The 72,089-nt window shown below is 43.9% G+C and overlaps 1 protein-coding gene across 2 annotated transcripts; it reads left to right on the top strand.

The window, feature by feature from the left end:
* Positions 1 to 6,815: 6,815 nt before the first annotated feature.
* On the top strand, positions 6,816 to 58,459 carry LOC148509593 (uncharacterized). Of its 2 annotated transcripts, none has more exons than XM_088442872.1 (10): positions 6,816 to 6,931; positions 17,972 to 18,144; positions 23,387 to 23,507; positions 25,182 to 25,295; positions 32,582 to 32,692; positions 39,878 to 39,985; positions 40,346 to 40,453; positions 47,782 to 47,898; positions 49,968 to 50,072; positions 54,608 to 58,459. In XM_088442872.1, the coding sequence occupies exons 2-10, from the start codon at positions 18,121 to 18,123 to the stop codon at positions 55,369 to 55,371; spliced, it is 1,572 nt and encodes a 523-aa protein (XP_088298998.1). In that variant the 5' UTR covers positions 6,816 to 6,931; positions 17,972 to 18,120; the 3' UTR covers positions 55,372 to 58,459. The 2 variants fall into 2 exon arrangements, with proteins under 2 accessions (XP_088298998.1, XP_088298999.1); XM_088442873.1 differs by having other exon boundaries at positions 18,016 to 18,144.
* The last annotated feature ends 13,630 nt before the right edge of the window (positions 58,460 to 72,089 follow it).

Consider the following 72,089-nt stretch of genomic DNA (forward strand, 5'->3'; position numbering starts at 1 on the left):
CTTTTCCACCAAAATTCCGGGTCTGACCCGGAGTTGGAACAGGGATCCTATCCGGATCAGATCCGGAATTCAGCCGGCGCCGACTCGGGATATTCCCGAGTCGTCACTGCTCACACCGCAGTCGGGTCTGCATAGACCCGGCTTTCCCGGCGTGAAAGTGGACGCTTGGAGATGACGTCATCTCCAAGCGCCTGAAGCCGGACCAATCGGCCGGCTTGCGTCGCACTGCAGGTCATCAAGACCCGGAGTGCGCCGTACACACAGCAGGGTTTCATGGGTTACTCCCGTGTTAAACCCTGCTATTTACCTGGGTTGGATTGCCCGGTCATTCGACCCGGTGATCCAACCCTCTTCCCTTTTACACCAAGGAGCTGCCCGGGTTAACCCTGCAATAACCTGGGTTTTAGCTCCGGTGTAAAAGGGGTATTAATTACCAATTGCACCTATCTCACATCACATCTGCAATCTGCAATGACCTTAAGCTGTACAAATTACCTGCCCTTTTAAAATAATTTGCTCTAATGATTACCGGCGTAATCTAATTTTCGCTATAACATGTCAATTCTACATTTTGTGATTTGCAGCGTAGTACACAATACACATCATTTATGCTCCAATAACTTGTTCGTCTGGTGCTAATTTTTCACTTTGACAGCATGCTGTGTTACAGTAAAGTTTTAGGGACATGTCTCGCACCTTATAGTGTTAGCCCTGTAGGGGCCTATTTATCTTTATCTGCATTTTAGCCCTGAAAATCATAATTTCGTATTGCTGCATATTGCGACAAGAAGAAATTAATTATTGGAGGATGTATTCAAAATGTCTTGGAGCGCATCCCGTTAATGTATAAAAAGTAAAGTGACAGTACATAGAGATGGTAAATGAGCTGCACGTCACGAGACCCAAGGTTATGACACCGGCATATGCCGTGGATAAGGCAGCAGTACACTCATTACAGTGGCCCTGATTCAGAGCCGGACGCTCTGACAGAGCGCTCGCTCTGAATCAGGGCCGGTCTTTTTGTTTTTTAGAACGGCCTCCTGGCCGCTCGCATAGCTGTGGGTGACCACACACAACTATAGCGAGCGGCCAGGAAGATGGTTGCGATGGTCAAGACCATCACGACCATCGGGCTTGCGACGAGACCCTTGTGTTAGGGTCTCGTTGCCGCAAGCCCCAGAGAGATTTCGGCTCTAACAGACCAAAAGCTCTCCCACTGACATCACTTATAACATCGGATGCTATCGCAGTGCTTGAGGTTGACCATACCCTGCCGCAAGCACTGCGAGCACTTCAGTGTAAAAACAAGCCAGGCGACATGTACTATGATGCTGTCTTATAATTATGCACACCTCTAAAACGCCGTTGAGATGCTGCACCTCCTCTCCCCCGTTTTTTAATGGCCAGCCCCTGTTACCACCTACAAACGGCTTCCCCTGTCACTCACTCTGCTGGACTGTCTAAGGGTCTCATTCAGACCCGCTCGCGAGCGCTGTACGCTCGCAAGTGGGTCGATGTTGCCCAAATGCGCATGGGCACGACGGAGGCGCCTCCGTCGTGCGCATGCTCGAGACCCGAATAACGACGTGGTGGCCGTCGTTATGGGTCTCTCGCCAAAGGGGGTGTGCAGTCGATGGTGAGTGACAGCACGCCCCTTTTGGTGGGCGTGCCGGGGGCCTGGCTGCCCAGATGGAGGCGTTCCCATGGGAACGCCTTCCGTCTGGGTCCGGCCCCACTGACATCACTAGTGATGTCAGTGGGAGTGATTTTGGCTCTGATAGAGCCAAAATCACTCCAGGGCTTGCGGCAGACGAGACCCTACCACAAGGGTCTCGTCGCAAGCCCGATGGTCGCGATGGTCTTGACCATCATCATGGACGCTCGCATAGCTGTGGGTGGTAACCCACAGCTATGCGAGCGTCCAAAAGGCCGCTTCGCAATTAAAAAAAACACGCCCTGATTCAGAGCGGGCGCTCGTTCAGAGCGTCCGGCTCTGAATCAGGCCCTATGTGCAGCGAGTGAACGCATTGTGAACTTTCGCTAAGGGATGTGCACTGCAATGCATACACATTGCATATCATCGCCAGCAGCGAGAGTATACATCTTAGCGAGCAGGTCTGAATGAGCTCCATTGTGAGGAATTAATGTATAATTATATTTATGTTGATGACGTTTACCCAGCTTCCATAAATGTGTTACTGAATCTTCTCGTAGAATTGACCTTGCCCTAGAGTGCCATTGTTTGTGTTGTGTAATTATTTTGGTAACCTTTGCAACACAGTAGATTGGAAACATTTTAGAGAGAATTAACGAGCACCATATAACCTCTCTACAAATCTTCAAACGGGGTCTCAAGACTCACTACTTCAAAGCCTTCCAGCTCTCATCCTAACCTGCTGCTCACATGCTTCTTCCTTACTGTCTACCCTATCTGTGTCACCCGTCTGCCTCCCCCCCCCTATAGAATGTAAGCTCTCATGAGCAGGGCCCTCTTCCCTTATGTGCTTTTCCTTCCCTCACTCATACGATCATCTACTCAAAACTCTCCACAAGGCACCGAACACTTGGTAGCTGACGCCCTGCTGCTTTTTTGAGTGTTATGATCGCTGCAACAATGTTTATAAATTATACCATGTTCTTATTCTGTATTGTCTTGTACTGTAAGTTGCTGTTTTACGTGTTTGCTCATTTGTTAATGTACTTTGTGAGGCGCTGTGGAATCCTTGTGGCACCATATAAATAAAGGATAATAATAATAATAAAGTAGTCTTCATTCTATCACCCTGCACTTGTCACAACCCGTGCAGTTCCTCTTTCCTGCCTGGGGTGTCGCTCTCTGCTCTGGTGCTTCTGGTCTGTATCTCAGAAATGTATTGCATCAGCTGAGTGTGCTAGAAGCACCAGAGCACAGAGCGACCCCACAGGTAGGAAGGAGGAACTGCACGGGTTGTGATAGGTGCAGAATGAACACTATAAAGTAATATCTTATGGAAGCGCATTACTTCCGGGCTCAGACCAGGCACAGTTACTGGGCATGCACGGAAGCCTGACCACACATGTGCAAGCTGACATTACCAGAGAGGGATCCTTCAGTAATGTAGCCCAGAGACTTCAATGTCTAATGCTATCAATAGATGGCGTTAGTTATCGGGGCCAAGCTCCAGAAAGCGTAGCTATGCAGAGATTGGTACAATTCACAATTTGTTAGCCCCTATAAACATAATTTTATTTATACAGCATATTTCTCCAAAAAGACTCAAGTCACTTTACACATACTTGCCTCCTGAAAATCGGGTGGCGCTCCCCTCCGCCCACAAGAGAGGGCAAGTCTCCCGTACAGTAAGTGGACTGGGTGCATGGGTTGATTTGCGGTGATTCATGTCATCGTATCCCTGCCGCCTTCCTTACAATAACCCCGTAGCACCCACCATTGCTACCACCACGCCCCCTGCTGCGCTGACCTGGCTGGCAGACAGAAAGTCAGCAAGTACGACTTTACATACTGTACATCATGAACTTAATACAGAGGTTTAGATTTGCAGAAAATACAGTAAACCAAAAGCATAATACAGAGTTGTGGCAACCATTTTGGGTCATAACTTCCACGTACTGTGTTTTGTGCTCATGAAGGTAGTATGCGAGGCAGCCATCTTAGGCGCACTACACTGGGAGGAATAGGCAATGTATGAGATGACACATAATGGGGGAGCTACAGAATAAAGGCGAGATGCAAAATACTGACAAAACCATCAGACCGAAGCATTGTTCATCCTACCCATGAGAGTACCAGGTGAGGCAGCCATTTTGGGTCATAACTTCCACGTACTGTGTTTTGTGCTCATGAAGGTAGTATGCGAGGCAGCCATCTTAGGCGCACTACACTGGGAGGAATAGGCAATGTATGAGATGATACATAATGGGGGAGCTACAGAATAAAGGCGAGATGCAAGATACTGACAAAACCATCAGACCGAAGCATTGTTCATCCTACCCATGAGAGTACCAGGTGAGGCAGCCATTTTGGATGCACTACATCGGTTACAATGTGTTGAGATAATCAAGATATGAAAGTCAGACATAGGGCCATATTCAAAAGTGCCGTTTGGAGAAAAGTTTTCGGCGATTTGCACTTTTCGCCTGTTTTCAAAGTATCTCCATATTCAATTCCCCGGAGTTTCCGCCTATGCGAAAACTCCATAGGCAAAAACAGGGGAAAAACTTTCTCCATCAAAAAGCAGGAGAAAAGAGGTTCAAAATGCATATTTGGGGGTACAAACGTGGGGACTCAGAGCCTGATTCAGACCCTCTCGCTAGATGCGTCCGCTCGCTCCCAGCGTATGTAAATTCAGCTAAGTGATATCAAGACAGGTGCTCGCTCGGAAAGGAATAAGCACGCCCACTATGTCTTGGCGGTCGATCACTTTTTCTTTGTAGACGCCCACCAGCCAGTATTTAGCCGCCCACTTGCGTACGTCATCTCCCAGAAGTGCATGAAACCACTGGAACATCAAGCACCATTGGATGCGATCAATCCGCTTGCAGTTGACCATACCCTACCACAAGCACTGCGAGCACTTCAGTGTTATATTTCAACCAAGTGGCGCGTCCTATGATGCTGGCTGTTAATTATGCACGCCTCTGAAACGGCGTTAATATTCTCCGACGCACCTGCGTTCGCACCTCCGCTCCCCCGTTTCCAGTGGCCTTCCCCTGTTACCACCCACAAACGGCTTGACCTGTCACTCATTCAGCTGGGCTGTCTATGCTGGGCGAGCGAGGGCTTCCCGATCGCTCGTTGTAGTTTGCGCATGCGAAATACGAAGTGTATGCATGCACACATTGAAAAATATTGCTCGCTCCGAGCGATCTCTTGCTAGCGAACGGGTCTGAATCAGGTCCTTAGTTCAGAACCCTTTGGACCCCCCCCTAATAACTAATTAGGCAGTAAAAATTTACTTACTTCACCCCAAAAAAGACAGGTAATTTTTGGGGTGAAAATGAAAAAAGTGTGGGGCCTGGTACTTTGGGGGGGCTATATAGTGTATATACTAGTACCCATTTTCAGGTACCCCAAATTATACTCGGTACTTTTTTTTCTGAAAAAACATTATTTTCTATCATTTTCCCACACATGTGCAAATATGCATATAACAGCCCTTTGCAACAAAATAAGTCACTAAATACCTTTATTAGGGCTACTAGTACTATTATTCTATAGTGATTCCCAGGGTCACTGAAGCTTTTTATGGGGTACAGTCTGATGTCCCCCCCAAAAAATGTCCTATTCGCTAGTTTCACTTTGAAGAACATTCGCCTATCCGCATTTTCGCGTGCTTTACAATTGAATAGGGCGAAAAGTGGGGACGCGCGTGGAGAAAACATTGCGGCAAAACAGACGAATGAGGCGAATTCAATTAGCTTTTCGTCAGACGGCACTTTTCGTGGCTAATTGAATTCGGCCCATACAAGGATAAAATGAAATATGACTAACACAAAGCCGTAACTAGATACTTTAGCACCCTGGGCGAGAAAGCACCTCCCCCCTCCCATCATACACGCACATACCTTGGCCTTGGATTTATATTTATTATGCATTTATTAGGTTACTTATAGCGCCAACATATTCTGTTGCGCTTTACAATTGGTAACAAAATAGTAATAAAACCAGACTGGATAGTAACAGACATACAAATAGGTACAAGTAGGACAAGGACAGGGTCCCGCCGTGAAGCGATGGGTTGGGAGGCAATGGTTAAAATGTCAACATCTAGCATATCCACATCTGAAAAATGTTGACATGGACACACTGTCGACACAAATTTCTACTTTAACGTTAGATGTCGACATTTTGGACATGGCAGTGTCGACATGCTGCCAGTTGACATGGCGAACATGTCATGTACTCTGTTGACATACAGTAAATGTTGACATTATGTAGTTGACAGTTATAACCGCCGAAAGTACGCATGTATACCTCCAACATCAGGGGATCACCCGATACATTCAGGGGATACATTGCTTTAGAATGGGGTTTTCAGTTGATTTCCAGCAAGAATGTGCGCATAATCGTGGTGGCAATGCACTTTTAAGGCCCTTACACGCTAGACGATTTTGTTAACAATTTGGCTGATTCCAACGCATCGTTGTTCCATTTCGTCCAGTGTGCGAGCGCTACACCATGCAGGGCGTGCTCCCGTGCGGTCGGCAGTTGCATCGCCTGATCTTATGTACATGCAGTCCAATCAGGCGATGCGGCTGACGATCCCATGCAGTGCTATGCCGCAGGGGCCGGTATATCGGGCTGTCAGGCACCGGGTCATCCAGTGTGCAGGACCGCCCGATATGTCGGCACGTCGGCAGGAGGGGCCATGGGTCGCATCGCTGGGTACACACGTCGTTTAATGTGGACCCAGCTTCAGAATATTTTTGAAGTGATTGTGAAAGGACAACCCGTAGGCAAATAAAGTAGACACCACAAAGTATTTGGGAAGTATAATGTCACCATGTAAAGTGCAGCAGGCTTATATACTGTACATTTAGAGCCAGACAGCCCTGGGAGCCAGGGAAGCAGCTTACTCTCACACACCATACCCTCAAGGGGAAGAAGCTTAGAGGGGTCAGGGGCCAGTGTATTTGGGGCCGAGCACAGTTGGGACACAGATTTGGGCTCTGACATTTCACTCTCACTGTCTCACACAGAGGGGACTACATGTCAGCACTGCGCACGGTTACCAGCTGACGTTAGTGACGTGATCGCAACACACCCAACGGCCAGCGCTGGGCGCATCACCGAGCCCCCCGTTCAATCCCAATGGGCGGAGGGATCTCTTCCCTGGGATGTGGATCCGATGACTCCGGAGTAGGAGAAGGATGCAGATGGGAATGCTGCTGTGTGGCGGCTGCCAGTCCCGGGCTCGGTGATGTCAGTGCGGTGAGTAAAGAGTGGGGACCTGGGTCCCTCCCTCTCCGGGCTCGCCGGCCGCAGCCTGACCCTCTGCCCGGGGCAACACTCCTCCTTCCTGACTGGCCGGAGGTTCCCAAATCCCGGGCCCCGCCTACTCCCAGTCTGAGCTGCAGGGACCAGGCCTGGGCCACTGGGAGCAGCTGTGTGTGCCCCCAGGTCTCCTCTGTCAGGGTGCCATGCCTGCCCCCACCATCTCTGTGTGCCAGCACTGCTCACCTCCACCAACACTTGTGTTATGCATTTAACTCATATAGCTATATGTATGTGTGTGTGTGTATATAATATATATATATATATATACATATATATGTGTGTGTGTATATATACATATAGATAGACATGTTATAATTTATCTAACCCAAGTGTATGTGTATATACATATACTTTTTATCTAGTGTCTGTCTTATCTGTTTAATAATCTCTACATTTGACATTTGTAAGCATATCTATTATTATGCGATATCTATCTTTAATCTTTTTATTTCTCTTACTCTAATGTGTAATTTCTCTATATTCTCTCTCTGCCAATGAACTATATCCTCTATCTCGTTGACTGTATCCAATGTATATCTACCTGACTTATGTATTAAGCTGGGTACACCCTAAACGTACCCAGCGATATCGTCAGCGGCGGGACCGCCTGGAGCTATTCAATGCTGCGCGAAGTTAGGTCGGGGAAGGCTCGTTCTCGCACCTTAAACAGGGTGTTTAGACGTGAGAACGGGCATTCTCCGACTAAACTTCGCGGCGTGATGCTGTTTTCCCGGCGCTAAGGGCAGAAAACAGCATTGCGCCTGGACTTTTGTCGGATTTCTGCTCGTATCCCCGGAGGGATGCGAGAAGAAATCCTTAGTCTGGCTTAGCAGCGCGGTGTATTGAATAGCTTCGGGAGCTGATTCCCGGCCGCTATTCACTTCGCGTTGAATAGAATCGAGCCTTTAATGTTTATCCTTCACATTTATCTCATATGTGTGCGTTGCATAATGCCAGCCCCTTATATATCGGTCTACTTCATATGACCCATGTGTATGTAATGGCTAATAGCACTTTTATTATTGAACTACATATACTGCTTTATGTACTTTCATCCCTTACATTTGCCTGTCTTCACTTCTCTATTTCAGGTTACCCTTAGTGCTTGTCCCTCCGTCACACAACTGCCCTTTTTGTGTATTGGTGTATAAGAAAAATTTGACTAAATCTTTTTTTCTGCAGAAATTTTATTTATTACCAGTTATTTACATAGCGCACACATATTCCGCAGCACTTTACAGAGAATATTTGGCCATTCACATCAGTCCCTGCCCTAGTGGAGCTTGCAATCCATATTCCCTACCACATGTACACATACACACTAGGGTTAATTTTTGTTGGGTGCCAATTAACCTACCAGTATATTTTTGGAGTGTGGGAGGAAACCAGAGTACCCGAAGGAAACCCACGCAAGCACAGGGAGAATATACAAACTCCACACAGTTTGGGCTGTGGTGGGAATCGAACCCACGACCTCAGTGCTGTGAGGCAGAAATGAGATTGAATCTGGCCCATAGTGTATTATGGGAAATTTAGACTGTAAGCTCCTCTGGGGCAGTTACTGAATGATTACATGTTCTTTGACGGTGCTGCATAATATGACTGGCGCTATATAAATTAATGAAGATTATAGATACTAGCTCTGCTTTGCAATAAATTAACAAATTTGCACCTTTTCTCCCGTTATATCTATTTTGATTTCTGTGTATATAAGTGTTTATTTTATGATTTTAAAATAGTCCCAAAATTCTGAATCACATCCACATCACAATACTGTATACTTTTGGTGCATTAAGGAGTCATTCATCCAATGTAAAATGTCATGTCCCATCTGGAGATACTGGTCACATGCAATGTGTGCATCCTCCATACATACGACTGCTTAACTTTGTGCATTTTTTTTTGCACTCCCTATGGTAAAATGCTCGCCTGCATTGTCCGTGCATCACATGTAATTAAATTACCCCCTTTATGTTGCTTTGTGTTAAGCCGTATCCCATTCAAGTTGAATGAATGAAATTATCAATGTAAATAGCAAAAGACGACTGATATCGTCAGTGTAGCATTGGGGTATATTTAATCACCACTTGTCGATTATTTTGGCGCGGGATTTAAAAGGCCAGTAATACTAAGTAAAAAAAAATCAGGATTATTTAATATTCTTACCCTTTTATATACCGCAGCCCGGACCGTAGAAAAGTGACGGCTTCTTAGTAAATATACCCTTCGTGTTAAGTCATCCTTCCGTTTTCCTGCTGTTTTATTTCCCACACTCCAGGATATGTAGGGCATATTCAATTTGGAGTGATTGAAAACTTATCGCGCTCGTCCCCGCGTATCCCCCTATTCAATTTCAAATCGGCGAAAACGGGACCCGACGAAAACCGCGAAAAATCCTGTCGTTTTTGGGGAAATCAGCCTGACACCCCCCAAAAGATGCTCTGACATGGGGGTTAACCCGAATAGCCCTGGTAAAAGTAGTTGGTGTTTTTAAATGGTCTCAATAGGTGCTATTTAGCATCCTTGAGCAAGTGGTGAAGAATAGTATTTACCACAGTTTTTTTGGAAAAATAAGTTGTCCCATCAAATTTGGGGTACATGAAAATGGAAGCAAGCACATTTTAAAAATCGCTAAAGTCAAGCATTAAAAAGTGCCTAAAAATAAACACCTGCAATCAACAAAACACCTCCCCCATACTTGTAGACCCCTCCCCCCAAATGCTATTTTGTTAGTTTTTGAACTTGTACCCCCACTTTGAACTTTTTCGCCCACATTTTCAAAGTGATTTTTTGGGGTGTCCTTTGTTTTTTTTAAGAGTTGTTAATGCAGTTAGCGTCATGAGGAGTGTACAAAGGGTGCAGAGTGGTTTGCGCACCTCTGCACCCCAAAACCCCAATTCTACACTTTTTTCCGCCGGGTAATCATAGGCAAAACTTTTTTGCCTATTACATTGCATTGCGTTTTCGCATCGGCGAAAAGACGCTACAATTGAATACAGGGATAAGTGTGAAATGCGAAAATGACATCATCGGCAAAAAAGTTTCGCAGAGAACGGCTTTTCACTCCAAATTGAATATGGCCCCTAGTCTTCATTCTAGCACCCTGCACCTCTCGCAACCCATGCAGTTCCTCTTTCCTACCTGGAGTGTCGCTCTCTGCTCGGTTGCTTCTAGCACACACTGGTCTGTATATCAGAAGTTTGTGCATCAGCTGAGTGTGCTAGAAGCACCAGAGCAGAGAGCGACACCCCAGGTAGGAAAGAGGAACTGCAGGGGCTGTTAGAGGTGCAGGGGCTAGAATGAACACTAATACAATAAAGCATATAGCGGGAGAATGTTTTCTATCATTAAAGCATTTAAAAGTGAATTAAGACTACATAGGTGTAAACTAACCTATACATAGGAGCAGTTAGTCAGCAACAGAAATACTGTTACTTCAAACACGAATGGAAACCTGCAGCATCGCTGGTGACCTATCTTTATAATGTCCCATTATTGTGAACTATCCTGTTAATACCTATGACGCCAATAATGATGTGACTTTTATCATATGAGCATGTCATCAGGTTGCTTCACACTATGGACGGTATTCAATTGTTTCGCGCCCAACAGGAGCTATTCAATTGTTGCTCCTGTTGAGCGCGATCAGCTGCTGGCACACCATTTCAGCTCGCAGCACCAGGAGGGTGCGAGCTGAAATGGGCGAAAAGTTACCTATTTGGGCTCCCAACAGCACTTTTCGTACACTATGGGCACGATCAGCCTGAAAATGGGCATCAATTAAATAGTGCCCTACGATCTCCTGTCACTTTAGACAGGAGATCCGGACCATGAAAACAATTGGATACCGCCCTTTGATGTTTTGGTGTGGTTTAAAGCTGGGTACACACCTATACAATTGTCTTGCAGATCATAAGGTTCACAACCTCTTGGTGAGATATTGTAATGGTGTGAATGCACGCAAGAAAACCGGTCTCATCTGCTGGTCTGGTTTTATTGAAGTCCTAACATTTCTGAGATGAGATGGTACAAAGTCTAGCAAACCTGGACATGTGTACACCCTATAATGTTGGGCTATCATAGGTAACGGCAACTGATACTTCAGTATGACTTCAGTATGGTAGGGAGGGAACGTTCCACCTTTACAGATTTAATGACTTGGCTTGCACAGAGTTATTGACTTTTAAAATCAAAACCTGCTGTTCTGTGTAAAACATACACTGAAATGGCTAAAGGCATACAATAACGTTTATATTACTACAAACCTCAGCTTCAGTGAATGCACGGCACAGCAAGGTCCGCCCTCTCACGTTCATTGGTGTGACCAGGCTGTATCCCGCTCTCACTCACTTGTGTTAGACGTCTAACAGTAGAAATTGTATATATTTGTTATTACAAAATATTCTAGTGTCATATTAGCAAATGAATGTCTGCTCTTGGTGTATCACATACCGACCAGCATCCCAGCTCCGAGACCATATTAATGCACATAAACAAGAAAAAGGGCATTTTCAGTGCTTCTCACTAATGTAAAACATCTGTAGAAAAATAAAAGTATGGTGTATTAGTTCATATTTCAGTCAGAACATTTAAGTTTGCAGCCTACGTAGCAGGTTCTCATTATCTGCAATTTTTACACCATCTGCTTCAAATACTGGAATATACTGACCTCAGGAACAGACGCTTTCATCTTTTGTTGTATTGATTCTCACTATTAAAATCGCATTGTGAGGAGCTGATACCATTTATTGACATCTAGCGATTTGTACCAATAAATTATTAACATCTTTATCAGAACTGAAAGTGGAAGTATCTGCAGTAAATGTGGGCCTGATTCAGAAATGTCCGCTAACCCGATGGTTAGTGCAGATCTCCGATGTTTCCTGCTCTGCTCACACAGGATGGCGGGCAATGAACCCAAGACCACAGTCTCCCATATCCAAAATGTTTGGGACCAGGGGTATTTTGGATAGCGGAATATTCTGTATTTTGGAATATTTGCGTACTATAATGAGAGATCTTGGGAATGAGACCTAAATCTAAACACAGAATGCATTTATGTTTCATATACACCATATACACACAGCCTGCACGTAATTCTATACAATATTTTTAATAATTTTGTGCCTTAAACAAAGTTTGTGTACATTGAACCATCAAAAAGCAAAGGTGTCACTATCACAGTCATGCTAAAAAAATTCTGTATTTTGGAATATTTGGATATGGGATACTCAACCTGTACCACTTTAAAGTTGCATGGCTCTCCAGAGCAGGAGAGACCTGATACAAGGGCACATGTAGATTTGTTTAACCCATAAATTGAATTTTATACTACTCTGCATGCATACCAAAATTCTTAGGCATCTGTCCCTGTTGTAACTGGTACTCATTGGGCTCGATTCTATTGTACGCGATGTGAATAGCGCCGGGAGTAAGCTCCCGGAGTTATTCAATACACCGCACTGCTAACCCAGACTAAGCATTTCTTCTCGCATCCCTCCGGGGATTCGAGCAGAAATCCGACAAAAGTCCAGGCGCAATGCTGTTTTCTGCCCTTAGCGCCGGGAAAACAACATCACGCCGGGAAGTTAGGTCGGAGAATGTCCGTTCTCGCGCCTTAAACAGGGTGTTTAGTCGCAAGAACGGGCATTCTCCGATTAAACACTGCACAGAATTGAATAGCATCGGGAGCTATCTCCTGCGGCTATTTACATCGCGGTCAATTGAATCGAGCCCATTGTGACCATATGAAAGATGCGTACGCAACGGGTCTCGGGCTATAGGCAGACCGTAAGAAGGTAGACAATGTTTAGATAGACACCAGATGTTAGACACTCAATTAAGTCCACTGGGACAAAAGGTCGACACACTAAAGGTCGACAGGTACAAATTCTCAACAGCCAGAATGGTCAACACATGATTTTTTGTTGTTGTTTAGGGTTAGGCACTTACCCCGACGTTTAGGGGTTAGGCACTTACCCCGACAATTTGTTTTTTTAGGGTTAGGCTCTTACTGGAGGGTTAGGCACTAGAAGGGACGGTTAGGGTCAGGCACCAGGGGGGGAGGGTTAGGCACTTACTGGAGGGTTAGGGTCAGGCACCTACCCCGGAGGTTAGGGGGGGTTAGGTTCCAAGGGGAGGGTTAGGGTGAAGATTAGGGCTAAAAAACAAAAAAAAATCATGACCATTTTTTTATTGACCATTTGTACATGTCGACCTTCTGACGTGTTGACCTTTTGTCCCAGTCAACCTATTGACTGTCTAACATCTGGTGTCTATCTAAACACTGTCGACCTTTTTACTGTCTATCTGTTAATCCACACCTGTAGGCAACTGCTAGGAGGCGGATAATTCGCAGGTGCTCGACCCATAGTACAAAATGCAAGCACATAAGTGCGACTCTCGCCTGCATCTGATTGGCTGAGTGAGGTCTGGTTTCCTTCCACTGCTATTACTGTTATGTGGCTGCCGCAGTTTGTTCACATTATTACATTGATATTTGCAATTGGTCCACAGCAACAAAGCAGATTCCCTTTTGTTTTTTAAAGGGAATCGTGACTGATATATGGTACTTTCACTTTGTATTTGTGTCTAGTTTACACTTCCTTTCACATGGTGAAAGTGACTTTATTATTTATTGAAAACACTGTCCATATATGGATTATATTGTCTATGAATTGTAGTCTGTTACCTTTACTACTACCAAATAGAGAAGCCCCGTTCTCAGTTATAAAGAGCTGCTCTCCAATATAAATGCCCAATATGTACAGGAAACATGACATTTGGTGCCCACGCTCATCCTCTCTTTTGCATATCAGTATCTACATAACAAGTTGGAGCCATTAGTTTAAGTTTTTGGTCAAACTATCTAAAGGTGCCTACAACAAGACGACTCGCAAAAGATGCAATGTCGTCACCTATTTCCCTTGAACTCCCCTGACAACTCACCAGCACTCCTGGACAAACGATATCTTGCAAAAACTATACAATCGGAACAAACGATCTAACCAACGACCTGATTGGGGTTTAAAAAAAAAAAAAAAATAGGGGAACAAAGTGTTAAAGTAGCTTAACTGATTCAGGGGGGTCCCCATGTATGCGGCAGGTGTTTTGAAGAATGCGGGTAGTAGTAGTCTTCAAAAATGCACTTTAAGGACTTAAAAATATGCTTGCACCCATTTTCATGTACCCTAAATTTGATGCAACTAGTTAGTTTTTTTTTTTTTTGCAAAAAAAAAAAAGTGCTATGCTTTACCCCTTCTTCACAGGCGCATTTATGCACCTGCTGTGGCTATTTAAAAACCCTACTTACCTTCCGCAGGCCAAAATGGGGGTACCCATAATGATCCCCCATGTCAGGATATCACTAGGGGGTCCCTGGATGATTTCCTGAAAATTCCCTGATTTTTTTTTTCCATACTTACCTTTCCGCCGCGTTCCGATACCGCAGCTTCTGGAATTGAATACGGGGATAAGAGGACACGCACCCAATACTTTATCCCCAGCCAAACCTCCGATGTGGAGCGAAAAGTCTGGACTTTTCACTCCAAATTGAATACCCCCCTAAATATCTATAAAAACGCATGTTGGTTTTGTTATAAGGGTTTGAATATATCAAAAGTGCGCAAATTATGGCACTTGAGAGCATACAGAAACCTAATTTTCACAGGCCGGGATTAAAATATTTAAAATAAAAACATTTTGTTCAAAACATAACATGCTTTAATTTTATATACCGCACATTTAAAAACAATTTCCCCAAAAAATAAAAATAAAATCTAAAAATATGTTTTTATTACTCAAAGTTTTAAGATTGTCCAAATTTCTAGTTGGGATGTTTTATTTTTTGTATATAGTAACTTGAACATTTCTGATTTGTTATGTATTGCAGTCAAATATAACAATTTTTTTAAATAAAATGTTGTTTGATTTCATTTACTGTCCTCGAATGCAGAAAAATCTAAGGCTGTATTTTCTTATCATTTGATATTATAATTTGAGAATTTTATTCTTTGAAATTAAAAAAGAAAAATCCAATAAACTATTTCTATTTGAAAATTGTGTTCTTTGAAATTGAAAAATAATAAACTGCAAATTAATTGGCTTATAAACCATAATTTATTTATTTTTTTTATATGTAGAAGCAGGCAAATCCTGGTATTGGTAGGGAGTTGGTGGTAGATTTACTATCCATCGGTTTTTGAAAGCTGTCGATCGGTGGCTTTAACCGATAGATTTGAAACGTCAAACAAGCCTGGTTTAGCATTAATTACGTACTATTGCTGTTTGAAAACAATCAGCTGATCCCTGATTGGCCCGCCCAGTCCCACAGCAAGGAAAATCATCAATGGTTCTCTAGTATCGATGTAAAGCAACATTAATGGTTAACCCTTTGGTGGTTATCCCTAGCCTTGCATGCCTTGACAGTATAGTGATTTGCACAGGGAAGAAAATACCAAACTTTTAGATTCTAGCTATCAATTATCTCGTATAGTCTGGAACAGGTCTGGCCAACCATTGGCTCCCCAGCTGTTGTTAAAATACAAGTTCCAGCATGCTTTACCAGCTGATCGGTGGGAGGGTATGCTGGGACTTGTAGTATCACAACGCTGGAGAGCCTCAGTTTGGCCAGGCCTGGTCTAGAAAATGAAAAGAAAATGGCTGCTTGCTATGGGCAACATCTGTACTTTTCTCCTTTTCAGCTGAATGCTGTAGCTCAGACCTGTCAGTCATTTTCAGACAGGACTAACTCTGCTTGGCCTGTAGGGAACGTGAACTGTTTAAAAGTTAGCGCCCAGCAGAGAGAATAGGTCCTATGTCTTAGCAGGTGAAAGCGGTACACATTCTAATTAAAGGTAAGTGGAGAAAAGTTACAGGAGATGGTGTTGGATGACCTATCACATATGAGTGATTATAAAACATGCCTGGCAAAACAAACTCCCGCGTGCCATTTACATGAATGTAACAACTGTCCAGGTACTGAACACTTAAAGAAACAGATTGGAAGAGGAGTGTTAAGGGACCCCGATTCCCCATTCTGTGTATCAGCAGCCATCGATGATTGGTGATCTGTCGGCGGATCAGGGAAATTCAACATGTAAAAAATCTCTGACTCTCCGATTCCATCCATTTTAGGTTCAGGATCGGGCCAGAGAGATTTTTCAAGATGTTGAATATCCCCGATTTCCTGACCACGACGTTGGCAGAACCGGGACGGTCAGGCGATAGTACATCTGATTGCAGTGTATTACAGGGACCCAAATTAAATCTAATAGTTTTTATATCTGAGCACTTAATACAAAATACAGGAGCTGTACATCTGTTTCACAAGTTGATTTCATTCCTCAAGAACTATGTGATGCCAACATTGCAAGTGGTTCTCTACTTTTCTAATGGGTCAGCAGCACAATCCAAGAACAGGAAAAGCATTTCCAACCTGCCCACAGCAACCAATAAGATGTTTTATTACAAATGTTATTTTGCACCCGATCTCCTGTCTACAGTGCCGGGAGATTGGGCTGCGATATTCAGTTGTGTTTTGCATCCATGCCCTTTCGTGTAAATCGGCTAAACCTGCCTATAAAGTCTTGTTTAGGGGCACTAACCAACAGTTTGGGCGCCCAAAACCTGGACTTTTCAATAATTTCTGCTCGTCACTTCAGGAGTAATGCTCCATGGGTGCCCATTACTCACAAACCATTGAGTTCCCCCCCTAGAATCTGATCTGGTTGCTATGGTCGGCAGCCTCACTTGTCCAAATCACTAGATTGTCAATGCATGGAAGGCCATACTAGAGCCTTTAATCTTTCTGCTTTTTAATTTGTCAAAACCATTCACTCTTATGATTTATAATATCCAAATAATTTATCGGGTTTTTATTTTTATCTCAGTTTCAGAGAAAAGAACACTCTCAATTTATGTTGCAGCCCTTGCTGTTGATGTCGTCAAGTTATAAGACAGTTAATGAAACCTAGGGGGAAAATCAGAAAGAAGGAAGTATCAAGCCCCAAAAATGGAAAGCCCCTTATTGTCCGCTCTAATACCAGCACTGCAAAGCTGTGTGCTCCTAAGTGCACTCACCTTCCAGGTACAGAGCGTAACATCCAGACAAGGAGACAGCCATGATAACAACTAGGCAGAATTCTGAAAGAAAGGAGCAATATGAGCGCTCAGAACTTGGTGACTTTATAGTCGGCCGTGTATTCACATACAATATACGGGGACAGTCATGAAATCTGGCGCACAGAGAACAGTGCAACAAAAGGTGTTCCCAGTACAACTAAAATCAGTCAAAATGCATAAACAAACTCCATTTAAACTACAAACAGATGAAGCAGTTGAGCAAACAGTTTTATCTTTAAATTGCTTATTTATGTTCAGTAAGCAAACATCCTAGGAATAATCTACTCTACTCACATTGCAGTATTGCAGATGCTCCAACATGATTCTCACCTGCCAGGCTACAAAGTAGTCAGCTTCTATTTCCCCACTTACTTTCCTGCTGTAGTTACCTGCGCAGAGTTACTTTATTGATGAGATGTTTTTAGACATAAATTAGTTTATTCTGATTCGGATAGTTGCAAAAGGAAAAGAAGTGGGAAGTTCAAGAGCAAATGTACTCGGTATACGAGCCAATGGCAGGTGTTACAGTGCAACATTTTGTATATGCAAATGTACCAAAATAGAACAATGCCATGCTGTGATTGGTCAGAGAGACCTACACTACATTTTAGGAAGAAGTTTTATTTGACCTTCCCTAAAATGTAGTCACTGTTAAGGTTGCTTTGATCAATTGCATCATTGCATTAGTTTTATTATTCAACTAAACATGATAAATAACAGACAAAGATCAATATTTAGTATAAAAAAATCTGTGATTCCAGGAAATTATGACCTATAACTTTAGAACATTTGAATTTTTGGGTTTCGATCCAATAGTAAATTTAGTTATTTTTCTTCTTTTTTTTTTTGCAGTGACCGGAAAAGTCACGTTCTTCTTTCTTTCTGTGCTTCTGTAGGCTTCACTAAGAGTTGTCCGTTGCTGGACCTTGCGCCAATCTTCACGCAAGCTCACGGTTTTCCACCCACCTATTGGTTGATTAGAAGAAGGAAAGAGTACAGACATGGCCGGCCATGTATCGCCTACGGTAGGATGCCAATGGGATTTGTAATGTGCAGAACAAATGAAATAATGGTGTATATTTACTCTCCAGCTAAATGTCATGTTTAAGCTGTAAATCTAAAACAGCGATGATAATAAAAGCAGAAGATGGCGTATATTTTTTTAATTGTCATTCTCTAGTATTCACTGAAGGGTGAACAGCGGCAGGGCGCTGTCTGATGAAGGAAGGTGCACTTCTGCGTGCACGCTCCCGGAATAGGGGCTTAACCACTTTGGGAAGCCACGCCCCTTGTTCGGCACTCGAGGGGGCATGCCCAGCACTTAGGGAGATGCTGGGCTGCCCCCAAGCTCTCAATGTGAATAGATGCAGTGCGCATGCGTACGCCATCTAATTACCGCCTGTGATAGCTAAACTGCAACTTTTCTAACCTGCAGGTGGGAACGGCTGAGGGCAGGCTGTTTCAGTGGGGCGCCACCATAAGGGCAGGGCGCATTTTGAAATTGGGCAGGGTGCGCTGCTCCCTGCTGAGACACTCTACTAATGTTTGTTTGAAATTTCAGGCTAAAGGCACACATCCACTAGACCAGGGGTCAGGGAACTTTTTTACCTTTTACCCCATAATATATTTAGTTACGCCGACGTTACCCCTTGATTTGAAAGGAAGGAAATCATATAGTAGTGCCCCCATAAAATGCCCCTGTAGTAGTGCCCCAATATAATGCCCCTGTATTAGTGCCCCCATATAATGCCCCTGTAGTGCCGCTTGTACAAAAAAAAACACTTACCTTAATTCCCGCTCCTGCATCTGCCACCGTCCTGTCCGCTCAGCTGCTCCTCGAAACTATGGGGGAGACGTCATGACATCTCTATCGTAGTGCGCATGGAGAGAGGCGGAAGCTGGAGTTCAGAAGAGAACTCCAGCCTCCGGCTAACGCGGCGCTGCAGGGCGCCCGCTGGTAATATCTCAGCGGGCGTCCGGCTTAGAGCCTCCCTGCGGCACAGCCGGGCATGCATATGAATCATTCTATATTACAGAATGATTCATATGCATGCCCGGCTGTCCGTCCATTACCCCCAGGAATAAAATTTTTACCCCATGTGGGGTAATTTACCCCTGTTCCCCGACCACTGCACTAGACGGGATGCAATCGGGAAACCGGCTGCCTTAATACCGACAGCTGGCTTCCCGACTGTCATATCCCGGCGAGGGTGAAATGCCGGGCGTCTAGATGTAGACGCCTGTCATTTTCCCGACGCCAGGAGACAGGCGCCCTGCATCCCGATTGAAGGGATGCCGGGCGCCGCGAGCGGACAGCCGCGCGGGGTTTTAGGTTTAGGGTACCCGGGGGGGACTTAGGGTTAGGCACCCCCCTGGGAGGGTTAGGCACTTCCCTGGGGGACTTAGGTTTAGGCAGCAGGAAAGGGGGGGGGTTAGGTTAGTTTATCCTTACCTTATGGACGATTGGGATTTCCAGCACTGTCGGGCTTCCGCTGCCAGGAACTCTGCATCTGTCGGCCTGCCGCTGCCGGGAATCGAACCGCCGGCCATGCGCCCGGCGGTATTTCATACCGATTTCCACTAGACTACAGGCAAAAGACTGCACGATTACAACATTGTAATCGTACACTCATTTTTCTGTCTGTGATGTGCCTACACTGAACGAGCAGTCGCTCAGTGAGGGCACATCAGTCATCTGCAAACATGTTGAACCTGACGATATAGTTTGGTTGTACAACATATTTGTACGATGATAGATGTCTAAACATCCAGCGGGGAAGCGCATCGCTGGTCGTTTTAGACAGTTTTTAAACAATCTGCAAAGTATTTTCAAACGATACCGTTCTCGTTCAATCCCTTAATTTAATCTTCTAGTGGATGTGTGCATTTAAACATCGAAAATTGCTTAGTAAATTTATATCTAGGTATTTATTGTGTTTAATACATTTTTATATATATATGTGGCTGACTTTCTGATGTACTACATATGTGATATACGGTAGAATGGTGCCCTTTTTAATTTAACCACTGTAAAAATCACCCACATGTTCTCTACTGGCATCTTGTAAATCATGTTTTCAACAACCAACCGTCCTCATTTCTCTGTTTTTACACATGGTACTTATATCTCCCGGCGTCCCTCCATGTCTCTAAAGCAAAGGCTCATCCTCTTGGATATGGGGTGTATTGTGTAGTCTTATAACCACCTCAGTTTTCCAACTATGACTGTAGTTTTGGAAGACGATCTCACTGCATCTCTGTGACCCTGGGATTTGGGTTTGAAAAAATATCAATCCTGGGATTAAATTGTACATAGGTGTCCTTATTCACACACATAACCCCCCACCCCCCCCCTCTGCTTTCTTTCTCCCCCCTTCCCTTTCACTTACATTAGTCACACGGAGGTGGTCAGGAGGGGCTTCTCTTGTCGGCAGGTGCGTTGTCCGTTCCTCTTCCAGGCTAACCTGTAGCAGAAGAGCTGGGGTCCTGTGAGGCAGATGCTCTCAGTCACAGATTGGCTGGTAGCACGCTGCACAGTGATGATGTCATCGCGCATTGCGCTCCCAGCCTATCAATGACTGAGAGCAACTGAGCCATGCGACTCCATCTATTCTACGGGCAGCTGGGAGAGCGTGAGAGGACCAGATCATGTCACTGGAACTGAGAAGGTAAAAGTATTATCCCACTTTCCCCAGCTCAAACCACAGTGTGTTTTTGAATCCTGTAATAACCGGTTTAATGTATAATTCCGGGTATTTTTTGGATGGAAAAATGTCCAGGACCTGGGATTGGCTTCCCTTACTGTAATTAAAGTACTGTAATTTTGTGGGATGATACAACAGCCTATCCACAAGGCGTTTGTGACATGATAGGCCGCAGTCTCACAAAATGGCTGCTTCTGTTGGGCTTAACCAACAGTAATTCTGAAAAGGCGGCTTTATACTTATAAAAAGTGTTCTTTTTACTGTGTCTCTGCAGCTACGAGGAACTGTTTTTTTTTTTTTTTTTTTTTTTTATATGCGTGTAGTGAAATCAAGTGTCCTATAAAGAGAGCAGACCTATTGTAGCCGCTTTGCTTGTTTAGCATTTTTTTTTAACCGATTTAGGGCCGTATTCAATTTGAGGCGAAAAGTCAGTTTTCGCGTGTTTTTGGCAGAAACTTTTCGCCGATGACGTCATTTTCGCCTGTTTTGGTTTTACCCCGTATTCAATTTGAAAGATTTCCGCCTAGGTGGAAAGTCAATGCAATGTAATAGGCGAAAAAGTTTTGCCTATGAATAGCAGGCAGCAAAAAGTGCAGAATTGGGGTTTTGGGGTGCAACATTGCGGGAACCCCCGTGCAGCCTTCAGACACTCCCCCAAAGGTAAACTGCGTCAAAAAAAAAAAAAACACTTATGAACACCCCAAAAAATCACTTTCATTTTGGGGGCGAAAAAAATAAAATGTTGGGGGACAAAGTTAAAAACTAGCGAAGTTGACTATGGGAGGGTCCCCAAGTATTCCCCAGGTGTTTTTTGCAGGTGCTTTAGTGTTCCCTCTAGCTCCGGCGGCAGGCAGGGCGCTGGAGCTACAGAGGGCAATCGTGTGCGCGTGCCCGAAAAGGGGGCGTGGTTATGAAAAGGGGGCGTGTCTATAAGACGCGTCCCCTTTTCGTCATACTTGGGGGCGTGCCCGGCGCTTACGGACATGCCGGGCAGCCCCCAAGCGCTGCAGAAAGGGAGAATAGATGCCGGGCGCATGCGCCCGGCGTCTATTCTCTGGCGGTGACCGGGTCACCGCATGTTTGTCCATCCGCGGGACACTGCGTCCCGCAGGTGAGAACGGCTCCCGCAGGCTGTTAGGGCAGGGTGCTTTTTGCCCTCCAGAAGGAGGGCAGGGCGCCGTGCCCCGCTAAAACAGCCTAGAGGGAACGCTATGCTTGCGGCAGGTGGATTTTTCCCCCTTTTTTTTTTTTTTCAACTTCACTCTAGCAAATATGCTGACCCCCATTTTCAAGTACCCCAAATTTGCTGGGATAACTTATTTTCATCAAAAAAACCTCCTAAATACTATTCTGCACCACTTATTAAAAAACACTATTTAGCGACTATTAAGCCCGTTTAAAAACCCCAAATACCTTCAGCAAGCCAAATTGGGGGTAACCATAGCTAACCCCCATGTCAGAGCATCATTTGGGGGGTGTCAGGCTGATTTCCTCAAAATTGACAGGACTTTCCGCCTGTCGCTGGGCCCCGTTTTCGCCTACTTTCAAATTGAATACGGGGTAAAGCAGGGACGGCCGCGATACTTGCCCGCCTACAAAACACTCGATGTAGGTGGAAAGTCCGGGCCGCGAAAAAGTATCGCGGCTCGGCATTGAATACAGCTCTTAATCTATCAGAAATGTTGCCATATTAATGGTGTTTTACAATTCGGGGGCCATACTACATGCTGCACCTTGTAATTTGGCAGAGAAGTGTAAAAACAAATTGTCAAAATTGATTTTGTTAATAACCACAACGAGATGACACACACCTGTCACACACTAAACATAAGTGACAGTTGGGTTCCCCTAATCCTTTAATTACGGTTAAAGACGTTCAAACTGCGTCTCATTAGTCCCCGAGCCAAAACATGCAAACGTAATGGATATAAATCCGTGAGACATAATAGAATATATATATATCCATCTTTCTAAGTGTAAATCGCAGGAAGGAAACGTTAAAGCTGGCCATCCACTATACAATTATCTGTCAGATATCTGTCCAATCTGGCTGGTTGGAATGAAAACCTGGTAATGTATGGGAGCCAATGACAATCGTCCATTTGCTCACAAACACTGGAAAACAGACAAAAATGGTTGTTCAAACAAATTGGATAAAACACACAAATGTAACAAATTTGAACACATTTTTTTGTCCTTTTTTCAGTGTTTAAAACCATATGATCGACTGTCATTTGCTCCCATACATTACCTGGTTTTCATTCCAACCAGCCAGATTGGACAGATATCTGACAGATAAATGTATAGTGGATGGCCAGCTTTAGTTTGTTGGGTCGATTCAATTAGAAGGGCAACTATAAGCTGCACTTACGGTACCGCCGGACTCACTGATTTTTGTCGGCAAAATCAGGCCACGAGGGACGCAGTGCCCGTGGCAGAATTTCTATGCTATCACAATGGCAACTCTCCCCAATGCGTCGAATAGAATTGACCCCATGAAGTGCAACCACTGTGCAGTAGAGCGCACTGATGGCTTACGTTGTGTCTCTGCTCTGTGTTCTAGGTGATATTCAGAGATGTTGCAGTTTATTTTTCGGATAAAGAGTGGAATCTCCTTGAAGGGTGGCAGAAAGACTTGTACACTGGCGTTATTAAAGAAATTCACGGGATCTTAATTTCACTAGGTAATTTTACTTCATTTATTTGCAAAGTAATAGAAAATATGCTATAAAATATGTATTCTATTAGTATTTGTGTTCTTTGTTATAACTAATGGGGGGGAATTAATTTGCCGACATCGACGCGATATGCTGCTCCGGAATGGCACATTGCGCCTGCAGGCCACGCAAGTTTTCTATCGCACCCCCGTCGATGGGAAGAGAAGTTAAAATATGTATTACCTAATCGAGTGCTACAAAAGGTTGTACTTTTCAAATAGCAGCTGCTAGAGGTAGGAGACTAGTCCTTCTCCAGTAACACAATAATAAAGTATAATTAATTACAGCGCTATGAGGACAAATCAAAGCTAATACTTCATGTAAAATTTAAAGTGCGTCCTTACTGCATGAAAAAGACACACATTCATAAATAAAAGATATACTGATCACATGGCAGACCACAATGACCCCCAAATATGTTCTGTAGTTGGACCAATTTCTGTATTTCTGTGGGTGTGTAGATGTTAATTTATCAAAGTTCATTCCTGGATATATCTCAATATATTTGGCAGCTGCCATAACTTTTAGGGAGAGCTGTCCAGTTATTATGGTATATTGCCAGACCATGTCGGTGAATCCGGGGGGTTCTTTAGCAGGTACCAGTCCATACAGAGTAGTTGTCCCCTCCGGTATATGGTGTAAAGTGCTGGTGCTCCCAGAGGTAGTTATAGATGGTTATTCCAGGTGAATTATAAGTCCATAAAAATTCCACAACAGGTCCATTGCCGGCTGGGGTCAGAATATTGCGGTCAAATAGGCCCAGTTAACCTGTTTCTCTGATATAACCTGCAGCTTTATCAAAGGCACCCCCATAGATGATGACCACACTTCCATAAATGGCAGATAAGTGCTCTGCTGGGCATCTTCCTGCAGAATTGAATTTTCCCCCTTTAGACATAAACTATATAATTTATCTTACAGAATCCATTCCTGACGGAGTCTCATTTTATAAATACATTAGCGCAGGCTGGTAGCTTTTGTAAGAGGCTGAAACATCCAGTGCAGTTCCTCAAATAGTATGGTGCACTGACTTCATACGTACAATACTAGCTCAGTATTTATATCTCAGAAGGCTAGCCTTTTATATTTAATAGCTGGTGGGTGAGAGCCGTTATCACTGTATTCATCTCGTATAGGCACAGCCTGAATATAATGTAGCTAATCCTTTAACTGTGTGATGGGTGGATGACATAATGACAGGCGACTTAAGGTGGGTACACACCTGACAGATATACCTGCAGATCGAGTGATCTGCAGATGATGGTCGATCATACACACTGCACGGCCATCATCTGCTTGTGCCCTCGGGTCCCAGGGGCCGGACCCGGTGGGCGGGTCGGGGGTGTATCCCGCCCCCCCTCCTCGCGGCTGCCGCTGTGTGTGTACGGGCAGTCTGCAGACAAATCTGTCAATCGGTGTGCAGCACAGCCAATGCGATATGTCGGTGAATGCCGACGTTCACCGACATATCACGGGTACACACTGCCCGACGGGCAGCAAATACATTGGCCGATCAAATGATCGGCCCATGTATCTGTCAGTGTGTACCCAGCTTTAGTTTATCAGTGGCTACGCTTTAATGATCTAACATTAGTCTTCAACTTCAATCAATTTACTTTGCATTTATTCTCTGCCTGACAGGCTTTGTAATCCTTAACCCCAACAACTTCCTGAGGATACAGCCAGAAGATGAGCCTTGTCGGAAGAGCCACCCAGTGGCCGGAAGCAATGAAAACTTGAATATTGTTGGTTCAGGTGAGCTGTGGGATATTGTTGGTTCTGGTGAGCTGTGGGATATTGTTGGTTCTGGTGAGCTGTGGGATATTGTTGGTTCTGGTGAGCTGTGGGATATTGTTGGTTCTGGTGAGCTGTGGGATATTGTTGGTTCTGGTGAGCTGTGGGATATTGTTGGTTCAGGTGAGCTGTGGGATATTGTTGGTTCTGGTGAGCTGTGGGATATTGTTGGTTCTGGTGAGCTGTGGGATATTGTTGGTTCTGGTGAGCTGTGGGATATTGTTGGTTCTGGTGAGCTGTGGGATATTGTTGGTTCTGGTGAGCTGTGGGATATTGTTGGTTCAGGTGAGCTGTGGGATATTGTTGGTTCTGGTGAGCTGTGGGATATTGTTGGTTCTGGTGAGCTGTGGGATATTGTTGGTTCTGGTGAGCTGTGGGATATTGTTGGTTCTGGTGAGCTGTGGGATATTGTTGGTTCTGGTGAGCTGTGGGATATTGTTGGTTCTGGTGAGCTGTGGGATATTGTTGGTTCTGGTGAGCTGTGGGATATTGTTGGTTCTGGTGAGCTGTGGGATATTGTTGGTTCTGGTGAGCTGTGGGATATTGTTGGTTCTGGTGAGCTGTGGGATATTGTTGGTTCTGGTGAGCTGTGGGATATTGTTGGTTCAGGTGAGCTGTGGGATATTGTTGGTTCTGGTGAGCTGTGGGATATTGTTGGTTCTGGTGAGCTGTGGGATATTGTTGGTTCTGGTGAGCTGTGGGATATTGTTGGTTCTGGTGAGCTGTGGGATATTGTTGGTTCTGGTGAGCTGTGGGATATTGTTGGTTCAGGTGAGCTGTGGGATATTGTTGGTTCTGGTGAGCTGTGGGATATTGTTGGTTCTGGTGAGCTGTGGGATATTGTTGGTTCTGGTGAGCTGTGGGATATTGTTGGTTCTGGTGAGCTGTGGGATATTGTTGGTTCAGGTGAGCTGTGGGATATTGTTGGTTCTGGTGAGCTGTGGGATATTGTTGGTTCTGGTGAGCTGTGGGATATTGTTGGTTCTGGTGAGCTGTGGGATATTGTTGGTTCTGGTGAGCTGTGGGATATTGTTGGTTCTGGTGAGCTGTGGGATATTGTTGGTTCTGGTGAGCTGTGGGATATTGTTGGTTCTGGTGAGCTGTGGGATATTGTTGGTTCTGGTGAGCTGTGGGATATTGTTGGTTCTGGTGAGCTGTGGGATATTGTTGGTTCTGGTGAGCTGTGGGATATTGTTGGTTCTGGTGAGCTGTGGGATATTGTTGGTTCTGGTGAGCTGTGGGATATTGTTGGTTCTGGTGAGCTGTGGGATATTGTTGGTTCAGGTGAGCTGTGGGATATTGTTGGTTCTGGTGAGCTGTGGGATATTGTTGGTTCTGGTGAGCTGTGGGATATTGTTGGTTCTGGTGAGCTGTGGGATATTGTTGGTTCTGGTGAGCTGTGGGATATTGTTGGTTCTGGTGAGCTGTGGGATATTGTTGGTTCTGGTGAGCTGTGGGATATTGTTGGTTCTGGTGAGCTGTGGGATATTGTTGGTTCTGGTGAGCTGTGGGATATTGTTGGTTCTGGTGAGCTGTGGGATATTGTTGGTTCTGGTGAGCTGTGGGATATTGTTGGTTCTGGTGAGCTGTGGGATATTGTTGGTTCTGGTGAGCTGTGGGATATTGTTGGTTCTGGTGAGCTGTGGGATATTGTTGGTTCAGGTGAGCTGTGGGATATTGTTGGTTCTGGTGAGCTGTGGGATATTGTTGGTTCTGGTGAGCTGTGGGATATTGTTGGTTCTGGTGAGCTGTGGGATATTGTTGGTTCTGGTGAGCTGTGGGATATTGTTGGTTCTGGTGAGCTGTGGGATATTGTTGGTTCTGGTGAGCTGTGGGATATTGTTGGTTCTGGTGAGCTGTGGGATATTGTTGGTTCTGGTGAGCTGTGGGATATTGTTGGTTCTGGTGAGCTGTGGGATATTGTTGGTTCTGGTGAGCTGTGGGATATTGTTGGTTCAGGTGAGCTGTGGGATATTGTTGGTTCTGGTGAGCTGTGGGATATTGTTGGTTCTGGTGAGCTGTGGGATATTGTTGGTTCTGGTGAGCTGTGGGATATTGTTGGTTCTGGTGAGCTGTGGGATATTGTTGGTTCTGGTGAGCTGTGGGATATTGTTGGTTCAGGTGAGCTGTGGGATATTGTTGGTTCTGGTGAGCTGTGGGATATTGTTGGTTCTGGTGAGCTGTGGGATATTGTTGGTTCTGGTGAGCTGTGGGATATTGTTGGTTCTGGTGAGCTGTGGGATATTGTTGGTTCAGGTGAGCTGTGGGATATTGTTGGTTCTGGTGAGCTGTGGGATATTGTTGGTTCTGGTGAGCTGTGGGATATTGTTGGTTCTGGTGAGCTGTGGGATATTGTTGGTTCTGGTGAGCTGTGGGATATTGTTGGTTCTGGTGAGCTGTGGGATATTGTTGGTTCAGGTGAGCTGTGGGATATTGGTTCAGGTGAGCTGTGGGATATTGTTGGTTCTGGTGAGCTGTGGGATATTGTTGGTTCTGGTGAGCTGTGGGATATTGTTGGTTCTGGTGAGCTGTGGGATATTGTTGGTTCTGGTGAGCTGTGGGATATTGTTGGTTCTGGTGAGCTGTGGGATATTGTTGGTTCAGGTGAGCTGTGGGATATTGTTGGTTCAGGTGAGCTGTGGGATATTGTTGGTTCTGGTGAGCTGTGGGATATTGTTGGTTCTGGTGAGCTGTGGGATATTGTTGGTTCTGGTGAGCTGTGGGATATTGTTGGTTCTGGTGAGCTGTGGGATATTGTTGGTTCTGGTGAGCTGTGGGATATTGTTGGTTCTGGTGAGCTGTGGGATATTGTTGGTTCTGGTGAGCTGTGGGATATTGTTGGTTCTGGTGAGCTGTGGGATATTGTTGGTTCTGGTGAGCTGTGGGATATTGTTGGTTCAGGTGAGCTGTGGGATATTGTTGGTTCAGGTGAGCTGTGGGATATTGTTGGTTCTGGTGAGCTGTGGGATATTGTTGGTTCTGGTGAGCTGTGGGATATTGTTGGTTCTGGTGAGCTGTGGGATATTGTTGGTTCTGGTGAGCTGTGGGATATTGTTGGTTCTGGTGAGCTGTGGGATATTGTTGGTTCTGGTGAGCTGTGGGATATTGTTGGTTCTGGTGAGCTGTGGGATATTGTTGGTTCTGGTGAGCTGTGGGATATTGTTGGTTCTGGTGAGCTGTGGGATATTGTTGGTTCAGGTGAGCTGTGGGATATTGTTGGTTCAGGTGAGCTGTGGGATATTGTTGGTTCAGGTGAGCTGTGGGATATTGTTGGTTCTGGTGAGCTGTGGGATATTGTTGGTTCTGGTGAGCTGTGGGATATTGTTGGTTCTGGTGAGCTGTGGGATATTGTTGGTTCAGGTGAGCTGTGGGATATTGTTGGTTCAGGTGAGCTGTGGGATATTGTTGGTTCTGGTGAGCTGTGGGATATTGTTGGTTCTGGTGAGCTGTGGGATATTGTTGGTTCTGGTGAGCTGTGGGATATTGTTGGTTCTGGTGAGCTGTGGGATATTGTTGGTTCTGGTGAGCTGTGGGATATTGTTGGTTCTGGTGAGCTGTGGGATATTGTTGGTTCTGGTGAGCTGTGGGAAGGGGTTTGTGCTTTTTATTTACTTTTATATTTGGGGTGGAGCAGAATCTTCTTTTTTTTTTTTAATAAGGGCAGTAAACAGTCTAATGTACTAATAAATAACACACTCCTAATCCTCGAGTGCTTCTGTTATTACATATGTGTGCTATCATTACTGTTTTATTAGGCTCAGTGCTTTGAAAAGGATTATTCTATGAAATATGGCCTGGGCTGAGCTTCAGCTTGTGTTAGAGAGATATATATAAATATACAGGTTGAGTCTCCCATATCCAAATATTCCGAAATACGGACGAATTTTGGCATGGCTGAGATAATAAAACCTTTGATTTTTGATGGTTCAATGTACACAAACTTTGTCTAAGGCACAAATTAGTAAAAAGATGGTATAAAATGACCTGCAGGCTGTGTGTATAGGGTGTATATAATACAGAAATGTATTTCATGTCTGTAGACAAACTTTGTTTGAGCCACAAAATTTTGGAAAATATTGTATAAAATGACCTGCAGGCTGTGTGTATAAGGTGTATATAACACATAAATGCATTCTGTGTGTATATTGGGGTCCCATTCCTAAGATATTTCATTATGATATTCAATTATTCCAAAATACGGAATATTCCGTTATCCAAAATACCCCTGGTCCCAAGCATTTTGGATATGGGAGACTCAACCTGTATGTATGTGTGTATATGTATATATATATATCTAACTAACACAGTCACACCTGATTGCAATTGCTACATAAATGAAATTCTTCATTAGGAATGTTCATTTTAAGGGCGGTTTTGTATGGAATCAGATTTTTAGTTTTTGTTGGTTGCATTGCAGGCGGTTGAACGCTACAGGCAAATAAAAATTTTTTCATATGAGATGTTGTCACCCATCATGATGGTCTGATCCTTCGTCCAATCTGCATACGTGCTAACAGACCATGGAGCAAATGTAATGGATTGCGAGTTGCGGCAAGTGCCGAGATGTAGGCAATTTAGCCACGAGAAGACCAACCTGTTTTTTTTTTCCTCTGCAAAAATTAGATTGGCGCTTTAAATTTTCCCATGTGTGCTATTGTGATATTGCTCATTCTGGTATGGTTAGTGCAGTAACAGCGGATGAATACACAATGTGATGTCAGTCATCATCTCACTGAGTGCACTTTTCACCAGTATTGATGGACAACTTCTGGCTCAGATCAGGTGTTAGTAAGGATCAGAGATAGTTTTGGGCCTCTCTACGCTGTAATTTGCAGCCACTTTGCACTAAAGCAAACTAACTGACAGAATCGCAGGTGTCTGGGAACCTTTACAGCAGCCAGTGGTAGTTCCTATAGCAGAAAGGTGATTCATTTATCTCTTAATGCTTTCATTAGACAAGTGCAAAGGGGAAATAAAATAGGCGTATGCTTTGCTCAGAAGTACATTGTGTATGTGCTTATTGCAAACTGCACTTGAACAGGAAGAAAAAATCAGCCAGAGGGAACATTGGGTCAGATGTATGAAGAAGCTCTGGAAAGTGATAAAAGAGCAGAGTGATAAATGACCAGCCACTCAGCTCCCAACTGTCATGTTACAGGCTGTGTTTGAAAAATGACAGTTGGGAGCTGATTGGCTGGTGGTTTATCACTCTGCACTTTATCACTTCCCAAAGCTTCATACAACTGCCCCATTGTTCCGTATCGGATGCCCATAGGGCATGCTAAGCTGCACTGCGGACCTGGGAACATGGGCTTAATGTTCCTTGACTATGGCTGCTCACTGAGTAGAGCAACACTCGGTAATGTAAACAGCTCTCATACAGTATTAACTATCTTTACTCCCACAACTAGCGATTAATAGACTTATTCCTATGTGACTGTGACTGAAACGTCACACAGTACTGTTTCCACATACATCCAATTGGGGGACCTGAATTATAGGGGTGCAAGCAAGATCTCGGGCACTATTGGAAACTCTCACACAAAGTTTACTATTGTGGTCTGTACTGGCAAGCATGTATTTGCACACTATAGTTAGTGCAGAGGTTTTGGTGCAGGGTAATGAGTCAGATGTGAGCCTGTATGCTGATACAACTCCTCACTAGGCTATGCTACAGTGATCATTTATTTTACAGCTGTATGCGTAGATAGTGCTGGGCTTTTCTCTCTCCTATTAAAGCCTGTATAAATCTTCCCAACACTGAGGCCCACAGCTGATGCTCACCCTCTGTCTCCTACCTGGGAAGTTGTGGTTGTCCTATACACAAAATGTAAGAATGAGACCGTCTGCCATGGGTTTCGCAGGTGATCTAGCGACACCCTGGGCTAAACGTTTAGCCCAGTATATCGCAACGCTTACTCTGCTTTAAGCTCTCACGCAAATTGCAGTCATTTTATCCTTTTCCAGAGCAAGATAGGGACAAATGCGAGCCTCTAATAACCCCCTCATCTACTAGCAACTGGCATCCATCCCTGAATTTACACTGTACCAACCTCTGACGGAGTGCCCCATTTATAAACTAACCTAAATACCAGCGGCATATTTCATTTAGTATCGCAGTGATACAAACAAATAGGTCACTTGTATTCATCGTTACCTACCTTGCCGGCGGGTCCAGCCATGCCCTCCTTGATGACAGGGTGCTCCACTCATCTGCTGGCAGCCTGTCACTGCCAGTGACGTGCTGCTGTGTCCTGCGCATGTGTGACGGTCAGTCTGCACATGTGCATGACTGTTTAACCTGGCAGGGACCCTATAATGCCTTGAAGGCTTTGCTTAAACCGGAAAGACTTCTGCTGTATCCCCCTTGGGGGACCGCAATGCTCTCACCATCTAAAGATGACAAGACGATGCAGTGACGAACAGCGGTAATCTTAGATCTGTTTGTTTAATATAGAAAGGATGACATAACCCCTTTAGTACTCGCTACACAAGTTATGTATCGTTATTGAATGGGGCCCTTTGTGTGTTCCAGAGTTCCTGCTCACACTTTTATACCACATGGTGCCAGTCTTCCCCCAATCTGGACTTTGGAGGAGAGAGAGAAACTACCAACCAATCAGCTCCTAATGGACAATTTCCAAACACGGGGGTAGATTTATCAAAGCTTGGAGAGGTATAAATTGGAGAGAGATAAAGTACCAACAAATCTGCTCCTAACTGTCATTTTTCAAACACAGCCTGCAAAGTGACAGGAGCTGATTGGTTGGTACTTTCTCTCTCTTTCTCCCCCTTTATCTCTCTCCATACTTAGCTAAATCTCCCTAATCTCTTTCCACATCTCTCTCCAAGGTTTGATACCGCTCCCCCTTAGAGAGAAGGATTTTTTATGATACTCCCAGGGTTAAATCTATTAATATAGCAAAATTAAAATAAACAATCCGTTTGAATGTTCTGGTTGCTTGACCTTTTTTTTTATATATATTTATTTTATCATCACCCCTCGTATATACCACTGGTTCAAAACTACAAATATTTTACTTTTACTCGCTTCCTGTTATAAATGGCAGCCATCTGGGTTGATATTGCCGTGCTATGATTAGCTGCACATGTTATATAAGTAAATGGGATTGTGTAAGCATTTTACTAGTAATGTCTATAAATGATGCCACTACAAGTACAGATATTACGCATCTCACTATGCTCCCTTATCTATATTGTTGTTTTCTGTTATTTTATCCATCCAGACTGTGGTTTGGCAAATCCTGATATTTTGTTAACTGTCCAGCTGGGCGAGAAGCAGCGAGTCGCAGAGTCTTATGAACGGGATGGTGGGAATTTGTCTTTTCCCAGCACAAGTAAGATACCCCCCGAAATGTGTGTGTATGTGTTTCATTATCGCCCACTGGTGTGATCGAATCAGAAGCTACACATAAGGAGATGAATATAAAAATAAAAGAAAATTCTCTCCAAAATGTAACACCGTCACAGTACACCGCCAGCATTTCCTCATGTTATTGTCTATGTGTTACAGACACTATAGGCTTTATTTACGGAGTGGCGGTTTCTGTAAGCCGCTGCTTGCCGTAAGGGTCAGAGATGAAAACGTAAAACTGCACTATTGGTCAGTGTAAAGGCTGGGCATTCTATACACTGTTTACTAGTGCTGTTTTATATTTTCATCTCCAACCCACCGGCAACCGCTTCGTAAATAAAGCCCAATATTTCACTGTACGATCGAACATGGGGTTATCAGCTGCCAGATTATAATGCTCCTTATGGTACCCATGATGCTACTGGAAGTACTTACTTCCAACTCTTAATTGTTCACATGTATTAACCTGCTCGAAGGAAAATATAGAAATTTTTTTTTTCTTCATCCACTAGGGGACACTGAAGCTCAAGACACTGGGTTATAGACAGTGGTTGAGTACAGTCTGGCACTTTAATCTTGTGATTGGCTCATCCCCCTCTATGCCCCATCACCCCCAGTTTTAGAAATGTGCCAGAGAGAGCCGGTGCACATTGGGCTGTTTTCAGCCCTTTGTTAATCATTTGAATTTTTATTTTACAATCCTACTAAGTGAGGCACAGGGAGACGGCTTACTGTAGCAGTCTGCCTGCTACGTGGGAGCCGCTGGGAAGGGCACCGCCACACCCAACCAATCAGATTCTACTTATTTAACTAGCACCTTCTAGAAGATAATAGTTATAATCTGATTGGTTGCTGTGGGCAACATCTCCACTTCTAAAAACCCTCACTTCATTCAATTTAACCCTAATGGCTCTATTTACTACAATCCGCATTAAAATCCAGATTGTAGTGTGATAATTCAGGCAATATCACAGGGATTTATTAAAAATCCCTTGCAGGAACAGAGCTTCCGATAAAGCTCTGTCCCTGCGAATCCCCTCCGCAGCCTTATCATTGTATTTTTCGGAAAAAATACAGTGACAAGCTGTCGCGCATGCGCCGACCAGCCGCCACTAGCAACCCCCATCCCCCCAACCCCGCCCCCATTAGTTTCACTTACCTCTAGTGATCTGTGCTCCGGTGATGTCCTCCGTGGCTCCGGTCAGCTGGTCGCCCATCCTGCACTGTGCAGGTCACAGGATGGGGAGACCAGCTGACCGGAGCCATGGAGGACATCACCGGGGCCCTGGACTCGGGTAAGTTTTTTTTTTTTTTTGTTTGTTTGTTTTTCAGTGATCAGCTTGTGGTTTGTTTAGACAGCACAGCTGATCACTGGGGCCGGCTTCGGGCTCTGCTCTGCACGTTAGAGCGGAGCAGGAGTCCAATAACCTGGGAAGACCCTGGATAATGCCACCTCCAGGTAGCGTTATTATCACAGGGCTTTCCCCTGGTATTTTTTTCCAATATATTTTTAGAAACTTTGGCCAGATCACATTTCCCATTACAAGTATGGGAAATGCGATCTGCTTACTAAAAATATGTGATAATTAGGGCTTGGAGTAGAATTTTACAAATTCTACTCCAATTGCCCTTTAATAAATATAGGTGATACTAAAATAATGTGAAAAGGGTGTTAAAACACCCTTTTTAATTTTATTTTACTAAAAAAAAAAAGTTAATAAATAGAGCTCTTAGTCTCAAGTAGCCATAGCATTGCTAGGAGAGCTATGAGCCGCCCACGTACAGCCTCCTCAGTTTTGGCGCATCCTGCTCACTCGGAGCAGCGCCATCTTAACTACATGGCCACTCTCCGTTTCAGCTCTGGTTGTTACTACAGGATCACCGGTACCTGTCTGCATAGAAGCCTCTCAGAAGCTGCTGCACAACAATTGAAGAGTCCGAGTCCAATACAGGGGCCAGTGAGTTCCTTAGGTGGTAGGGAGCATTCATTTGATATTCTGCTCCTCCTCCTCTATTGCTCTCTCTCTCCTAGTTTTGTCGCTGTGTCCTTGACTGCTCTGGTTAAGGCTAATCTGTCTATAGCTTGTGTATGTAGGTGTGGGTATACTATGGCAACTAAAGCAACAGATAAAGGTACTTCTGAAAAACTGTTTGCATGTTCTAGATGCAAGAAATGTGCGCATTCTCGCTCAAGGGGTTCTTCCCTGTGCGAGGCCTGTGAATCAGAGGGTTCTGTTGAAGCGGGCAATCTAACCAGAATGTTATGCCCTCATGGATAAACAGCCTGACGTGGGTTATGGCTGATATAACCTCTGAGTTAGCTGAGAACAAGAAGCTGCCAGGGACGGTCTTAGCACTTCTCACTCCTCTTCCTTAGCTAGCGAACCAGCTTGAGCTCGGGTTAGCCCGTTCTGTGGGTAGTTTAGTCCAATTAATGGGTGCCCCCTTTTAAATCCTCAGAGGCTGTGGTAATTCGGCATCCTAAAAAAGAGGACCCTTCCAGCAGTTCTTCAGTCGGAGGAGGACTCTGAGCAGATCACTCGTCTCAGGAGGAGCAAGCTGAGCTGCTGGAGAATTCGGACATGGAGGTTTTCTCACAGGAACCCGAGGCGCTACACAGGGTAGTGAAGGTCCTTCACGTTTCGGAAATACCGGAATTGCTGGATTCTTCTTTATTCGGTAATAAACAAAAGTCCACTGTCACTTCCTGTTTGTTAGATGAGCAGCTGGCGGCATCCTGGAAACTCCTATATAGGAAGTTTCAGATTCCCAGGTGTTTTCTCTCTCTCACAAATGGGAAACTCCTCCACCCACCTGTGGATTCCTCTGTCTCTCGCCTCTCAAAGAAAACTACGCTGCCAGTCCCGGGAGCTTCGACCTTAAAGGAAGGCTCGGAGCTTAAATTGGAGAGTGTCAAGTCCATCTATACTGCTGCTAGCGCTCTACTCAGACCGGCGTTAGTCGGCTCCTGGGTTAACAAGGCGGTAGAGAGGTAGGCTGAACAATTGGCGGAGGGCCTGAGGTCTAATACTCCACGAGCGGATCTTATATCTCTCGATGAACATATTCAAGAATCGGCTGTTTAACTGTGTGAGGCATCAAGAGATATTGGAAAAGTAGGTTCCAGAATATCTGCTTCAGCAGTAGTAGCCCGCTGCACCCTGTGGCTTCGCACTTGGAAGGCCGACGCCGAGTCGAAGCGTGCTGTTGAAGCTCTTACGTTTCTAAGAAATATCCTAATTGGTCCGGAGTTGGACAAATGGATTTCTCTTGCCACGGGTTTTCTCAGCAGCGACTCCGCATCGCTCCTTTAAAGGTCCTTCTTTTTGTTTCTTTCGGGCCCCCGCTAGGTTTCAAGGCAGACGAAGATGTGTGTCCTCCGCAGTTCGAGGAAGTTCTTCAGGAGGACGCCAGGCTTCAAGTTCCCATTGTCCGGACCCCAAGCTAGCAGTCACACCAGTGGCATGACTGGCTTCCGTCCCAGCTTGGGGATCTCACGGTGGGTGGCCTGCCTTCTGTGGTTTATGGAGGTTTGGTTTCAGACTTGTTCCAACTCTTGGGCACAAAGTCTTGTCTCCCAGGGTTACAAGATAGTTTGCTTTTCCTCCTCCAGTTAGTTTTTTTTCTCCACAGGGCTTCCAGTCAATCACCTGAAACAACTGGTTCTGCGACAGGCAATTGACATGCTACTAGACTCCGAAGTCCTGGTTCCAGTTCCCCAAAGGACGAAGAGATTCTACTCCAATCTGTTTGTGGATCCAAAGCCGGATGGGTCAGTCATGCCAATTTTGAATCTCAAATCCTTGAATCTCTACCTATCCTTTCACAGATTCATTACGGGGTTGGAGGCGGCAGAATACATGGTATCCCTGGACATCAAGATGCATATCTGCACATTCCGATCTGGAGACCACACCAAGCATTTCTCCAGGTTTGCCATCAAGGAGTCTCATCAGTTTCAAACCCTGCCTTGTGGCCTGTTGCTTGCTTCCAGGGTTTTCACCAAGGTGATGGTGGTGATGATTGCTCATCTTTGGGCTCAGGGAGAGAGCATTGGGCCCGATTCAGCTTTGGGAATAGAGTAACATATAGCAAGTAACTGTGCATCTTGGTAAAACCACGTTGCACTGCAGGTGTGGCAGATTTAAAATGTGCAGAGAGATTTAGATCTGGGAGGGGCATGTCCAAACTGGTTTCTAAATTGCAGTGTAAAAATAAAGTGGTGCAGTATTTGTGGGCTGCATCTCGTAAAACAGCCAGTATTTACCCCACATACAAAAAAATATATGTATTTGCGCCCTTTGCATTGCAACATGTTGTCCAGGTACAGAGTTATTTGCTATTTCTTACTCTATTCCCAAACCTGAAACAGGCCCATTTTTCCCTTATCTGGACGATCTACTCATCAAGGCTCCATCGGCGGAAAGACTTCTGGACCAGTTGGCACTTACTCATCAGATCCTCATACAGCACGGATGGATTGTCAACTTCCAGAAGTCCCAGCTAGTACCGTCTCAGCAGCTTCAGTTCCACTGCTTGGTACTCAAGCCAAAGAGTGTATCTGTAACCCTTTGCATCTGGCTTCTAGGGAAGATGGTGGCCTCCTTTTGAAGCCATCCAGTTTGGCAGATTTCATTCCAGGCTGTTCCAGTTGGATCTCTTGTCCCAATGGGCGGGGTCACATCTGCATATGCACCATCTAGTGAGACTGTCCCCTCAGGCCCACATTTCTCTGATCTGGTGACTTCAAACTGACCACCTTGTCGTGAGTCACCACTTTGGAATCTGGAATTGGATCCTACTAACTATGGACGCCAGTCCTTGCGGATGGGGAGCCGTGTTCCTGGACAACCAATTCCAAAGGCGTTGGTCTCGCCAGGAATCTCTCTTGCCGATCAATGTTCTCGAACCCAGGGCTGTTTTACAATGCGCTGTTAGCGGCAGCTCCCCTTCCACTGGGGATGACCGTTTGTGTGCAATCCGACAACGCCACAGCGGTGGCATACATCAACCGGCAGGGGGGGACACACATTCGCATGGCAATGAGCGAGGCCAGCCGCATCTTGCAGTGGGCAGAAAGACATGTTGAGGCCATCTCTGCAGTCTTCAACCCCGGGGTGGACAACTGTGAAGCGTATTATCTCAGTCGTCAGGATCTTCATCCCGGGGAATGGACTCTGCATCCCAAAATCTTCTGGCAGTTGACCTGTCGTTGGGGCAGGCTGCAGATAGATCTCATGGCCTCCGGGAACAATTGCCAGCTGCCTCTTTACTGCTCAGGGGGCCCAGAGGCTGTAGGGGACTCGGTGACATTCCCTTTTCCGTACAGCCTAGTGTACTTGTTCCTGCCATTTCCACTCCCGCTAATGTCCAAGCAGGAGTCCACAACAGTCATCCTGGTGGCGCCAGACTGGCCGCATTAGACTTGGTACTAGGATCTCCTTCTGGCAGATGATCCTTGGCCATTTCTGCTGCGATTGGATCTTTAGCAGGGTCCGTTCGTGTACGCCGACTTACATTGGCTACCTTTGACGGCATGGCTGTTGAAACAGACATCTTAAGAAGACTGGGTATTCCGCGGACTGTCATTCCTACTATGCTCAGAGCTAGGAAGCCGGTTACATCTGCCCATTACCATCGGATTTGGAAATCCTGTGGCTTGGTGTGAGGGCGTGGTTCTTCCACTTCCCCCTTCTCTTTCTCGTCTTCTCCTTTTTCAAAGGGGTCTAGATGCTGGACTTTGCTTGGGCTTGCTGAAGGTGCAGGTTTCGACCTTATCTGTCATTTTTCAGTGTCACTTGGCCCTGCTTCCAGAGTTTTAAACTTTTCCTCAGGGGGTGCTTCGAGTCCAGCCTCCCTTTGTTCTGCCTACTTCACCATGGAATCTACACCTTGTCCTATCTTTCTTTCAGTTCCCATTGTTTGAACCCTTGTTTCTCACCTGGAAATTGGTCGTTTTGTTGGCCTGGCATCGGCTAGGCAGGTGTCAGAGATGGGGGCTTTATCCTATTGCTCTCCCTATCTGGTTTTTCACGAAGATCAAGCTGAACTTCGTACTTGTCCTTCCTTTTTTGCTGACTGTGGTATTGGCTTTCCACATTAATCATCCGATTGTTGTCCCGGCTCTGCTGGATTCATCTGGGACCTCGCACTCCCAAGATATGGTGAGGGCCCTTCGTATCTATGTGGCCCGTATGGCGGGTTCACGCAAATCGGATGCTCATTTCGTCCTCTCTGATGCGGCCTGGCAGGGTTGGCCTGCATCTAAACAGACTTTGGCCAGATAGATCCGTCTGACTATTCAGCAGGCTTATGTCGCCAATGTTCGACCGCCAACTGTATCCATTTGCATTCTACGCGCTTCGTGGGTGCTTCTTGGGCTGCGCGCATGGGGACTCCGTATTGTCAGATTTGCCGCACAGCTACGTGGACTTCTTTACACACTGTTGTTCGGTTTTACAGGTTTGAAACCTTTGCAGCTTCTGATTCAAGTTTTGGCCACAGGGTGTTGCAGGTCCCCTAGTGGATGAAGGAGAAAACAGGAGTTTGGTACTTACCGGTAAATCCATTTTTCCAATTCCACAGTTCTGTTGCAGCTTGTGACCTATTTTGTAGGTTTTTGTGACTTATCTTACAGTGCTGATGTTGGTGACATTGAGAACAGAACATTCTATAAAAATAATATTGTATGTCAGATGGTCTTGGCTCTGATATTAGGATAGCAATCCGAATCCTGGTACCCTTTCCTTATTATCAGTGACGTGTGCAGTATAAGTCAATATGATGTTGTTTTACACAGTATGACATGGTCATGATAATTGTGCCATAAATACGACTTGTAAGTGGAGTACAGTATATATTAAGCTTAAATAAGGGTTGGTAATCACTGCATCTGGGAAAGTTCTTCTGTTGATTGTATCTTTGGGATAGTTTCTATGGATAATATCGGGTGCACATTCTTCCCTGGTTCCCTAATAATACACTAGTAGAATTCGCTGGTTTCTGAATTTACTACTAATTTAGTTTATCCTTGTAAATAAATTGTTATGCAAGATCTTGTTGATTTTCAGTTATTATAGAAACCGCACAATGAAACTCCCCCGTTGTGTATGGGAAGATTTGCTACGATGTACTTTCTGTATTGTATTATATTTTATCTTCTCGACAGGCAAGTTTATAGACCGGTTTGGGGAATACTCAGCTACTAAGCACGACGCACCTCTTGAAGATTATACTGTTAGCTCTGATATTGAAAGCTTGGATAATACAGCAACATGTAAGTAAAAGAGTAGCTCCCCCTACCCAAAATACCACTGCGTAAACCTTATTACACTACTAAGTCCCAGCTCTTTGGGGATACCCATGGCGTTATTTAATAACTGAGAGAAGTTATGCTGTAACCAGTCAACGATGAGCTACTATAATTTATGCAAAAAAAAAGCAAATGCCTGGTGTCCGCACATAACTGCGCTTGTAGACAGTGTATCCGTTGGCTCCTCCCTGCGCAATTAGAAATTGGTATCGGGCAGTTTGTTACTTCTCTGTTTTGAAAGATTGTCCCTCCCCCAACTGTGCTGTCCGGGTGCATCAGGGAAAGGTATGCTGTGTACAGTAGTAACACTTTTGTCTGTTACAGGTTATTCCTCTAACAACCCAGTCGTGCGGAGGGTTAATTTTCAAGAACACCCATCTAATAGCAACAACTTGCAGTTAGACGGAAAACACGGCATCAAGTACGCAGCTGGTGAGTTGCCATCGTCTTCCTGGTTTATTAGTAGAGCACCACAGATTCAAGGGAACAATTGAGCAGAATGATTAAGGAGGTTAATTTGCTTTTTTAAGTCGTGGTAATTTAATGGGCCGACCAATGCTGCGGTTTAATTGTGGGCGCCCATGACTTGTCACGCCTAATTAGACAGGTTACCTCCCATGTTTGGACAAATTTTATTGTGGCTGATTTTTGTCCATCAGTGTTTTTCCCCAGAAATTTTTTTTCAGCCGGGTGGCGTCAAGAAGTAGCCGGGTGGGGGCCTTCGCAATAATAAAATGTTTTTTTCTACATCAGGGTCCATAGGGTATCCACAGGATACCTTGGGGTATAGGCGATGGCGGCAGACATCCAGGCACCATAGAGTTAAAACTTCTCCATCCTCCCAGGATGCACTGGGGTCCCTCTCCTACACCCCAGCCCCAGGCACTCAGTTTTCGTCGGTGCCTGGCCGAAGTCGGATGCACCGTACAGAGTGGGGGTCTGCACGGCCCCTGAAGTTCTTCAATGCAGCTGTGGCTGCACATCTAACGAGCAGACAACATGGACAGTCTGTACTGACATCCATGTCGTCGCTCCTACACCCCGGTGGTACCAGAACGCCGGTACTGATCCGGGGATGCTGCTGGGTGACTGGGGTCACAGCTAGCGGTGGCCCCGGTTCCCCGGACTGTGGCTGGGTTTACGGGGGTTCAGGTAAGCGGCAAGGTCCCGCGGTGGGTCCCAGCCGAGTAGCACAGTCCTTAGTTCCCAGGCAGGGGGCTCCCTGGGGACTGGCTGCAGTGTGGAACCAGGCTACTGATCCCTGCGCTTTCCACTACCCCCTGGGACTGAGGACTGGACAGAAACAGTAAATGTCCAGCGTCCCAGGGGTTAAATGCATGCCAGGGGAGCGCGATTTCCCTGCTAAGCAGCCGGCGCCTCCCCCGCTGCACACGGCCTCTCCACAAGGTGGTTAGGCATCTGCATGCGCTCCGTCCCCGGACCAGCCCTCCCTCTGCTCCTCGGTGGCCATTTTAATACATGTGGCAAGCGCTGCTGGAAGCTGTTAACGCGGGCATCGTGGTCTGGGTCCCCCTGCATACCTCTCCTCCGGTGCAAGGTCAGTGTATGCAGCGCTGTTTCCTACCAGGCTGAGGTCTGGTTAGTTGATGAAGCGCAGATACTGCAGGGTTTTCAATATTCTGCATTGTTTGTGACTTTGTGCTAGCGCTGCTGTCTGTTACTTCCACTTTCACTACTGTCAGCTATTTTCCCTATCCCTTTCTTCTTCTCTGCTAACAAGCCCTTGCGGTGTTGCAAGGGGGATTTATACCTCACTATACAACTTGTTGTGAAGTGCGGTGGTCACATACAGCTCCGGGTCACACACTCAGTATGTCTGACTGTGAGCACGATTTCCCCATTCCGCCTAAGTGTACTGTATGCAAGGTACCATTGGCAGAGGGTGATGGTAACTCTGATGGATTATGTAAGGCGTGTCTGTGGTTGGCACAGCCGATTTCTGTCACTACACCTGTGCAGGAGCTACCATGGGCTTGTTTTGCTACGGCACTTACTATCCTGGTGGGCCAGTTAACGACAACCCCTGCGTGTCCCCAGATGGGGGTCTCACAGCAGTCTATGATGTCGTCTCCTATGCAGGGGTTTCCTAAACAGTTAATCGTGCCTCAGAGTTTCCCGTTGTCGCCCCCTCAGGTCATCCATGAACCTGCGTGGGCTAATTCACTGTCTACCTCAGTACAACAGCTGTCAGGTGTTACAGGGCGAGTCGTCTGTGCGGGCGCAGAAGCGTTAGCTGCAACCTCATCAAGATCAGGATGCTGTGACGACAGATGATGGCTCATACGTGCGGTGCGCACGGCCTTGGTTATTGAGGATGGCGCTCCTCCTGTAGCTAAATCAAAATATGCCTTTTTCAAGGATATTAAAAGTGATGCTACGGTGTTTCCCCTATCTGATCAGCTAGTGGATCATTTAGAGGAGGTGTGGAAAACGCCGGGTAAGCGTTACCAGCCCCCTAGATGGTTTGCGGTGGCATATCCTTTTGCAGTTAATTATTTTGCAAAATGGGATAATTCGCCAAAAGTGGATTCACACGTCTAGTAAAGAGTGCTACATTGCCTATGCCCTCTATGTCCTCCTTAAAGGATCCAACGGATCGCAGGGTAGAAATATGTTTGAAAATGATTTATTCCCTTGCAGGAGGCGTGTCCAGACTGGCTTTGGCCGTGTTCTGGGTGGCAAGAGCTATGGAGCACTGGGCTGATACCTTGGAGGCATCCCTGGACCCAGACTCGTCACCTGAACAGGTGGAGTTGGTGTATAATTTAAGGGACTCAGCTACCTACATTATTGAGGCAGCTTTAGATATGGGCCACATGGCGGCCAAGATCTCCTCGGGCAGTGGCGGCTCGTCGTATCCTGTGGCTGCATTCTTGGAAGGTGGATGCTGATTCCAAAAATGGTTTGGAGGGGTTACCCTTCAATGGAGAAGTGCTGTTTGGCCCTGATCTATACAAAATTGTGGCTACTTCGGCAGCAGCTAAGTCTGCGTGTCTGTCTTCCACTACTGTCCCATCAGGAGCGGGTTATTCGTCCTTTCGTCCCTACAGAATGCAGAACAGACCCAGAGTACAGTCCTTTCCTAGGAGGACTGCCGCCAAGAAACCTGCAAACCCCAGGACGCAGGCCTGGAGTACCAGACGTCCCACTCCCAAGTCCGATGACAAACCTTCGGCCTGATGGGACGGGCCTCTCTTTGGGGGACCTCAAAGTGGGAGGCCGACTTCTGAAATTCGCCCAGAGCTGGTGTCTGACCACTTCAGGCACATGGGTCAGAGAAGTGGTCTCTCAGGGGTACGCCCTCTCCTTCCGCAGGAGGCCTCCCAGCCGGTTTTTCACCACGGGCCTTCCGTCCAATCAGGACATGGCCCGGGAACTCAAGAAGGTAATGCTCTCGATGCTCCAGAATGGAGTTATAGTGCCAGTTCCTTTGTCTCAGAAGGGATTGGGGTATTACTCCAATCTTTTTCTGGTGCAGAAACCCAATGGGTCCTACCGGCTGATACTCAACCTCAAATCCCTCAACAAATTCTGAGGGTTTCTCGGTTCAGGATGGAGACCCTGCGTTCCATTATTTTAGCAATGGAACCTGGGGATTTCATGGTGTCGCTGGATATTCAGGATGCTTACCTGCATATCCCTATTGTCCCAGCACACCAGTGCTTCCTCAGATTTGCAGTGGTCAAGGACCACTTCCAGTTTCAGGCTCTGCCCTTCGGTTTGGCTACAGCACCTCAGGTGTTCACCAAGGTTATGGCTGTCATGGCAGCCCCCCTGCGGTTGCAGGGAGTCCGTCTGTTACCTTATCTGGACGATGTCCTGTTACTGGCGAAGTCCTCAGAGAAACTTCAGCGCCATCTGCAACTAACAGTCTCTGTATTGCAGTCTTTCGGCTGCCTGATAAGAAGTCCTCCCTGGTTCCATCAGAGGATGCTCCATCTAGGAGCTCTGTTGGATTCCCGACATCAGAGGATCTTGGTGACGGGAGAAAACATCTCTGCGTTACAAGCAAAGGTCCGTCTTTGCCTGCAGAGTCGCCGGTTGTCTATTCACTCGGCAATGAGGTTAGTGGGATCCATGGTATCCATGTTCGACATGGTGGAGTTTGCCCAGTTTTACTCGAGACCTCTGCAGAAGCTGATCCTCTCCAGATGGAATGGGTCGCCCCAAAGGATAAAGACACCGACTATGGTGCTTTCCCCGGAGGTGCGATTATCTCTGGCCTGGTGGCTACAGACGGCTCACCTGAACAAGGGGCGCCCCTTTTGGATCGCAGACTGGGCCCTTCTGACGATGGATGCCAGTCTCCGGGGCTGGGGAGCGGTGATGGGTCCACAATTCTTTCAGGGAAGGTGGACATCGGTAGAAGCTGCTCTTCCAATAAACATAGTGGAACTGCGGGCAGTATTCAAGGCTCTCCAGCAAGCAAGACATGTCCTGCAGGGAAAACCTGTGCAGGTACATTCGGACAACGCCACCACGGTGGCATACATAAACCGCCAAGGAGGGACTCGCAGTCAGGCGGCTCTGACAGAGGTGTCCCGCATTCTAGTATGGGCGGAAAAGCATTTCACTGCAATTTCAGCAGTGTTCATACCAGGAGTTCCCCACTGGGAAGCAGACTTTCTCAGCAGTCAAGACGTGCATCCAGGAGATTGGTCTCTTGACCAGGAGGTGTGTCAGCTACTGGAGAACAAGTGGGGCCTTCCAGAGATAGATCTGATGGCCTCACGACACGACAACGAACTGCCGATGTTCGGGTCAGGAACAAGAGACGCAAAGGCGTACCTCTTCCTTCCGTTCTCCCTTCTTCCTCGAGTGATACGCAAATTCAAGCAAGAAGGCGGCATGCTACTGCAGATTATTCCAGAGTGGCCCAGGCTTCACTGGTACACGGATCTTCAGAGTCTCTCAGTGGACACTCCGCTGTTGTTGCCTCAACGTCAGGACCTGCTGTCTCAGGGTCCTTTCCTTCATCCGGACCTGAGTCGGCTGTCTTTGACGGCGTGGCTATTGAGACTGCCCTCTTGAGGTCCAGAGGTTTCTCCAGCTCGGTGATCAACACCATGCTGAGAGCTCGGAAGCCTTCATCTGCCAACATCTACCATAGAGAGTGGCGGGCTTTCTTCCAGTGGTGTCTCACTAGAGGTTATGCTCCTCAGGTGTTCAGATTGTCCAGGGTTTAGACCAGGGTCTTCGCCTAGCTTCCCTGAAGGTACAGGTGTCTGCACTTTCAGTGTGGTTTCATCGTAGGATTGCTATGCTTCCTGATGTCCGCACCTTCATGCAAAGGGTGCTTCTTATTCAGCCTCCCTTTGTTCTTCCTGTGGCACCATGGGATCTGGCTGTGGTCTTGAAGACACTTCAAGGACTGCCCTTTGAACCACTGGGCTCAGTGGATTTGAAATGGCTAACCATTAAGACGGTATTCCTTCTGGCTATTGCTTTGGCCAGAAGGGTTTCAGAATTGGGAGCTCTCTCATGTAGACCTCCATTTCTAATTTTTCATAGAAATAGGGTTGTGCTGCGCACTCGTCCTGGGTTTCTTCCAAAGGTGGTGTCTAGTTTCCATATCAACGAGGAAATTATTGTACCATAGTTTACTTCACCGGACCTTTTGGTTGGTGAGGCCACCTTGGATGTGGTGCGGGCCTTGAAAATCTATGTGGACCGCACTTCTGTCTATAGAAAGTCAAACTCTTTGTTTGTCCTTTATGGCTTTCATAAAAGAGGTTGGCCTGCCACTAAACAAACATTGGCAGGATGGATTCGACTGGCTATCTCTGAAGCTTTTGCTCATGAGGGCCTTCCTGTTCCTTCTTCTGTTAAAGCTCATTCCACTAGGTCTGTGGGTCCTTCGTGGGCAGCTCGATGTGGCGCCTCAGCTATTCAGCTTTGCAAGGCGGCCACATGGTCATCTGTCCATACTTTCGTACGGTATTATGCTTTTTATACCTACGCCTCTCAGGATGCTACCTTCGAGCGACGGATTCTCCTCTCAGCACGGGAGCGTCCCCACCCTTGAAGGATACTGCTTTGGGACATCCCCAAGGTATCCTGTGGATACCCTATGGACCCTGATGAAGAAAATATGAGATATTGTAAGAACTTACCTTTGTTATCTCTATTTCTACGAAGTCCATAGGGTTCCACAGGACTCCCGCCCTGTCGCACCTGTACTGCAGATGGGCTGTGGTTCTGGTCACCGGTTTTTCCGTCTCCCTCTGGTGAGACTGGGATTCTTGTGTGTTCCAGACTTTATTCTCTCTCTCTTTATCCTCCTCCGGCCTATGACTTGTGACGAAACTGAGTGCCTGAGGCTCGGGAGTGCCTGAGGCTCCTGTGCGGGGTATAGGAGAGGGACCCCAGTGCATCCTGGGAGGATGGAGAAGTTTTTAACTCTGTGGTGCCTGGATGTCTGCCGCCATCGCCTATACCCCAAGGTATCCTGTGGAACCCTATGGACTTCGTAGAAATAGAGATAACAAAGGTAAGTTCTTACCATATCTCATATTTTTTTAAATCGTGACCTTGTAATGATTTAAACTTGAAATGAGAAATTGTATATTAATTCTCTTCTTAGAGACCCAGATACTGTCCCAACTTGCAGGCTACACAGAATATATTTTTTATACAGCTCTACAGATACTGGCCCCACTTGCAGGCTCTCTTTAATCAGTTCAGGTGACTGTTCCCGCCTGAACTTTTATACAGGAGGAGGGATCTTTGCCCTCCAGCCTGACACCACCCCTGCACTGTGATGGACAACTACCCCCTGCCCCAATGCCACATCCCTTGTTCGGCACTCTCCTCTGACCCAATGCCGTGTCCCCTGTCTGGCACCTCCCCCCGCCCCAATGCCATGTCCCCTGCTGGCATCTCCCCCCATCCCCAATGCGCCGTGTCCCGTCACCTGGAACCTTCACTAACATGTCCTTATTGCCGGCAGACACTGAGCCTCCAATGTGAAGAACATGGCGTCGCATCCGGCATCCGTGTCTGTTGCAACAAGAACACATTGAGGGTGACCAGGAATGCGGTGCAGGGGGAAGTGCCGGGCGGTAGGCTGTTTCTGCCGGGTGAATCTTTTACTAGTGACCTATCAATTAGCATTAAAAGTCTTACACCCTATTTCTTGATCACATTCATGTCCTTTGCAGCATTGGACATTTTATTTCTAAGAACGTAAAGAGTCAGCCAGCCATTTGAGGCTCATTATACCTCTTTTCCACCAAAAACCTGGATCCGACCTGAGTTTTCAGACATGGTTCCAACCCAGGTGAGACACAGTTTACACAGCACCATCGATCTGGGTTATTCTCAGGTCAGCCCCGTTCACACTGAACCTGGGTCTGCCCTGCTAAACTTGTGAGGTCATAAAAAGTGGGAGGTCACTGCTCCACAACCACCAATCAGCTCATTTTAGGCATGACCCAGGTCTGATGACCCGGGTTGTGCCGTTTACATCCTGGGTCCGACCCTGGTAGCTACCTGGGTTGGATTGCCGGGTCTCTTGACCCGGGTTATTTTTCAGGGACCCTTTTACACTGAGCTGTGACCTGGGTAGACCCAGCAATAACCAATGTTTTTGCTCTGCTGTAAAAGGGGTATATAATTTTAGCTTTGTCATACACAGGTGATGATAAAGTAGTTTGCCTTTTTTTTTTTGTTTGTTTGTTTAAGAATTGCCTATAATCAGTAGGGTCTCTTGTTAACTGTTCTCTTTCTTTATACCTTAGTACAAGGACACAGAGCATCTACCTCTGGTATAAATAGAACAAATATGCTTGCAGTTCCACAAAAGCTTATTGTCAAGAAACCTTACAATATATGTGATAGAAACGTGACCATGAAAGGTGAGCACACAGATTGCCACAGCTTGTCATTACACATTGTGGGCGTAGTGGAACTCATTTAGAGTTAAAGGGGGAAATTTATTAGATGCCAGTGTTGCAAAACTCAGTTTTTTTTACGGTTTTCTCAGCGGTTTAGTAAACCGACGATTTATTAAAGGAAAACCGTCAAAAAGCCGCCAGTTTTGCAAACCTGCCCACTACATGTAGTCTTCATTTTTTCTATGTAAAAGAGTGCAATCATTATGTATTGAATAAGCATTACTACGTCTCTTAAGTGGACAGTATTGTTTTCTAAATATATATATATTTTTTAAAAAACTTATTTTATTAATAGAGCAAAATTATAAATTTTAATTAACTAATATTCGGAATTTGTGTAAAAATATATATATATTTTTTTTTTGTAATAGGTGCACATTTATTATTTTGTGATGTGGGCACCACTTAAATAAATTAATAGATGCTTTTTCCTGTATAAAAATATATATATATTTTTTACAACAATTAAATAATATTACACTTTTAATAGAATAATAAATATTGCACTAATAATAAATTTGACATTAATATTGCCTCCAACTATATTAATAAAATAATAATGCCCTAATAAGAGAATTATTAATGCTATTTGTCTCCATATTCAATACATAATAATTGCCCTCGTTATGATTTTCACTTTCTGATTTGCCAGATAGATGCTACAGTTTTGTGGCATATCTTTTTTTCAAGGGTCTCAACCAAATCGCTGGCACTTTGCCCATTTGTAAACTGCCGGCATCTCCGGTGGTTTGAGAATGACCGTCCAAACCGCTGAATAGTAAATTCAAAACTGAACCGTTTGGGCAACAGTTAATAAACTAAAGTTACCAAATCCCAGTCAAGAGGGCTCAGCTGTGCACGTTGGCAAAACCATGTCATGTTACAGGGAGGTGAGTCTGGGGATTAAAATGTGCAGAAAGATTTAGAGTAGGGTGAAGGGTGTATCCTGGCCCAAATACTGTGCAGATTTATATTTACGCTGGGATTTAGCTGTATAAGCTACTAACCGTGAAACCCTGTATGTTTAGAGGGTACAGTGGTCAGTGTGCCAGTGGGGACAGTCTAACACAGAACACACTATTCAAGCTAGAACTTTTAAAATATTTGAAAATTTTTATTTAATTACTGTTTCTCTATACTGTCCTTTTAGTAAATTACTGTTTAATTTGGTAAAAGGATTACCTTCACAAATAAGGTTGTTTTTTTTTAGAGTGTGTGTGTAAAAATTTAGCTGAGTTTTCCTAAGGAAGTAGAGTAGTCGAAAAGTGGTCAAATTGGAAATAAACAGTAGTGTTTAATGAGCACTGTTTCTTGATCTTAGTGAGATTGTTCCTAAAGTAAAAATGTGGATATATATTGTTCCATTATGTAAACAGTGGATATATAAGCTGGATCCATTTATCATTTTTAGCAGCTTTTTTCATTGCTAAATTTTTGGTTTCTATTCTATAAAATGTAACTTTTTGAATTCATTGAAACAGTGCAGCTCATTTGCATGAAATACAATCTTTCATGCTAAATCCTTTAGAATGTAAGCTCTCTCGAGCAGGGTCCTCTTCCCTCATGTGCTTCTCCATACACTTTCTTGTACTCCTTACTTCCCATAAGGGCACCTAACACGTGACTGCCAACTCCCTGCTACTTATTGTGAGTGTATTAATCGCTGTTGCAGCAATGTATATAAACCGTGTCCTTGTCCTGCACTGTAATGTACTGTAAGTTGCTTGTTTCTTGGTCACTTATTAGTTTATGTATTCTGTAAGGTGCTGGGAACACTCGTGGCACCATATAACTAAAGGAGAATAATAATAATAATAAACATGAGTTGTCCTTCTGCCTACATTAGTTTTCTAGAATACGTCTCGCAGAAAAAATGTCTTGTTTTTATTTGTGTTGGAACTCTGCCTGTTAATATAAATTCATGGCTTATTACAGAATGTAGCAGGAAAGATTTAAAGAAAATGGTTTAGTATAAGTTATTAAAATGGTTTAAGTTTCTGTTTTTACTAGAATTTGTTGTCTTCTTGTAGCCGAATTACCCAGAATTGAACCCGTTATACTGAGAATTAAGTCAAAAGAGCCGCCATCCAATAGTGAAAATGTGTGTTTGGATAGAAGAATGAATTACACAATCGGTAAGTGTTCTGTACCCACAGCAGGGAATGCCGGATTTGAAGTTATAAGGACACATCCAATTGAGGGCAGGATTTTGGCGGCATGATACTTTGCGCACCTTGCTCCTAATTTTGGATTATTGCTAGTATGCACGTTCCCGATACCCGCGGAAAAAAAAAAAAAAAAATGGTCGCAAATTTTTTTGGATGTAAAATTTTGTGGGGGAGAAAATAAAAGATGCGACACGGAACACTGGGCACTCAACGATATATTCTGGCTGCTTCCTGGTCTCTTACCCTCCCTGTCAGCTCCCCTTCTTTCAGGTCAAGTTGCGGAGGAGGAGGGGGCTTGTGGGGGAGATGTGTGCGGGGGGGTGGGTGCAGGGTTAGCGCTTGTACTGAAGTGTAGTGTGTGCGGGGAGTGAAAGCAGGATTAGGGGTAGCATTGATAGTTAGGGCTAGTGTATTTAGCGTGCTGGTTTAGGGGTAGTGTAGGTAGTGTGTGCGGGGAGGGGGTGCAGAGTTAGGGTTAGTGGGGTGCTGGGTTAGGGGTAGTACCTGTCCTGTGAACGGCCGGTCCATGGAAGCTGCCTACTACGCTGTAGAAGAAACGGAGGAGGAGGACAACGCTGCAGAAGGTGAGTAAGTAAGGACTAATTAAGCAAATTTGAAACTTCCAATTGCTTAAGTAGTCATTGGGGTGTGGGGTGTCCAAAGGGGTCCAGAACAGGTTTCCTTTAAAATATGGAGTTTAGGAAAAATTAGACCTGCTCTGGAGGTGCTCAAAGAAAACTGAAGCACTCAAAGAAATCTGAACAACGCACCCAGTTGCATACCAAAAAATCTCGCACCTACGTGAAAAAACCCTGCTAGGGGAAGTTTTTTGGTAAACTTGCACCTAATTGGATATGCCCCATAATGTTTTTGTGAACGGTAACATTTATTAGAGCATTATTTTTCGTGCATGTTCTACAGAGGATCCCAAAATACAAATGTCTAATCTCCATTATTTTTTTTTTAAGCAACAGTTAGTTAACGGCATTTCTTACCAGTTATACATTATCATTTATCTGCAGACCTGTTTTGGTGCAGTGTGGATAAAGGTGTCCCAGCGATTGCCGAGTTAAAGTAAACCTTAACTCTAAAAATAAAAAAAATAGATGAAATTGCCTACTTTTCATGTGCAATGTGGTGGATAGAAGAGTCCCGTTTCACAGTAAACAACTTATGTAATTACTACACATTTAGCATTTAGTTTAATCTTGCTGAAGATGTATTACTCAACAGTATTATGATAATAAACAAATTCTTTTTGCGCTGTCCTTAAAAAATGACCGTTCTAATCCTAATAGATTTCCTACAAAACACTGCAAAAGTGTAATTCATGACACAGGCCTAAAGGTGCGTACACACGTGACGATTTTCTCGCCAAATGAAATCGTCCTGTGTGTCCCCGGCAGGGGTGTGCTCAGTGTTTGTGCTCAGTGTCGTTAACAACACTGAACGAAATGAAGAACAATTTAGTTCAGTGCCGGGCTCCCTCCCTCATCCCCGAACATGTTCAACCTGACTATATAGTCAGGTTGAACAGGAGGCTCGGGCGATGAACGGCAACTACAAACGGGAGCGTGTATTGGTAGTTATCGTTCATCGTTTGGGGCTGAAAATGGACGATTTTTTTTTGGACGACTGAACGATAACGACATCGTTATCGTTCAGTCGTCCAAAAATTCGACCTGTGTTTACGCACCTTAAGGCGTTCTGATTCTAATCCGACCAATTCTGTCAGAGGAAGGAATGTGTAATCTGTCAAATGTGCAGATTGTGTTTGAAGCTTGAGGACCGAATTCAGTTTGACGCAAAAACATTAAGGCCCGTATTCAATTTGAGCCGAGCCGCGTTAGCTTAACACGGCCCGGACTTAACTCCGACTTCGCCTATTTTCCAGGCGTTAAAGTATCGCGCGCGTGCCCGCGTATCCCCGTATTCAATTTGAAACTAGGCGAAAACAAGACCCGGCGATACTTGGATCGGTGGTAAAAAAAAACGGGAATTTTCGGAAAATAATCCTAGGACCCCCCTAAAGATGTCCAGACATAGGGGATCACTCTGGTTACCCCCGGTTTTGGCTGCAAAAGAAAACCGGGTTGTTGAATAGCTGCGGCAGGTGTTTTTTTTCCCGACTTTGAATAAATGATGCAGAAGAGCATTTAGCTTAGTTTTTTCATTTTTAAAAATGGGCCCATCAAATTTGGGGGTACATGAAAATGGGTACTAGCATATTTTTAAGTCCCAAAACGCATTTTTTTTAAATTCAGCAAATATGCACCTGCCACAGCTATTTGAAACCCTGACTTCCTTCAGCAGTTAAAAATGGGGGTACCTATAGTGATCCCCCATGTCTACACATATTTAGGGGGGTCCCTAGAATATTTCCCGAAAATTCCCATTTTGTTTAACCTGTAAAAAAAAAAAGTAGTAAATTTACAAAAAAAAAAAAATGACATAGTGCCCCCCTCTAAAGCTAAACCAGCCCCAAGCTTGCCAGCCAGTGGTGGTTTCTAAAAATATGGGGAACAAAAGGTGTAGGGTTCCACCGTATTTTAGAAACCAACACCAGGCTGCAGGGACTAGTGCTGGTTTTAAATACAGGGGGCAAAAAAGACGTGGGGTACCCCCTATATTTAAGACCAGCACCAGACCCAACCGACCGGGGTGTAAGGCCACAGCCCGGAGACCCAATCACCGGGGCTCCACGTCCAAAGCATTACACCCCAAGTCGGTCAGCGCAAGTCGGTGATCTCGAGGGAGTCGGGGTCCCCCCCCCCGAGCACCCCAGGCTTACGCTGAAGCCCGGGGCTCTTCACCATACCCCTGGAGCGGTGGGTATGGGGGTAATGGGGGGGGCCAAATAATGTAAAACTATTGTGTTTTACAGTGGAACTACAAGTGCCAGCATGGCGGACATTTTGTACTTGTGGAACAACAATCGCCAGCAGGCATGCGGCACCTGTAACTTCACTGTAAAATAAATAGTTAAAAAAAGACAAAACACACACTCCATGACAGTATAACTTTATTACACACCTACCCATTCACACATACTTACCTATACCAGATGAATCTGTCCTCTTCTCCAGTAGAATATCCGAAAACATGGCACTGCAAAGAAGAATTCATACTCACCTAGATCCTGGCGCTGGTCTCCGCAGCATCCCTGGGACTTGGCAAAACAAATAAACGAGTTTACCCGATCCACGCACTAGCTATCAGTATGTGTGTTGCTACACATACTCATAGCTCCCGAATGCCAGCTACCAGAACATGCACGGAGCTGGCAGTCCTGAGAGCCAATCAGCGACCGCGCTGACTGTAGAGCGGCCGCTGATTGGCTCCGGCAACTGACAGTTCCTACGTGGTGTGAATTCTTCTTTGCAGTGCCATGTTGTCGGATATTCTACTGGAGAAGAGGACAGATTCATCTGGTGTAGGTAAGTATGTGTGAATGGGTAGGTGTGTGTAATAAAGTTATACTGTCACGTGTCACGAGTGTGTATTTTGTCTTTTTTTTAACTATTTATTTTACAGTGAAGTTACAGTTGCCGCATGAAGTGAAGGTTGTCCAGGTGACGAGGGTGATCAATTAAAAGTTGGTAAGAGAGTTCCAGGTGAATGAGTATGGAGAAGTCGAGTAAACAACTTGTACGCTCTCTGTGTTTGCGCTCCAGTTATGCAGCCCAGGGATACCTACAGGTGTCACCGTGACTGAAATAAACAGTAAAAAGAAAATTTCAGATATAATTTTGGAGAAGTGAATCTTGAGCGTTGGTGTAATTTGACAATTGATCGTCCAGATGGCAACAAGTCAGTGAGACAGCTCAAGTAGTTTGGAGGTAAAGTATTGGAGAGAAACAGAGCAGTAGTTGGATACAGGCTGTGTGGTGAGACGAGTGCATGTATAAAGTAATGTGCTAGTGGAAAGAGGTTGATTAGGTGAGCTAGTGGTGGCCAGCTAGTAGGAAATAAGTGAGAAGAGAAGTTGGGAGGAAATAGTGTCTCGTTGCAATAGAAAGTACTACTTGGCTTACACATATCATATGGAGTTGATTCAATTAGCCCGTAGATATGCCGCACTTACGGTACCTCTGGACTTGGTTTTTTTTATTCTTTTGCCCCGCAGTGCTACATACAAAAATGCAGGGACGAGATCGGGCAGCGAGGAAGGCAAATTTTACCCCTTGCATGTAACTGAATCTATGCCTGTAATTTGTGCTGTGATTTATCGTAATATGATGTGAAGAAAAATTCTTGGATTTAATTAATGTTCACATTTAAATCAATAGTAGTTAAGGGGCAATTATTCAGACAACCCCTTTTTATGTTGTGATTATGCTTGTGGTTGTGTTTGTTATCATATTGAGGAGTGACCCTTACAGTTATTGTCGTCTTTGATTGCTATTTTATCAAACTTTGTTAAATATAACGGCTTTGTCGTCAAAATATTAGTGTTCTAAACAAAGTTGTTGTTTTTTTCTTCCTGTTCTTCATCCTAACAGAAGATGAAATGATTATTGAGAGACGGGGTCCTGAAAAGTTCAACCTAAGAAACATTCCTACGAAAAATAAAGTGAGAATTCAATACAATATGAAAACTAGTGGATATTGCCAAAGATTAGTTAGGTGGCCAGTTGGTCACAAGGAGGAATTTGCACAGAAACGTTTTGGATTGGGGTCGTCAAAGGAACCTGAGAGAACCTATAACTGTGCTGAATGCGGGAAGAGATTTTTAAAGATAACTGACCTTCGGCTTCACCAAGGAACCCACAAAATGAAAATAAAACATTATAATGGGTCGGTGGTCCAGCAGAAGGTTGAAGCCGTTCAAAAGCTTCCTATTGGCGAAAGGTTTGCTCAGGCGGTTTCCATCAAAAATGTATCTGGGGCGAAGTCTTTAACATGCGTCGTTTATGGAACAAATGTTAGCACGAGCTCCAATGTTGTACAAATCCCAAAAACATTTGTGAGAGAGAGGCGGTTTGTATGCAGGTTTTGTGGCAAACGGTTTCAGAATAACAGCAATCTTATTGGACACGAGAGAATACACACAGGCGAGAAGCCTTTCGAATGCCCGGAATGTGGCAAAAGCTTTAGCCAGAAGGCAAATCTGACCACTCACCAGAGGCTTCACACCGGGGAAAGGCCATTTGTATGCATTAACTGCGGCAAAGGCTTTGCACAAAAGATAAACCTACTAACACACGAGCAAACTCATACAAAAAAGAAAAAGAAAATTGACGGCAAGCATGCTCTAATGACTTAACCCAATATTTCACATCAGGTTCTGGTTGAGGACTCATTAGCCGGGATTACCATAAAGTGCCTGGGAATCAGTTATTCCTCTTCACCAAGTCTACTTATTTTTCAATGCACAGTACACATAAGTTGGACTCGCAGGCTAATTTTACTGTTTCGTCTAGTTTTTTTGGACTAGTGTTTTGACAGGTGCTACTCCATGAAGATACATACAAAAGAAAGTACCTCAGACGTGAGAAGTATTTTAGAGGTTTCTAAAATACGAATCATTTGTTCCAATTTTTCTAGCCTTATTATAGAATATATGTTGTACCTAATTTGTATATAACAGTTGCATTTTAGAACTCAGTGTCAGGGCTGGGAATCTTGATCGTTTGTTCACTATTAATAATTTTCACGGGTTAAAAAAAAAACAACCTATCTGTATATACAATAGTATCTACTCCCCCCTCCCAAACTATGAAACCTCAGTGCAACTTTTCCAGTATGGTCGTTGTGGTGTTCTACCCTGAAAAAAAAAAAAAAAAAAGTTCTCTATTTTTAAAACAATGACTGCATCTTGTAGACTTGGGGTGGGGTGGGCGTTTTTTTGTTTTTGTTATTTATTGCATTGTATATCTTTTGGTGCACAACTCCATCAGGTTTCTTCGGTAAAGATTTTACTATTTACACTAAACCTCCCGCTAAGGTATGTAATAACCTCCAGCTGTAATTTATAGTGCAGTAGTACTCCCGATTCGTGCTCCTATGTAGGCAATGCTGACAATGTTACATAAACCTCCATGTTTTAATGGTGTGTTTGCTGCCAACTGAGCTCTCAAGAATTCCTGGATTGAAGACCAGAATGTGTTCTAAGAGGCTTTTTTTTTTAATTCCTTTTTGAAGAAACTCAATCCTCCCGGTTGCGTTATACTGTTATCAGCGAAGGATTTTAATTTCTTCCAAGATCTCATTAAAATGCGGCCATGTAGTAGGTTTCCAGTAGACTTTAATAACCACACTGCTTTACAAATAGAATTTGAAAAAACTTAAAAAAAAAAAAAAAAAAAAGGCAAACTGATAATTAAAAAAATCCAACTGTTGTATTTTAGAATGTGAAATCAAAGTGCAACCTAACCTGTTATTACAACACAAACCATTATAGTTATGCCATTCCTTTCTCCAAGGTTGCGCTCTATTAAAAGGATATCTGCACTCATATTCAACCTATAATCTCCTTTGTCCATTGTTAGCATAACAGAACATGCCCAATATAGAGGATACTAGCTATCGTATCTACAGTGGTTCAGTCTCCTGCACCATTTTATCTGCTCTTAACTCACAAATGGGGGATTCGATTCTCGGCAACGTGCTGTTGAGTGCCTCCGGAGTAGAGATGGCCATCGATTGTTAGTAACCAGCAATGATTTTTCTCCTGATAATTGTTTTACCATTGATGAGGGAGATGCGATGGCAAAGCTATTCAGTACTGCGATTGTGCAGCCGCAGTCCCCCATTCCTTTTTGTAGACCCGAACCATTGATGGGTTTCCCGCGATGGTTAAAAAACATCAATGTTTAATCCATCGATGTCCACCCCTGCTCCTGTGTGATTTTGAAGACACTTCTGTGTTGATGTTCCATCTGCAGTTAACGTTAGTTGTAGGGTAGAGCGGACTCTTTACAATCAGATTTTTGACACGAGCCGACATCTCCTAAGAATGTGTCGGCTAGTTTACGTTCTGTCCACACCGACTGCTTTTTGCACATAAATGGTTGCACATTATATACCCAGTAAAGATATATAATGCATGTCCATCCACATGACAGCATTATTTTATTCATGTTGCACTATGCACTCACTGTTCAGGTTTTATTCCACAGTCTTGCTCTACATTTGGCTGAACAGATATTATCTGAAGCTGCTCTTATTCTGTAATAGTTGGACGCCGTTGCCAAACAGAACTGGGTGTTTTCTGGTCCTCATTGTTCGGTGTCCATTATTCATCAAAGTCGCACATTTTTCTAATAAATTCTGAACTTCCGTAGAAGCGTAAAGAACATTTTTGGTCAACTACTCATCAGAGTGTAGAAAGGACAGTAGCACTATATAGACATTGTATAGATAGTATAGGCTGCATGCCTTTATAAAGAAGACTGTAAAAAAGCAATTCAAAACATTTTACTTGCAAACGATATTCAACATTACAATTCGAGTTTATCTTTTGTGCATTCATATAGACTGACAAACAGTCATGGCCTCAGTGTAATGTTAGTACAATGTTTTTAAAACTAAAAAAAAAAGAAAACCTTACACTGAGTTTTTGTTTAAAACTGTTTTCTGTTGAGGTCATTATTACATCATTTATACGTGTTACTGTTCTTTTCAGTTTCTATATTAATATTTCCTTGGTTGTAGCAGGAAAGTAAGTGAACTTTTAAGATAATTAGCTGTGTATGAAACTGACCATTTGGAAAACCCTTGAATTAAATATTAATGTTCTTTTAATAAAAATGTGCGAATTGAAAGTTTGTGTTTCGCATAGTTAGACCACCTCCCTTACAAATTGCCCCATCTTTATTTATCTTTATACACGCTTTAGGCTCTGTACAGACTGGCATTAAAATTCTCTATTTAAGATGTTTACGGGCATGATAAACAGCTGTAAAAATAAAAAGAACGTACTAAATGTGATCAACTCGTTTTGAGATGCAGTGTATGTTTTATTCCCATTTCAGTGCATCAATGAAGCTGAAAACTTACGTCCATGTATAAATGCTATGGTTAATAGCATTTATACAGTATATACATGTCTACATGCGGTTGGTTTGAACAAGATTAGATTTTTTTTTTTGTTATATAAAAAGGCGCAAAAAAGATTGAACATATACAAATAAAACACATTGCAGTAAATATGCATTTTTATTTTTTTTTTTACACACGTTGCAGACCCACAGTTACTTAGTCTCAGCATTGACAAAACTGGGAGAGAGGAGCTGTGTATTTTTGGAGTGACTTAGAAAATACACAATAGATGTAGTAGTGAGTCTAAGGTTATATGCTGCACCAGACAAGACAAAGAGAATGGTGCAATGATAATATTTATTAGGATGAAATGTGAGATATCAATTAAAACGTAAGGTATAGAAGAGCATATGAATATGTATTGCTTCAGTAAAATGCTAAGCACAATAATAAAACAGGTTACATACAATATCATTGATCGAATAAATCATATGGGGTAAATACAGGGTTGCATAAAATTGGATTTAAAAAAAAAAAATGATTTATTTGATTTAAAAAAGAAAAAATTGATGTTTAAGGATGTAAAACATTTACTTAGGATTGTTTTATTAAGTTTAAGTAAATGTTTTACATTTTTAAACATTTAAAAAAAAATGTATATTTTTTTTGAAACTAAAAAAAATCCGTATTTTGATTTTTTTTTTTAAAAAATCAAAAACGGATTTAAAGCGTTTACTTAAAAAAACTTTTAATAAAAAAATCTTATTTAAATCCAAAAAATCTGATTTAAATCAAATAAATTCATTTTTGATTATTTAATTTTTTTTAAAAATCCAATTTTATGCAACCCTTTACTATAAATGTGATTCCATTTAGTTAAAATAAATAAGGGCATAAATAATTTCCAAAGTGATCTGTGGCTAGAGTTTTTAGGGGTTGGTAAGACTTGAATGCTGGCTTTTGGAGTCACTGTTCACGTAGAAATTATGTGGACAAAAGTAGTGTGTCCTTCTGGATTTATGTCCACTTAACTGAACTGTGCTGACTTACAGTAGGTGCGCGCACCAAATAATTTTTTATTGGCCACTAATTTCTAGCTTAACAGTGACTCCAAAAGAAAGCATTATATATACAAGTCTTACCAATCCCTAAAAGACAGTAACTATAACGGACATTTAGCCACAGATCACTTTGGCTATTATTTATGCTCTTATTTATTTTAACTAATTGCAATCACATTTACCCCATATGGTTTTATCGATCAATGATATTGTATGTAACCTGTTGTTGTATTATCGTGCTTAGCTTTTACTGAAGCAATATATTTATGCTCTTGTATATACTTTTACGTTTTAATTGATCTTTCACATTTCATCCTAATAAATGTTATTATTGCACCATTCTCTTAGTCTAAGGTTATATGCTGTGCCAGTCAAGACACACTACTACATCTACTATATTAACACTACTGGTGAGAACGGGGCTGCACACCTGTGTCTTTGGCCGCAACATTAATCCCATTGTAGGTTACAAATTTGCTAATCCAGAGAAGCGCACTACACCATCCATTCACCCATTAGAAAATACACATTGTACATTGGTATCTTTGGATAATATCTTTTTTTTCTGTTTAGCTAAAGCAAATCTGTTACTGTTTTTTCCCCTCTTTATTTTATTGAACCATGAAGTGTCTACCACTTACACCCCACTGTTCCCGAAACTCAGACCCACACACTGTTGATTCTGTAGACATTTTTGCTTGGATAATTCTGCACTTTGCTGCATCTTACTTGCTAGATGAATATTGTCGTACTCAGGCTGTTACTCAGGCTAAAAGGGTAGGCCTCCCTGCCTAGGTGTCAAAGTAAGTCCCCTTTTAGGAAATGGCCCTAGTCAACCCGTGTTGTTCTCTATCTTGCAAAACCTTACTTGATGGTTATATGCATAAAAGAAGCTAAGTAATAATATAGATGACTAATAGTATGTTCCAAATTCACTAACTGATAGTCTCAATAGCCTATTGTACTAGGCAGGTGACAGCTAATATCTGATTGCGAGTGACCGCATGTCTGCAATTGGCACTTGTGATTTACCTTGAATCCTTTCTATAAAATTTCACCCTGTATATTGGTGCCTCTGCCACAGGATAGCTTTGAATTACTGGACTGATTCATAGTCAGGAGCATAAAAAAAAGAGCAATTTGAAGTGTGCTGAGAAATTAAGGGCTTTATTTACAATGCATCAGTTTTTATAAGCTGCTACTTCCCGGAAGGGTTGTAGGGGAAAATATAAAACTGAACCCGCAGTAAGTGTAAAGCATGCCGGGCTTTACTCTGACTGCAGGTGGCGTTTTAAATTTTCACCTGCAACCCTGCGCTTTGTAAATGAAGTCCTGAGAGCCTGGAAGGGTCATGTCCCAGCTTATATCTAAATATCAATGTTAAAAGTAATCTGCCCAGTTTTTGCTACATGCAAAAGCTGCCCGTGTTTTCCTAGCATGCAAAAACAACAAATGGACTTGCACTCTTTGCCTTGCAATATAGTTCCAGGAGCAAATTGCTCATTTTTTATTTGCTCCTAACTCAAAATCAGGCCCTATATCCAGAAGAAGTCCCACCAGTGGTTCACATTCTAGGAATCATTTTTGCATTGACTGGTTTAGCCTGTGCAGTAATATTTATAAAAAAAATTCTACAAATACTTTATGGGAACATCTGTACAGGGTTTGTTAAATTGCCATCTTCTATCCTGTCTGCAGATTTGTTCTTGAAATAAAAATGGATAGTGTCACGTTAACCCTGTTATTATAACACTTTGCATGGCCTGTTTCTGCATCTGATCAGGTGATGTGTCTTACATATGAATAATAGAGTTCACAGCTGCTTTTGTTAATTTAATTATGATCAATTATTGGTCGTACATTCAGGGTATATATATTGCATTTTCTTTTAAATACCGGGACTCTATATACATGATATAATTAGATCCTACAGTTTAGTTGTATTAAATGCATTTATAGTTTTATTTTTGTTTGGTATTTTTTTTCATTTTTTGTGTCTTAAAAAGCGCCAAAAAACAAGTGGTAGATTTTTACATCAAGCTGGAAATGTCAATTTAGGCATGACATAGTAATACAGGTTGAGTCTCCCATATCCAAAATGCTTGGGACCAGGGGTATTTTGGATATCGGAATATTCCGTATTTTGGAATAATTGCATATTATAATGAAATGTCTTGGAAATGGGACCCAAATATACACACAGAATGCTTATCTCAGTCATGCTGAAAATATTCCGTATTTCGGAATATTTGGATATGGGAGACTCAACCTGTACTGCTTTAATATGAGGATTTTGTTAATAGTAATTACCAAATGTCAATTCGATCATTTGTCTTTTCGATTTGCGAAAAAAAGTGTCTCTAAAATGTAAAGTTTAGAAAATAGAGCCAAAAAGCTAATTTATTTTTTGTTTTGTTTTTCACCGTGATTTATTTTGTTTAATGATACTTAAAGTATAAGTTTAATTGTTACACTACCCAGTTCTAGAGAAAACATGAAACCAAAATATTATATATGCAAAGTCTTTTCTGATTTCTTTCTTTCTCATTTGTCTCGTGGGGAGCTATCAGTCTTACAACTGTTTCTGTATTTGTCTCTATCAGTGTTGTGTGTAACATGCATTTGCTCTTCAACATGCTTTACGCATGTTACATGTTTTTGGTGTGTCTGAAATGAATAGAACCGAAGGTATTTCTAGATGACGATTGTTAGCTGTTAACTATAATCCTCCCGTTTAGAATGAGTGCTTCTTAGGAGTTGTCTGTATATGTGATTCTTTATGGTTGTCATAAATGCTGTAATATCTTCCAATAAACTCAGTTTTGTTACCTATTAAACTTTTTTTTTTTCAATTTCGGTTTCTTCATAAAAATGTGTCTAGTACATGGTAACAAAGATAAATAATTGCGATCAGCTCAAATGGAGTTCCAAAATCCAAAAGATTTATTTGCAAATACAGTCTCTATCTTAACCCTGTCAGGATTTCCGCGCCGGGATTCTGTACCCAACCCGTTTTATGTGGATGAGGGGGAAATGGGTTTATGGGGCAGGAAATACGAGCAATGCTTGAAGCAGGTATTATCCTTTACATGGCGCCACAAGTGTTCTGCAGCACCTTGCAAAGTACATAAACATATAAGTGAACAAGAAAGTGACTTACAGTACAATACAATGAAGGACAAGGTTTATATCACTGCTGCAAATGTGATTATAACACTTAAATAAGCAACAGGGTGTAAGCAACCAAGTGTTAGGTGCCCTAGTGGGGAGTATGGAGTAGATGGAAGTATAAGTAAGGAGAAGTACAAGAGGGTAGAGGGCCCTGCTGGGAAGCAACCGGGAAGCCGACTGCCTAAATACCGGCAGCCGGCTTCCTGACTGTCTTATCCCGGCAAGGGGGAAATGCCGGGCGTCTACTTGTAGACGCCCGCATTTCCCCGACGCCGGGAGACTGGCGCCCGGGATCCCGATCGTAGTGATGCCGGGCGCCGCGAGCGGACAGCTGTGGGGGGGAGGGTTAGGTTTAGGGCTCCCTGGGGGGACTTAGGGTTAGGCACCCCCCCCGGGAGGATTAGGGTTAGGCTAGGGGGAGGAAGGGTTAGGCACCCTCCTGGGGGACTTAGGTTTAGGCAGCGGGGAAGGGGGTGGTTAGGGTTAGGCACTTAGAGGGGGAATTAGGGTTAGGCACTTGGGGGGGAAGTTAGGGTTAGGCACCCCTTAGGGGGGTTAGGTTAGGAGATCTTACCTATCCACGATCGGGATTTCCAGTGCTGTCGGGCTTCCGCTGCTTCTAACTCTGCTCTTGTCGGGATGCCGCTGACGGGAATCGGACCGCCGGCCATGCGGCCGGTGGTATTTCATACCCATTCCGCCCTGCTTGTGAGATCTTACATTCTAATGGGTGAGGGGCAGACAACTGGTGACATGGGGTAGACAAGGAGGAAGGAGCATATAGCTAGTTAGGATGAGAACTGGAAGGCTCTAATGAAGTAGTGGGTCTTGAGAGCCCCATTTGAAGATTTGTAGAGTAGTGGAGAGTATGATGGGGAGAGAGTTCCAGAGGTAGGGAGCAGCACGGGCAAAATATTGGAGGCTGGAGTGGGAAGAAGTAATCAGTTGGCAGGAGAGGTGGCGTGCACTTGATGAGGTCAGAGATTTAAAAAGTTGAGGGCTTTGGAAGTGAGTGTAAGAACATTGAATTGGGCTATGATGGGGAAAGGGAGCCAGTGGAGGTATTGTAGGAGAGGGGAGGCAGATGTAGAATGTTTGGAGAGGTAAATGATGAAAGCAGCATTCACTGAGGACAGATTGGAATGGAGAGAGGAGGGAGGCCAGCTAGGAGGTTACAGTAGTCCAGTCTGGAGATGAGCAGTGAGTGGATGAGGGTATATAAGCATCTTGGGTGAGAAAAGGTCTGTTCTTAAAAATATTTTTGAGATGGAAATGGCAGGACTGCTCGAGGAGCTGAACGTGTGGTTTGAAGGAGACTGAGGAGCCCAGGATAACTCAGAAGACAGCGCACTTTGGGGCTAGGGGAGATAGTTGTGCTGTCAATTGATCACAAAATTCTGGGAAGTGAGGTTATTCGGGAGGGTGGGAAGATGATCAGCTCAGTCTTAAGCCGCACATCCACTATGTGACTAGGGAAAGACAGTACAATTACAACATCGTAATTGTACCGTCATTCCCCATCCCCTGCAGTGCCCTACAATGAATGATTAGTCGTTCAGTGTAGGCACCCTCCATCATCCCCGAATATGGCCAATCTCTCGTTAACTGCAGATTGACCGGCATGTTCGGGCGATGATTGGTGTTGGAAACGACCAGAGGGAGCGCGCATCGATGGTCGTTTACCACATAGTGCAAGATTAATGAGCGATTGCACAATTACGATGTCGTAATCGTGCAATCACACATCGCCTAGTGGATGTGCGGCTTTAGACGTATTGCATTTATAAAATCGCTGGGACATCCAGGAAGCGATGACAGAGATAGGAGTGAGGAGAGAAGGGGAGAGGAACGATATCAGCATAGAGATGATATTGAAGTCAAAAGAGGTGATGAGTTCACCTAGAGAGGATGTATAGAAGGAGAATAGGAGAGTTACAAGAACAGAACCTTGGGGAACACCTACTGGAAGTGGGGGGGAGAGGAGTCATGAGAGGAGACAGAAGATCTTACATTATTATAAGTTTGTGTATGTTGGTAAAATGCTTTATTTACACATCCTGCAAGTCATCATACAAGGGTTAAAATGAATGCAAACTGCAATAAATGTGTGATATTAAAATGCATATTTACACATGAAAAATAGGATTTCATTATGCAGAAGGTGATGTTTATTGTCCTTCATTCAGTTTATTAACTGGACTTTGACAATGGGGTACTATGTGCATTATACTGGCAAACACGGATGTACGTAGGTATTGAAGAATAATTGCGGTCAAAATACAGAGGGCAGCATCTCAGCGTTTCATCATAGTGATCAATATCAATATCCGATTCCGTGAAGCTATAAGAGCTTCAATGCGCTTTCTTTTGGTTACTGGTTTTTACAGGTTATCCAGTTTTCTGCTACAATATGCAAATACTGCTGCACACCCATCCCTGGTGTAATGATGTGTGTCTAAATGTGCAAGGACTTGAGACAGTCGCTCCGTCTAAACTTGCACCAGCCCCATGCTGTTTGCAGATTCTCCATCAGATCATGGTCTCCAATGTAAACAATTATACATCTAAATACGCAGCCACTTCAGTGACGATCCCATAACGTGGACTATCTTCGTGCATCTACATAGCCACCTCCCTGTCACCGCCCAGGGACGCTCAATATATTTGTTGCGTATAAATTGCAACTGTGACTGCGCACCGATTCTGAAGAAGAAAAAAAAATCATTTGACTATGCGACCACATCAGAACCAAGCTCGATGTGATGTCTTCTTAATTCACCTTCTGGAAACACCTCTATAATTAAAGGAAGTATCCTGCTTCCAAGAACTTCACAATATTTTTGCCCTTTCTTCATTCCGCAGACGACTGAAACATGTGATGACATGCAGCCCCAAACCATGATCTCCACATGATGTTCCACTGGTGGAGGCATCCCGGCAGATATTTGTATGTTCAACTTCATACATTAACATTAGACTTTGCTGTCCATTGTCACAAAAGTTCAGGTTACGTGAGGTGCCTATCTGCAAGACAGGTGTGCTGAAGAACTCTGGGGTCGATTCAGACCCGGACGCTAAGCTGCGCTCTCTCGCAGTCCAAAGGTACCGGGTATGTAAATTCCGCAATCGCACTGTCTGGTGTAAGGACGTCCTCTATAGAGCGACGGCAGAGTGAGCGCACGCCGGTATTAAGACGCCCACTTTTCTTTCTTAGCACACGTCATCTCCAGGAAGTGTATGATTAATCGGAACCATCGAGAGCCATTGGAGCAGCACGCAGCGCTTGAGGTAGACCCTACTCCACCGCAAGCACTGCGATGACTGCAGGCTGAAATACAACCAAGTGATGTGTACAATGACACTTCCATGGTAATTATGCACGCCCATAAAACTCAGTTTTGATGCCCAGACACGCCTGCGTTCACACCACCTCTCCCCGTTCACAAGCACCTTCCCGTTACCACCCACAATCTATCACTCAAAGTTGCGCTCAGACTTTGTGTTAAGAGCGCACGATTCCCGATCGCAATGACTGGTTTGCGCATGCGCACTGCACTGCATGCGCAGATGGGCGACAATCGCCCATAGCGTGCGCTCGCGGCTTAGCATCCAGGTATGAATCAGGTTCTTTGTCTTGACATTCATGTCGAGGGTCTTAGACTTAAAGAGATCTTTTTGTGGTGTTTAATATTTCTTAACACTAGATCGATTCAGGGGTATGCAGTCAGGAAGCCGGCGGACCTAATCCCCACAGCCGGCTTCAAGACTGTCATATCCCGGCAAGGGTCTAAAGACAGGCGTCTTTAGACAGACGCCTGTCATTAGACATACTCCGGGAGCCCGGCGCCTGGCATCCCGATCGAAGCGACGCCGGGCGCCGATAGCCACGGGGGGGGGGAATTAGGGTTAGGCTAGGGGAAGGGGTAGTTAGCATTAGGCACCCCCGGGGGGGACGTAGGTTCAGGCGGCGGGGAAGGGGGGTTAGGTTTAGGCACTGGGGGGAAGGTTAGGGTTAGGCATCCCTAAGGGAGGGTTAGGGGGTAGAAATAGGTTAGTATATACACTTACCTTTGACGATCAGGATTTTCTCCTCTGCCGGGATGCCGCTGTCGGGATTCCAACGGCCGGGCATGGGTCCAGCAGTAAATCATACCGATTTCGATTCAGGAATACTGCAAAGAAAATTAACTTTGAGACATGCCTTGTTCTGCTTGAAAAATATTTTGAAAGCGATCTTACTAGTCAAGCTTGAAAGACCGTTTCATGATAAAGTTACTTTCCAAAGAACAGCACGCTTAAGCTACAGTATTTATATCAAATTGTGTAGGATGTATGTCTCTCTTGCTGGTCCATTTTGGTATGTTAGTGGGATTTTTTTTATAGTCTAAATAAACCCCTCCCTTACATGCACCTGTGATGGATCAATTGATTTGAGCAACTACCATTCTGTGTAGCACTGTTCTGAAGGGCATGGATGGGATCAGTAGTTGGAGGGTATGTTGGTCCTTGTAGTGTCATCTCGGAGGATTTTGGGGTTCCTTCAGGTGACTTGGCTCTCAATATAAAAATACATAAATGTATGATCCACAGTAGGTGATATTATCATATAGCATGGCCCCACCAGAGCAGAGACGCCTTGCCGTGGCTGGTGGCTTATCATATGTGTGCAAATGTATGTAAATGAGATCTTTTCATTACTGTTGTATGTCTCTCTTACTGGTTCATTATAGTGGGCTTAGGGAATTTTTTTTGTTTATAGCAAATCCTGAATGCTAATTGGTTAACAAACGGCTACATCTGATTGGTCTGCTACAGTCAGCTCGAACATGCTCAAGTTGCATTGTCATCGTAGTTCTTTTACTGGAGTGAGATTTTTAAGTGTACAGTTTGTTTTTTTTAAAGCAAAAGTGACACATTTAAAGAGTAATATCTGAACAAATATTACAAGAATGTTGATCTTTGTCTATGTTTTGGGTAAAATAGGTAGAACTTTAAAATGATCACTAGAGACTCTGTTAAAGGAAAGTTTTAGCAAACACTTAACAGCCTTCGTTATCCACCTGTTATTGTGGGAACTTTAGACAGGGCTGTAGCTAGGGTAGTGCGGCCGGTGCCATCGCACAGGTCAGGGGGCGCTGTTTGGCCCTGTCAAATTCCTGTTTATTATCATTCTCACTTGTAGCTTCCTCTTATTTCATCCCCAGCATCTCCTGGCCTCCCCTATCTCTTCTCTGGCCCTACCCACATGAAGCCATGGCCCTTTTTTGGGTGCATTAAATCCCTTTGAAAAATGAGGGGGGCGCCAATGCTCTTTCTGGCACAGGGCACTAAAAGTCTAGTTACGGCTCTGACTTTAGCAGTATTTCTTTTCAAGTTAAATTCCTGTATATACTTCCATATGGCACGAATGTTATGGTACAGAACTTGGCGTGAGAAAAACCTGCGGCCACTGCTTCCTAGGCAAACTGTACACAAATTCAGACTCTGTCACAAACAGATGTACAAATGTCGCACAGCAAAATTGATCAGTACAATCTAGCAAAGTAGTTTTTCCGCTACCAGTTGTTTTTATTTATGCGAATAAGATGCACATTTTGAAAGATGCTCTGCGCAACTGAGATGCCAGGGACCTGGCTCGCTAAGAAGGGCTATTTTGGTGCAATATAAGCCCCAGTCTATAATGAAACATCGGCGGTTTTGTAGAAATTATTTCATTAAAAATAAGAATTTGGGGTTGAAATCACAATTTAACCATTAATAAATATTACTTTAACATATAAATTTATTTGTTATTTACGTAGCACACACATATTATGCAGCATTTTAAATTTTTACAGATAATATTTTTGTACTTTACATTAGTACTGTTGGCATGATACAGGAAAAAGACTTTTGGAATATGGTCTGGTGCCAAGAAGGGCAGCAAAGAAGCCACTTCTCTCTGACAGAAACATCAGGTACAGACTGATATTCTGCAAAAGTTACAGGGATTGGACTGCTGAGGACTGGGGTAAAGTTATTATCTCTGATGAATCCCCTTTCAGATTGTTTGGGGTATCTGGAAAAATGCTTGTTCAGAGAAGGAAAGGTGAGCGCTACCATCAGTCCTGTGTCATGCCAACAGTAAAGCATCCTGAGACCATTCATGTTTGGGGATGCTTCTCAGCCAAGAGAGTGGGATCACTCACATATTTGCCTAAGAACACAGCCATGAATAAAGAATGGTATCAAAACATCCTCCAAGAGCAACTTCTCCCAACCATCCAAGAACAGTTTGTTGACAAACAATGCCTTTTCCAGCATAACAAATGAGGGAATACTAGCGCACTGAAACACTGGGGACTTTCCAAGTTAAGTGAGCTGCAGTTTCGGGTACCTGACTCGAACCCTAAACAGATAAGCACAAATGAAGAGTAAACTGCGCTCAACTAGACATGGTTATGGAACGTAAATGATGTTTATACATGGATTTTACAGGTCAGTATCTAAACACAGTGCTATTACACATATTATTAATCTCTGTGATAGTGGAATAGTTCAACGACCAAAGAATGCAGAAAAAAACTACCACAATATACTGATACTGATCTGTTTATACTACTGAAAATTACTGAGTATGCTGGTACATGAATAAATCTTTTAATGAAAAATAATTAAATAATATATTAATAAAATAGAACAGAACTAAACTGTGGCATAATAGGATTTAGCAACATATAGGTCCAATTAATACGAAATACAGAGTATAAATAAAAGTTCCCAATCCTCTGATTGGTGTGAATAGAGTTCAATATAGTAGGGGAGATCAGTTACAGGATCTGCTGATCATGATGGAAAAACCCGGTAAGTCAGTATAATGTATATGTCAATTCCTGGAATATATCACAAGGAGACTTGTCCTGGTAGGTGAATGAATGGGGAATGATGGGGAAAGATCCGGTATGTAGAGCGGTGATGGTACCAGCGGCGTCCCGCTGATACTAAATAGTAAGTCCTGGTGTTTTGTACAGAGATGCCCGGGGTAGACTTCTTTGAGGAGGGAATACGGACTAGTCGGCAAGTGAGGGGTGTATCTCGACCAGTATGGCACTCCTATGACAACTGCCGGTGAAATGTCTGGTCCCATGCATTCGCCAGCACCGCCCCACGGGGTGACTAATACGTTAGTGGGGAGGGATATTATGGCTCATGCTAAGCAAAGCCGGTGACCATATATCCCCTCCGTACTTGGAGACTTACCTTCCTGTCTCTCGCCATTGTCCGCTTCTTCCTCCGGCCAGTACTTGCTTGCAGTCTCGCGTCCTTCTCCTCACGTGGCAGCGCTAGCTGGGGGCGCGCGTATAACAATCTTCTCCTCCGTCTCCTTACTTCCGGGTTGTGGTCACGTGATGGTGATCAAGCCGCGGCTTACTGGATCTTAATGCAGCAGTCCTGTGTAACAGATCTCCAATGATATTGACAGAATCACAATGTCTCAGTGTCTCCAACGCGTTTCTGCCTTTCAGGCCTTTTTCAAGGAGTAAATGGTGTCATTAATCCTGTGTTTAAATAGGGGAAGGTCCTCTTGTGATAGGTCATAGCCCAGTGGGAGGGTCTCAACGATCTTGATGGGAAAATCTGGAATAAGGACTTTGGGATATGGACCTTGGTATTTGGTCTGCCATAAAATATGGACCATAGAAATAGATGAAATACAGATTCATACAGCAAGCAGAGAATGAAAATTTTCATAAGGAAAAATATGTCGAATAAAATAATGATATTAAATAAAAATTAAAATAAAAAATTAAAAATAAATGAAAATAAATATAAATAAAAGTAAATATATTGATTAATAAATAGATGATGGAGAATATTGTCATGATCACTACCAGAGTAGTAAAGGGTGTCTTGTGGAAGTGTAGACATATCCATCTTCATTTTCTGTAGTGAGTATTGATAAATATTGGGCCGTAATTAGCATCATTATGTCTCTTATTGATGGATTACATAGAGATCTCATTTGTTGTTCTTACTTACGATAGACTTGATCTCATTATCTAAATTATGTCCTCGGGGGGCAAATGTTCTGAGTTCATAAATCCATTCTAGTTCCCTAGTGTTAATCATGTGATCAAAGTCACCACCTCTCCAATTGTATTTCACTTGTTCCAAGCCTATAAATTTGAGTGATTTTGGATTGCTTTTGTGATGAATTATGAAATGATTTGATAAATTATGCTCCTCCACTCCTCTCTTAATGTTTCTGACATGTTCACTAATGCGGGTTTTCAATGGTCTAGTGGTCTTCCCTACGTCTTGCTTATTGCAGGTACACTCTAATAGGTAGATGACCCCTTTGGTGTTACATGTGATCATGCTCTTAATAGGGTATTCTTTTCCTGATGTGCATGATGTGAAGGTCATGGTGGGCTTGGTTGTTCTGTACCCATAATTGGTGCAGCCAAGGCATGTACCACAGTGATAAAACCTGTTGTTACTTGCACCGTCTATGGTAGTTTGTCTTGATACTTTTGGTGAAATGTGATTCCGTACTATTTTCTTCCTTAGGTCCGGTGCCTTCTTATAAATTAATCTGGGGTTAGGAGGTAGGTGTTTGGCCAATATATCATCCCCAAGTGGTATATGCCAATGCTTGTTTAGAATCTGCCTCACCTCTCTGGCTGATTTTGAATACTGTGTGATAAAGAGGACCTAATTCTTATATTCATTTTGCTTGGTATCTGCATTTTTATATTCTAATAAATCACCCCTATTGATATTTGTTACTTCATCGAATGCTTTTTGCACAGAGTCCTTATTATAATCCTTCTCAATGAAATGTGACATTAGGAGTTGGCCATGTGTCTGGAAATCACTCATCTTAGAACAGTTCCTCCTCAGTCTTAGGAACTGTCCTTTGGGGATAGTGTTGAGCCAGTTCAGGTGATGCCAACTGGTGGCTAATATAAAGCTGTTAACATCTACTTCCTTTTTGAAGGTATTGGTTTGTATCTTCCCTTCTTCAATGAATATATTAAGGTCTAAGAATTCCACTTTCTCTTTGCTGTACTTGGCTGTGAATACTAATTGGTTATCATTATTATTGAGGGTGGTAAAAAATTGTAGCAGTGAGGCTTCATCCCCCCGCCAGATGAAGAGGACATCGTCTATGTACCTCTTCCAGAGTACAAGGTTTGCCCCAAGCTCCGCCCTCCCCCAGATATGGTGGTCCTCCCACCAACTCATGAAGAGGTTGGCGTAGCCTGGGGCAAGCCTCGTACCCATAGCAGTACCGGTGGTTTGTAAGAAAAAACGGTCATTAAACCAAACATAGTTATGTTTGAGTATGAACAAAATACTGTCAATAATAAAGTCCCGTTGAATATCTTTTAAAGATACATCTTTGTTCAAATGGTATCTAATGCTATTGATACCCTGAGTGTGGTCTATAACCGTATAGAGTGAAGTAATATCAGTAGTCACCAACCAGAGCTCGTCCTCCCATTGTATATCATTTAAGATGTTCAATATCTGGGTAGTGTCTTGAAGATATGCGGTTTGTTCTGTCACATAAGGTTGTAATATATTATCTATGTATTCAGATAGGTTGTATGTAAGGGATCCTATTCCCGATATTATCGGTCTACCCAGTGGTTTGTTTCTATCTTTATGCACCTTGGGCAAATAATAAAACACTGGGATCACTGGATGTTTAGTTTCAATGAATTGGTGCTCATATTTGGTCAGTACACCTGTCCGAATGCCTTTGAGTAGATGTGTGTTCAAT

The sequence above is a fragment of the Taudactylus pleione genome, unplaced genomic scaffold (assembly GCF_031769625.1).
Source record: "Taudactylus pleione unplaced genomic scaffold, aTauple2 ptg000318l, whole genome shotgun sequence".
NCBI classification, from domain to species: domain Eukaryota; kingdom Metazoa; phylum Chordata; class Amphibia; order Anura; family Myobatrachidae; genus Taudactylus; species Taudactylus pleione.

Bases quoted from the DNA above. Each gene is read 5' to 3' on its own strand.
- LOC148509593 (XM_088442872.1), top strand. From the start codon at position 18,121: ATGGCCGGCCATGTATCGCCTACG. The intron at 18,145-23,386 runs GTAGGATGCCAA...TCTGTGTTCTAG, and splicing joins CCGGCCATGTATCGCCTACG to GTGATATTCAGAGATGTTGC. The intron at 23,508-25,181 runs GTAATTTTACTT...TCTGCCTGACAG, and splicing joins CGGGATCTTAATTTCACTAG to GCTTTGTAATCCTTAACCCC.